The sequence below is a fragment of the Micropterus salmoides genome, unplaced genomic scaffold (genome assembly GCF_014851395.1).
Source record: "Micropterus salmoides isolate LMB-PRFRI ecotype aquatic unplaced genomic scaffold, ASM1485139v1 Ms_hic_scaffold_2, whole genome shotgun sequence".
NCBI classification, from domain to species: domain Eukaryota; kingdom Metazoa; phylum Chordata; class Actinopteri; order Centrarchiformes; family Centrarchidae; genus Micropterus; species Micropterus salmoides.
Genome location: NW_024041150.1, coordinates 36,660,100 through 36,731,511, shown reverse-complemented (window position 1 = coordinate 36,731,511; position 71,412 = coordinate 36,660,100). Strand labels below are relative to the sequence as shown.

Below are 71,412 nucleotides of genomic sequence, written 5' to 3'. Positions count from 1 at the left end.
CGGTGCTGATGGTTCTGGAGTCAGAGACATGTTTTCCCAGCTTCACGTGCTGCTTCCTGTCCATCTGAGAGAGCTTGTTCTGCAGCAGGGCTGGGATGATGGTGTTAAAAGCAGAGCTGAAATCCACAAACAGGATCCTGGCGTAGGTTCCTGGGGAGTCCAGGTACTGGAGCATGTAGTGAAGGGCCATGTTTACAGCTTCATCTACAGACCTGTTGGCTCTGTAGGTGAACTGCAGGGGGTCCAGGAGTGGGTCTGTGATGGATTTAAGGTGGGACAACACAAGGCGTTCAAAGGACTTCATAACCACAGAGGTCAGGACGACAGGTCTGTAGTCGTTTAGTCCAGTGGTCCTTGGTTTCTTGGGGACAGGGATGATGGAGGAGGCTTTGAAGCAGGCTGACACATGGTACGTCTCCAGTTAGGTGTTAAAAATGTCTGTGAACACTGGAGATAGCTGATCAGCACAGTGCTTCAGGGTGGATGGGGAGACAGCCCAGCTACTTTGCGGGGTTTCTGCCTCCTGAAAAGACCGTTGACTTCCCTCTCTGTGATGAAGAGAGGAGAGGAGGGGGTGGAGCTGGCCAGCTCTGAGGAGGGAGTTGAAGAAGTGGTGGACTGAGGCTGAAGCTGAGCGGAGGATTCACGGGGGATGGTGTCTGATTGACTCTCAAAGCGGCAGTAGAACTGGTTCAGCTCATTTGCCAGGCGAGAATCGTTTATAGAGGGAGGACTGCCGTTGTTTGCAGAGAACTGGTTCTTTAGTCTCTCTGAGTACAGTCGTTTAGCTTCTCGCACCTCCCTGCTATACCTGTACTTTAACGCCCTGCACCCGGCCCTGTCACCACTCCTAAATGCCTCCTCTTTTTTGTTTAGCTGTGAACCAGGGTTTGTCATTATTATTATTCACCCTGGTCCATGTTGGAATGCAGCTGTCCTCACAGAAGCTGATGTAGGACGTCACAGCCTCTATAAACTCATCCAGATTGTTGGTAGCATTCTTGAAAACATCCCAGTCAGTGCAGTCCAAACACACCTGGAGGTCCTCAACAGCAGGAAAAAACATTCCTATAATAGACTCCAACATTATTTCAACAAACTCAAGTACAATATTTGTCATCAAATGTAGCATGCTAACATTGGCTAATTAGCATTGGACACAAGTACAGCTGAAGCTGAATGGATGAAACGTCAATGGATCACCAGATTTTATGTCAATTTAATATCAAAATGAAGCTCCTGTGGACAGTTATGATCAACATCTGAAACACTTTCTCACTCCCACATTTGGAAGCATGCTCAAGACCACTCGTTGTTTATGAACCTTAAAGGTAGGTTGAGGATATTTAAAATGGTCATATTATGCAAATTTTCAGGTTCAAAATCCTATTTAGCGGTTGTACCAGAAGTTTACAGGGTTTCATTTTCAAAAAACACCATATTTTTGTCATACTGCACATTGCTGCAGCTCCTTTTTGTGTTTAACGCTTTGTTTTAGCTATGGAGTGATACATCTCACTCTACAACACCTTTGCTGGGAGCACATGACAGAGGTGTACTAGCTGCTGTTGGATTTTGTTGCAGCAGCCTCTGAAGCCTGGGGCACTCTGCCCTGGGCTGTGAGGGGTCAGAGGGTCACGGCGAGAGGGACTGGGGTCTTGGAGAGACTCTCAATATGAAGAGCAAGCCCTGCTTGGGATGAGATTTCCAAGGGCAACCGGTGGTTTATTGTGGGTTTGAGAGAGAGACATGGAAGGTTTTTCCATTTTATGTTCACTTGTTACTGACTGCAGCTTTAAAGCCACTATAATCAATATATTTTTCATTAACAATGGATCAAATGATCATGTGTTAAGGATGTATATGCTCATAGTCACAAACTTACATACAATAGGCCTAATCTGCAAATCTAAAGATCTCCCAGTATTGTTTTTTCAAGTCATGCCCCAACAACGACAGATCTTCACAGAGAAAGTGGTGAGGATGAAGGTCACTGTGTTATATGTCAGCCTTTGTGAGTAACCATGTCTTTCTCTCTGCTCTGTGATTTATGAGTAGATCTCATAGGAAGTTTTATTGGCTCAAACTCAACAAGTATAAAACAACATCCTGAATCTTCTCTTCTGTCTCTGCTGTGTTATTTTCAGGTGTGTTTCACACACGTGCCTCATCTCATATCAGAAAAGGTAATCAGCTCTTAATGCACGGTTGTCTTTAACGGTTTGAAATGCTCTAATAAAATAAAATAAATTATTTAAAATTCAGGACAGTAAAAGGAGTTTAACAAAGCTTTGACATTTGAGGTGTTTAAGAAGAAGAGGCCACAGCAAGAAGATGTGGAAGATGTAAGACGTCTTCCAATGTCTCTGCAGAGAGTGAGATGAGTGACTCTGTGAGATGCAGCTTTATTTTTACAAGTTTTAGTTTCTCTTATTGTGGATTCACAGTGACGGCAGCTTCTTATAAATGTCGTCTTTACTTAAGCGCCCTGCAACTTATTTGGTTTCAACTTAACATTATGCAGTATATAGCACTGCATTGTGGACAGGCAGAGAGCACTCATTTGTTATTAATATAAATTACTCAACAAAAAATCTTCACAGCTTCCAAATGACCCCAACACTTTCAAATGAAGGTTGCGGTGAAGCGGGAAGCTTTGAGCAGCTTGAATGAACTCATTTTTTGTTCAAAATCCGTAGTGAAACAAGGAAACAACAAGTTTGCTGAGCGTCCACACATCAGCCAAGTGTTCACGTTTGTTCACGTCTACAAAGTCTTCTCTTTCTCAAGTTGCATATGAAAGTCTCACTTTTCCACCGTGTCTGTTTCTTGCAGCCACTCTGAGCGTCCTTCCCAACAGATCCCAGTTCTTTCAGTACGAGTCTGTCTCTCTGAGCTGTGGGCAGCAGGGAATCTCTTCTGAGTGGAGCGTTAAGAGGAACACATCCAAAGACAGAAATGAAGAGTGTTTCAAATTCTGGGGAAGAAAAAATGAATCCCACTGCTTCATCGCTGACCTTTACCCTACAGACACTGGAGTGTACTGGTGTGAGTTTGCAGCAGGAGAGCGCAGTGAAGCCGTCAGCATTACAGTGACCCGTAGGTTTACACATTTACCTCCATACGACCTTCTGTGAGCGACACACAAGGGTTGTTGGTCAACATGACTGATGCAAATTCTCAAATGCGGTTTGGGGGCATCCAGTTAAAGAAAGAAAAGCAGTAGTATATTTTGTACATTTAAATGCTTCTAACAAGCCTTTTGGGGTTTTCCTGACTAAAAACTTCTTGTGGTGAAGCAGTCAATGACTGTCGTCTCTAAGTAGCATAGATGGACAGAGCATAACGCTGTTATGAGGCCACAAAAAGTCTCAACCTGCCTCATCTTGAGTTGTTATTGTAAGGATACGACACTTGTCCCTCAACTATTTCTTCTGTTTGTATGTCCCACAGTGTGCACTGTACGGCATCAACTGATTCAAAAAACGCATTACACTGGCCCCAAATAATGTTATAAATGATCATGTGTAGACTTCTTAAAGCTTTGCGAGCTCCAAAAGTCCTTGTTTTTCTGCCTGTCTGTCCCTGAGGTGGCTTTGTGATCCTGGACAGTCCTGTCCTTCCTGTGATGGAGGGAAACAATGTGACTCTGAGCTGCAGAAACAAGAAGTCCTCCTCCTCCAACCTCATAGCTGATTTCTATAAAGATGGGCTTCTCATCAGGAGCAGCTCTACAGGAACCCTGACCATCCACAGTGTCTCTAAATCTGATGAAGGACTCTACAAGTGCAACGTGTCTGGAGCTAAACAATCATCAGACAGCTGGCTGACTGTCAGAGGTGAAAACACAACTACTGATTTATTTTCCAACTAAGGCTCATACGTTTTATTTCAGGGGATGTAATGTGAAGTAAAACATGCGAATGAAAAGTCATTCAGCATTATAATTCCATATTTACACAGTTGAAGCTGTGTTTACAATATGAAACTGATTTCCACTCTGTGATCAGAGGTTTCTCTTGCATTTGAACTATTTATGCTTTTTGGGGGAAGTAAAAATGTCTGAAGTTGTGACATGGCAGCAGCTTGGTGAATACATTTGAGGCTACTTAAAGCAATCGTCCTAACTCCTATGAACACATGTATGTTATGTATGACATTGCATTGGTTTTAAGTTGTAGAATGAAATTCACCTCAGTAATCTCCCTGCAGAGCCAGCAGTTCCTGTAACATCTGCCTGCAGACTGATACATCATGTAGTCGTAGCGAGTCTTTACCTGCTGTTCACCATCGTCCTGGGACACATAATATACAGAATGAAGAAAAAAAGAGGTGAGAACTAACTCTGATGGTTTTGTTTGGGTGTCCATAGTTTCTGTTTCGTTCATTCTTCTTCTCTCTTTTTTCTTCTTCGTGTTTCTTCTGCAAGCAGCACATCAGCTTGTTGCAGAGGACAGAAGTCATCATGTCATCAAGGAGGTGGAATAGATTGGACCACACACAGATATTGAATATTATAATGTTTACATTTGTGTTTTTTCATTTCATGCACATAAAAGAATAAAAGCTTTTGTGAATAAGTTACCTGTGACAAAATAAGTGGCAATTTTATTGATATTGCACTTTTGATTACAGATCAACTGACTGTTCTTTACATTAAAGTGCACACAGCAACAAGTAACATGGCAGTCAGTTTTGGATCAAATGCCACCAATATAATAGACAACACACCCAGCAGAATGATGTGTGATTTTGTATCAGAATTTTCTCACCAACATGTTGCGTTTCTCGCGAATTGCTCGCATCCCGATCATTGCCGCTTGCGGCTACATTAGAATTTTTATTTGTTATTTAAAATTTCTTGTTGTAAGCTAATTTTCAGAAAACTTTTAGCAAATGCTTTCAAAAAAGGGGTGGGGACATGTCTCCCAATGTAAGTGATACCTATGTGTACAGTCAGTCAGAGCAGGGCCGTGCAGAGACCTTTGGAGGGGCAGGTGCTCAAAGTATAAAAAGGGCACTTGGAACAAGGATTTAAATATGACTCTTCTCATCCTATTGACATAGAAATATATCGTTATGTATTCCTTGTTGACACGCATATACAGATGCTTCTGTATTGATACATCAGCACATGCTGTGACGCAAAAAGAAACAGGGAATACCCAACTCTAGCTTTAAAACACTGTGGGATGACATAACTTATAGGGAACAGTTGCTGTTGATCCGGCTGCTGCTGCTGTTGTGTTGTTGCTGATACTACTGGAGGTGATCTGTGATTACAGATATTACAACAACTATAGGATATATATTAGCTGATATATTAGCTAAACCATTATGTGACCATAAAAAGATTGTTGAGTGTTTGGGACTGGCTCACAGTGACTGACCTGCTGTAATACTGCAACCACTACCAAGGCTGACTGCTAGGGAGACGCTCACAGACCTGCACACCAAGAGCTGCAGGTGGAGGCAATAAGATACCAGATTTTAAAAAAGTGTGGGAAATAATCTAAGAAGGAAACATTAATGTGGAAAGGATGAGGGTGGCCATGGTAAGAGTGAGACAAACAAATCTATTGACAGAGGTGTGTGTGTCTGTGTTGCTTGCTCTACAGTATGCAAAATTATGATAATGATTTTATATATTGTATTGTGAATCTGAGATATATTTTGATTTTTATTGACTATATGTCTAATCATATATCTAAATAAATAAACTAGCCATAATCTTTTATAATATTCCTGACATCCAAGTAAAGAGTGAAGAAGAAACGGTCCTATTAGATTTCAGAAAAATGTTTGAAATGTTTTTGAATCTGGAATCTTATTTCCTCTACAGTACCTGCAGCTCTTGGTGTGCAACTCTGTGAGCGTCTCCCTAGCAGTCAGCCTTGGCAGATTCTGCAGTATTACAGCAGGTCAGTCACTGTGAGCAAGTCGCAAACACTCAACAATCTTTTTATGGTCACATAATTATTTAATCAGCTAATATATATCCTATGTTTGTTTTAACAATTCATACATTTCTCTGAAATCTTATAGGGCCATTTCTTCTTCCCTCTTTACTTTGATGTCAGGAATATTATTTATTTTACATTGGTACTGACATTTTTATATGTATTTCCAGTTATTGAGTTTTTATTGTAGTTGAGCTGTTGTAAACACTACTGTAGCTGTGAAAATGTAAATATATTCAATACTGAATTTAATGATAATTCTTTTTTTTTAAAGGGCTGAAGTAGGCTATAAGTCGGAGGAACAGGCGTAGAATTTTACAAATGTTGTTAAAATACTTATTTTAAGGCGCAAGGCTTTACTTTAATAATTACTTTAATAATCCTTAGTCAAATTAAATAGAAAAGACCAGACCTCTCGATGCCCGTAAAACTTTTCAAACAGAACAAAGTGAACACCCAGAAGAAAAATCTTTTTCTCAGAATAGTCTTTTCTTTAACTCTTGAGAAAACAATATCTCAATAGTATATATTTTTGAGATCACTCCAATCTGAATTGTTGCTCCTAAAACACCTTAGGAGAAAAGGATGAGATGTTTTTGAGACTTAGGTAAGACAACTGGATACTGAATTGAGATTAAAATAGGATAAATGGAAGTAATAGATGAGATCTCATCATTGTATCTTTTTGAGTTCATTAATGTCTTGCGTATTGCTCCTAAAAAGCAGTTGGGAGGTCTGGGGAGATGTTCGTAAGCTTGATTGTATCACATTACTGTCTATGCTTGGAGAACCGTGCTGGAGGCCCTGTGCTGGATTTGAACCCCACTCCTGCTGTTCAAAGTGCAACAACACTGCCACTGCGCCATCCAACTAAAATTGAAAATCCAGGACTGATTGCCTTTAAATTAGAACAATTTACCTTTACTTGAAAGAGGAGAAATACCATATCCACAATTAAAGTCCTCAAAATTCTGGTCAAGTAAAAGGTATAAAAGTACTCCATAGTGAATGTACTTAAGTATCAAAAGTAAAAGTGCTTATTCTGTATGACAGATACATGTTGTATCTCAGTTCTTGCGTGCATTAGGTCCTTAATGAATTAATCTCTAAACATCATGTCAAAGTATTGGGTGTTCCAGTTATGCTGGCTTGTGACTACCTTAACAAATTGGAAAACTTTAAAACATTTAAAAGTGCATTATTTTCAATGTCTAAATGTATTTTATTTTTCTCAGTAACTTGTAGAAGATAAATAACAATAAATACAATATGGATTTGAAATTAAGGGGAGTAAAAGTACAAACCCCCATAAAAAGAAAATACTCAACCTCAACATTTGACGTAAGTAAAGTCACATTTCTGAGACCCTGCATAGTGGGTGTGAGGGTGGAAAAACCCACTTCCTTAGGGCTGTCAGGTTCTCCAGTTCAATAGCCAGTCCATCTATCTTATGCGTATCTTATTGTTCACAGTCCCCCTCCAGGGGAGGAAGCCCCCAATGCCTTTCACCGCTTGTGGAACCCTGGTGTTTGAGCGTCTGGCTCTGTGAGGCACATAATAGTGGGCGTAGTGACTGTGGAAACGGCTCAGATTGGGCAGGATGGTGACAAGTTCCAGAATCAGGTTGTGGGGGCCCCAAAGTTGACCATGCTGATGTTACACAGTTTGAGTGCCTTGGTAAATCACCTGCCCCACATTGTTAGTATGCAACTTTTGACAAAGTTGTTGAACTCCTTTGTAAACCTGTTTAGTTCCTGTGTCATACTCCCTTTTGATACATGTTTTTTACCGTGTGTCAACTTAGCATAAAAAGGAAACAGCTACTCAGGCAGGCATGGCTTCTCATCTGGCCCACACCACACTGCTTTTTTCCAAACAGCTGTCTCCAATGGACTCGCTCTCACCCTTTAATTCCTGTAAATCAGAGTCAACGGCAGGTCAGCCAAAACAGTACATTGGGTGGTTAGTGTTTGTTTTGCTGCAGCCTTTGCTGCAAGGTCAGCTCTGGCATTCCCCTGTAAGTTTGTTAATGTGAGCGTCACCTTTACACACAGCAACTATTTTGGGCAACAGCACGGCATCAAGTAGGTCAGCAACCAGTTTGTGATGAGTAATAGGTTTGCCTGTGGATGTCAAAAACTTCCAGTTCACCCACAATCTCCCAAAATCCTGAATAACCCCCCAAGAATAACGGCTGTCTGTATAAATGTTTTGTCCTTTGCATATTTACATGCTTCTGTCAGTGCAACTAGCTCTGCTGCTTGTGCTGCTAGTTTGAAGGGAGCCGTTTGGCCAAAAATGGTCTCATGCAAAGTTGTGACTGCAAAACCTGCTCTATTTTTACCAGTTGGCTTCTGTTATGACTGCAACACAATCATGTGGCTGTCCTTCATCTGGGGTTGGGAGGAGAGTAGCAGGATTTAGTACAGTGCATGTCTTAACAGTAATGTTAGCCATATCAAGCAGTGTTGTATCTCCCCATGTGCGGTTTCTGCCCATGGTGCCTTAATGTGAGTACTGTCATCCCTAAAAAGTTAATTTACCTGTTTCTTTGCCTCTCAGTTTGGGATTGTCTGAATTGCTTCAATTTACTTTGGGGTGACAGGACTTTTTCTTTTTCCCTTTCCCTTTCCCTTTCCCTTTCCCTTTCCCTTTCCCTTTCCCTTTCGTGATCACATGACCCAAAACAATATCATTCAGACACAGACTGCAGTTTAGATATGCTGGCTTTATGGTCATCATCAGGAAGGAGTTAAATCTAGAGACGTATTTCACAAAGATTTGTTTGTCATGACTTTTTTTTTTTTCATCTCTTATCAAATTTGACATCAGAAAATTCTGGAACAGTTCTTACTGCATTCACTACAACAGAAAATATTTTGCAATATACCTGTAGTTCACTATGAAAGTCAACATTTTGATCTGATGTCTTTTCCCACCCACCGGCTTCACAGCATGTTTTCATCCAGGGTCCTAAATCCTCCCACCTGTCATTTTTAGCATTGACCAGAGAGACATGGGCAACTGAGTTAGGTCTCTGAAAGAGTTTGATCATTCACCATAACTGAAACAGCACATCTTTAATTGCTCCAACACAATCAGTTCAGCTTTAGTGTTTTCATCTTCGTGTTTCTGAACCATCTGTCCTCAAGGATCATATCAGCACTAACATGTACATGTGATGTGCAGCCTAGTTCTTGTGGAGACACTCGTTTTTTCGGTGCGCATGTTGTTTTGACTTCTGTGATGAAGGAATGGTTGACAAAGTTTACTGCTGCTCCTGGCGTCCTTCACTGATATCCATATGTCAACTCCCTTTGACTCAGTTTAACATACTGTGATGCCGTATCACAAACTCACAACAATTCTCTCAGGAGTGGAAATCACTAAAAATCTTTTAGAGCAGTTTGAAATTAACTTCTAATGAGTGTTTATGTCGGCCCTGAGTTATGTGCTCAGGCGTGCGTTTATATGCACCTGCTTCAGTGTCAGCATGTGTGTCTGTGCGGCTGCTCTCACATGATTTATGTATAGGTTGTTCTGTCTATCTCAGCTCCTATGTCCAAACCCATCCATTCCTTCTCCGGCCTCGGTCTCCCCCCCTCTAGTCAATCAGCCATTTGATCAACATTTTCAGTCTCAGGATGATCTCTGGCCCGGTGTCCAGTATTGTTTTAGTTTTGTTTTGTTTTTTTCAAACAAGCGTCAGATATGCCACGTCCTCGTCCTCTACCTCTACAACCACGACCCCTGGCTCCTCCTCTTCCTCAGTATTGGTCCTCGTACACCATCAGCTGTGCCGTTGGCAGCCTGTCTGTAGCTGTTTGTATTTTTTCTCTTTGTTTTGTCGTTTGAGGAATTTTAAACAGCTTCAGTTTTTCAACAGTCCCAGGTCAAACAGTTGTGTTTCACCATGTCACTGACTTCTGTCTGGTGCCATTGATGACACAGTTTCTCAGGTGGGCTTCACAGGGTGTTTGTTTCTCCCACTGGCTCCCTGTTCTTGTGAGCCTGTGTGTGCTGAGGATTTCTATGAGTCTATGAGAAAAATCTGCTTTTATTCTCTGTAGCAGTGAGGCAAATCCAAAAATGTTCTTCTTTGTACGGTGGAGGAGTGAGAGTGACAGGTTCCCCCTGCCCCTTCTCCTGTGTCCTCACCCAGGGTGTTGAGTTGAGCGTCAGTTTTCAGAATGGCATTGGCTTCCTGCTTTCTAGCTATAGTTTTTGCACTGACAGCTGTTGTGTTGCTGTCTGTGTTGCTGGTAGTAGCAGTGATACTGATGTCGGCTGGTGCTGTCTTCTGTGGGGGGTGGACCAGGTCCAGATTAGGACCTGGTTTGACACACTGAGATTCAGAAATGTTAAGAGATGCTGTCCCTGCCTTTTTGTCCTCCTGTCCCTGAGAAGTGCCTCCTTTAAACAATCTGCTGTCCAGTCTGTTCTAAGTTATTTCTTTTTCTTGTCTTTTTTTTTTTGTTAACTTACTCTTTAAAGATTGTCTGAGACTGAAGCTGCCTGTTACTGGAAAGCCACACTCTTTTACCCAAATGTCCAGTTGGTGAGTGTTTCGATTACCGTGGTTGTTAATCATGTAATTAGTATTAAGAGAAGTCATTACTGGAGATATCAGAGGATCTTGTTCCTTTTTTCTGTTAGTTGAACCCATTTTCTCTTCTCTTTAGGTATTTAACTTTTGAATTTAACTTTCTCGAAATCTCCTTTGTTTTAAATTTGGGAGGTTTGTTTTGTCTTACACATATAAGGACCTTGAAGCCATCCGCTTGGGAAAAGATTGTTAACAGATCTGTAATTTTGAGTTTTTCTCTAATAACTCTTAAAAAAAAGCTTTTAGACTGAAAAATGTCTTAATCTGTTTTACAAAAGCCTTTGTTCAACATTCACACACATTCTGTTAGTTTGTTTTTTTGCTTTTCCTCATTTGCAATTTGTTCACACAACGCTGTTTCAGATCTCACTCATTTTTTTTTTTCATACGCAATTCAGTCAGACATCTGCAGTAAACACATTCAGCATTCAACAATACTGTATATTTACTGTGTATTCACCTAGAATAGCAACCTTAATTAAAATAATAAAAAAACTTTTAGAATTATTTTTTTAATTTTATTTTGAGTCCTATGACTCACACTCCTCTATTTTACTGTGGGTCCCAGACCCAAAAGAACTGATGCAACAGTAGGTCCCAGACCTATAAGAAATCCACCGTCCCACAGTGATTTCTTGATTATGGTACTTTTAACACAAAGCTTTGCCGATTCACACAGCGGCCCCAGGCCCGACCTGCTGACACGTCTGTCACGCACACCCTGAGAGGTAGCGAGAATCGTTCCAGTCTACTCACCAGAAAGAGAGTGTTGCCAGCCACCAGGTTCTTATGGATCACAGCGGTGAGCGAGCCTCAGACACTCAGGTATCAGAAACCTCAACGTCTCACCCATAGTTTGGAGGGGAGGAGTCCCAGACTCTGACCGTACGGTTTTTACTTTCAGCTCTGAGTGTCTCTGAGTCCTCTCATGCGTGTGATGAGTCGACAACGCCAAATTGTGATGGCAATTCGAGTTTTCAAATAAGCAGCTCAGGCCAAAACTTGTCTTTCTGTGAGTTTTATTCAAGTCTTCTGCAGAAGGACTCACAGCAACACACATACATCGTGTACATGTGTGCTTGAATGAGTGAGGAGAGCTCTGTGAGCCTGTTATTTATCCAGCTTTAGGGTCAATCTTATCATCCCACAGAGACACGTTGTCCCTGAAGTCTGGATAACACAGAGAACAGAGATATTTTTACGTTTACACAGATTCAGTGCCACCTCAGGTAAGTCTCCCTCCAGGGTTACATGCAATATGTTTGGAATTACCATTACAGTAGTTATAATAGTGAGTACATCTGAACCTTAAATTCCCAGTTCCCAGGTCCAGCTTTACATTCTGTTTTACATTTTGCACATCTATGTGACCTTTACATTAATTTAGATAACCTCCGGGATTACAATCTCCACAACTCTCTTTAGTTGTCTCTCTCTCTCATGTGCAGAGTGTTCCCGAAAGTTCTTTGGCAAAGCGAAAGGAATTTGTTCTTTTCTTGAGAGTCTCTTTGCTGAGTCTAAATGTCAAATCACCCCACATTCCCATCTCAAAAGTTTACTCAAAAGTGCTCCAATGAATACTTTCACAGCTGCTTCCCCTTACAGCTTGTGATTTTGTTGGCAACAAACCCCAAATGAAAATATCTAAATATATAGTAATATAGTTCTGATGCCCACGCTCTCTCTCTCTCTCTCTCTCTCTCTCTCGCTGGCTCTGAGTCTCCCTGCAGCAGCACAACACACAGCCAGCCAGCAGTACCTCCAAGCTTCTGGCTTGTGAGGAGGTGAGTGGTGATGAACAAAAGACTAAACTACCAGTGCCTTCAGTAAACCGCTAATTAAACAAAAGACAAAAGGCAAATATAGGCCTATACATTTATGACATATGAGCTGAGCTCATGTAATAATAGGTGAAGTTCAGCTAAGGCCATATCTCATGGCCATAACGAGCTAATGTACTGTACTAAATGGAGACACTACAGGTGAACACAGTAACATTTGTGTCCAATAACGTCATCACAATCGCCACATTTATATTCAAATTATGAGTTAACTAATTAAAATGCGCTAATTTGCACACATTTGACAAGTTACTGCAGGTGAATAGGTTAAACAAAATAACTAAAGCATATCACCACAGAACTTCCCCAGTTAATGACTTACATCAAGAGTATTTTCCTCTGAAATGTTCTATGTAAATATGCAGATTAGCTTGTTTTGGTTAATTTAGAATAAATCTACAGATGCGAACAGACAGAGGGTAGCAGGCTTAAAACAAACACAATCTAAACGGTGTTTTCTTGAAATTTCATTTCCAGAGTAAAAGTCAACATGGAAGTAAAATAGACCAAAGTCTCAAAATTGACCACTATGAAAAAGTGTCCTGCCTTAAACAGTAAATTCGTAGTTTTGATGGCAGGCTCCTCATCTTAACTATCCATCTGTAGTTTGTGTAGACCGTGCTCTTTGTGTGAACTGATTATTTTGTATGTATGTATAAGAAAAAATGTAGTAAGTAAGTATTAAATTATTATGTGAGTGTGAGCAAATTAAAATATATTGGAAGGAAGTCAGAGTTTTGTTAATATATTTAATGTTTCTTTTCATTTTTTTTTATGCTGTCTGACTTTTCCTTATTCATACTGTCGATATCAAAGCACATATCTGAACGCTTTTAGTAGCTCACGTCTTCAGAAATATCAAAATCCTGGACTACTATGTTTTTTACCCAAACATGATCTTGAACATGACTGCTTTTATGATCAATCTGTCAATCGATGTATGGACAGAGAGTTATCTCCAGACATAGAGGAAATACCTTCTTTATAACACTATGACACAAGGCAGCTGTCAAGTTGGCAACAGTTGCCCTGAAACACATCCCGTGGGCTACATTACTGCAGTAATCACTGTTTAAACTAGTAAAACTGATCAATGAACAGTAATCTTTCATATTGTAGTCGCATGATAACTTTCTATCATATATAGTGATCATGTTGGAGATAATGTGACTATTTGAGAGTGATTATGACTGTGGTGCAGCTGAAACAAATAAATGTAGTTTAACCTTTTGAAAACAGACCCCTTTTTCCAGAATGAATCAGGAATAACTCCTCAACCATTTGCTATAAAAAGCTATATTTTGATGCAATAAACCATCAAAACCATCCTGAGTTAGCTTTTAATGCAACTGAATATCTTCTAATCCACCTAGAATGCAATTGTAAATGTAAATCTGACGAAAATAAACTAAAATACAACAGTTATCATACAACATTTTCAAATATACCAGGCGATTGTCCATATTTTGGCAATATTTATTGTTAAAATGCTGACTTTTATTGATAGATATCTTTAAAACACTTTTTCAGTCTATACAACCTATTTCCAAATGACAGTGGGTCAGTAATGGTGTGGGGTGGCATTTCTTTGGGGGGCCGCACAGCCCTCCATGTGCTCACCAGAGGTAGCCTGACTGCCATTAGGTACCGAGATGAGATCCTCAGACCCCTTGTGAGACCAGATGCTGGCCCTGGGTTCCTCCTAATGCAAGACAATGCTAGACCTCATGTGGCTGGAGTGTGTCAGCAGTTCCTGCAAGAGGAAGGCATTGATGCTATGGACTGGCCCGCCCGTTCCCCAGACCTGAATCCAATTGAGCACATCTGGCACATCATGTCTCGCTCCATCCACCAACGCCACGTTGCACCAAGTTGACTGTCCAGGAGATGGCCAGGTCTGGGAGGAGATCCCTCAGGAGACCATCCGCCACCTCATCATGAGCATGCCCAGGCGTTGTAGGGAGGTCATACAGGCACGTGGAGGCCACACACACTACTGAGCCTCATTTTGACTTGTTTTAAGGACATTACATCAAAGTTGGATCGGCCTGTAGTGTGGTTTCCCACTTTGATTTTGAGTGTGACTCCAAATCCAGACCTCGAGGGGTTGATAAATTCGATTTCCATTGATCATTTTTGTGTGATTTTGTTGTCAGCACATTCAACTATGTAAAGAAAGGAGTATTTAATGAGATTATTTCATTCATTCAGATCTAGGATGTGTTTATTTTAGTGTTCCATTTATTTTTTTGAGCAGTGTACTTAGCATTGTTTACTTCATAACACAATCTGATGATTCAGATGCACATTTCAGGACATTTATATAGTGTGAGGAAAAATAGTAATTCAGTATGAAACCAGTTTAAACGGTCATGCTGTTATATGGTTAATGTTTATCAGACAGACATCATTAACCTGCCACCTATAGTCTGAAGTTTAAATAATTTAAATCTCCTCTCTCTCATTTTTAGGTGCTGTCTCATCACCTGCTACTGAACAGAACCAGCAGCAGTGTGGTGTTTCAGTGTGAGTCTGCAGGCTGGTATCCAGAGCCTGAGGTGTTTTGGCTGGACGGTGAGGGAAACCTCCTCTCTGCTGGACCTACAGAGACAGTCAGAGGTCCTGATGACCTCTATACTGTCAGCAGCAGAGTGACTGTGGAGAAGAGACACAGCAACAGCTTCACCTGTAGAGTCCAACAGAAGGACGTCAACCAGACCAGAGAAACTCACATCCAGGTTACAGGTTAGAAATTAAATTAGAAACCACTCTGGTTAATGTTTTCAGAGTCCTGTCGAGATAAAATGTGTCTTGGCTGAAGGATTTATTGGTGCCTTGCTGTGTACTGTATTCACAGTATGAGGACGTTATAACTTGCCTTTTTTAAATTTCAAGATACTTTCACTATTTCTTAATTTCTTCTAGTGTAAAGGATAAAAGTTCTGTAACCAAGTTTCACTCTGCAGGTACAGGCAGGCCTAAGGGGCCCACTGAGTGTCATGTAAAAACTGTGTGGGTTTATAGATAACATTCAAAAGTGGTTTCCCCTTAAATGAACTTGATGTAATAATTACCTGTTATGTTGTTCACTAGATGTGAGAAATACTGGTTGATATACATTTAAAAGGTAGAAGACAGAAGGCCGACATGTCACAGCAAGAAACAGAAAATGGTGATGGTGGATAAGACACATGCCTTTGGTGTGAGAAACCTGGGTTCAATTCCCTACTGTGACACATCTACTGATGTGAATAAATAATGTAAGAAACAGCTCCAACATGACAAGAACTTCAGGCAGAATGAGAAAAAGGAAGTAGTATGATCAGTTGATGCCACCACATTCACACTAACATCTTCATATTGAGCATGTTAGCATGCTGACAGTTGACAGTTGATAGCTCAAAGCACCTCTGTGCCTTAGTGCAGTGAACACAAACTGTTTCACTTACTCTGGTTGGGACTACAAACAAAGCCAAGGACAACTTCCACTCGCCATCACACTCCTGGACAGTTCAGTTAGGATATGTCATCATCATCATCATCGTGAATGAGTGAAGGTGGTAGCAGGCTGATGAGGGCAGGGGGCAGGCGGGGGAAGAGCGATGAGAATGAAAGCTGGAGATTGTGCTGAAGTGGCGTGAGAGGAGAGCAATTTTGAAGCACAGGAGGAAAACCAGTTAGTCAAAAGCACAATCACAAAAATATTAGAGAACTATTTTGGTAAAGAGCCACACCACCATTAAGTAATAATTTGAGCAGAGAGTCGATGTGCTGATTGAAGACAGGCGTGTAGATGAGCCACCAGCCAGGCACCAGGAGAGGTAAGCCATGGCCACAACACACACACTGTAGCTGTTTCTCAATCAGCGTTCTTGCTACTAACTACTAACTAACTATATTTATTTTAGTTTTTGCTTAATGATGCTGTTTTGACCAACAATAGTGTATTAATTATTGACAAATATATATTGACATTTACCTCTCCTTCACTCTGAAGGGTGAGAGCCTGCAGGACTTAAAAATCAGGCAAACATAAAATAAAAAGTGTGCAACATGTTTCAGTGTCGTTAAGGTAACGTGATATTGTGGCAAGGGTATAGCATTTTGAGCCCTTGCAGCCTCTTGCACTCAATCACTTTCCAAGTGATGTCAGTAAAGTCTGTGAGGGTTCAGGGCTTTGGGCTTAGGGGGGACATTGGGTTTGGGCCCTAGTGTTTTTGTGGACTTGTGAAACGTCATCAGTTGCAGCCCAAGTAGGCTACTACTAGGCATCTAGCCAAGTACAGTCATATACCCGGATGTGTTCTCGCTCTGCCAGTTTTACTGCCTGCATTGGGTGGTGACTTGTGTGGACTTCGGATTCGCATTTTGCGCTAACAAGCGGAAATGGCGAAGGAGAAGACCCACGACGAATTTATAATACGTCTTTTATTGTGTCATGGAATACAGTTTTAAGAGTTTTTATATGGGAATATAGTTATTTAAACTCCAAATGTGTGGTCTATTTCTCAACTAATTGCTGATTTAAAAAATTTGCTACAATGTTTTCGGAGATGTGCCTGCCCGCTAACGGGCAAGTCTGCTGCTGTTTGAATTGCTGAATGACAGACTGCGTGGTCCAAATAAATAATTATAATGTGTAGCAATCTTCACATGTTATCAGACGCAAAGCGCCCCTTAACCAAATCCTGTTTGGTCCTCATTAACAGCATGCTGGAATGCACTACAGTTGGCAGAGTCATCCACAGACTCAGCGGTGACATAGATTGACGTATGTGTTTGTTTCTCAGCAGAGGAGTGTCATACTGATACTTAATGTCACGTCAGTCAGCCACATCACATTGAAGGTGCAGTTGTCAGACTGCAGGTAAGAGCTGCTTTTTAAAGTTAAACTTGTATGTTAAGTGGTGGATATCCCATAATTTCATAGTCTTTGACCTGTTCAGATTATTTTATGGATGTTTTATTAAACTTTTCCAAGTGTAGAGTTGTGTGCAATGAAACTTATGTTTGTGGAGAGAGTCAGTGTTAAATCACATGATATAAAATCACAAATATATTTGTGAATCCTTCTGTGTGGATTCATTAATATTGAGACCCAAGAAAAAAAAAATATGTTAGATTTTATTCATAAGTGTACAGAGATTAATTGATTTGCAAGTCACAACACATGCATTTAAGATTGCCAGACCTGTTGTCTCAAAACCGGAGCTAGAGATGACATGTCATGCATGAAGTTCATACCGGTTAGACTACTCTGTCTCCTTTTCGTATCTCTCCTATTCTTGGACCAGAATGATGCTGCAAGACTGTTGACAAGGTCAAAAAGAAGTGCCCTTAAAGGCACTGAAAATATTGTATGCTTATAGTACATTCATACTCCTAACATGCTTACTACATGTATATTAAAGATATATTCTCCTGGCCTTTAACATACTTCTCAAAAGTATACTTTGAAGAAATTGGTAATAAATATATACTTAATTAAACTTTTAATAAATATGCTTAAATAAAAGTATATTTTTCACAACATTTTAGTCTATTTTTAAAAAATATATTTCACTCTTAGTAAATACTATTTAGGTGTACTTTGTGGAAGTACATTGTTAAACAATTACACTTTTAGAGGGTTAAAAATATATTTATGCCAAACATGCTTCATTGTGTAGGCTACTACTATTAAAGTGATAGTGTGGGTTTCATGAAGTGTTGCTGTATGAGGTATTTCGTCTATAGTCAGATGTGTAGCAGAAATTTCTGGACCCTGTACATAGGTATTCTCTATAGCTGTGGATGCAGGGAGGGTCTCCCTGCATCCACGGCCATTTACATATCTCTGTGGGCCCTCCTCACAGTCCCCTTTCCCCCCCTAGTCCTACTTCCCTGTCTTTAGTTAGTGTATTACCTGCAGTATGGCGGTAAGCTCTTCCCCAGTGTGGTGAAGCAGCAGTAGTCAGTCAACCAGAACCTGTATAAACAAAAACAGGATTGGTTGTTGTTCAGTTGATACAACACATTTCATGTGACAGCAGGCTTCCAGTTCTCTGTCAATAGTCAAAACTGGTTTACTTTAAACATGATGGTGACAAAGAGGTGAAATTAGAGGTGAGATCCACATTTAAATCAGGTAAGACACAGAAGACTGACATGTCAAAGCAAGAAACAGAGGAAACAGCTCCAACATGACAAGAACTTCAGGCAGAGTGAGAACAGGAAGTAGTACGACAATTGCAGTCGATGCCACCAGATTTACACAAACATTGTCATTGTGAGCATGTTAGCATGCTGACAGCTGACAAATGTTAGTATTTGTGTCAAAGCACCTCAGTGCCTTAGTGCACTGAACTCACTTCCTCTGGTTGGGGCTGCAAACAAAGCCAAGAACAACTTCCAAACACCATCACATCATGGACAGTTCAGTCAGAATATATATAATCATCACATTCATCATCATCCAGTGTAACAGATGCACATACAGTATCTCACAAAAGTGAGTACACCCCTCATGTTTTTGTAAATATTTGATTATATCTTTTCATGTGACAACACTGAAGAAATGACACTTTGCTACAATGTAAAGTAGTGAGTGTTCAGCTTGTATCATAGTGTAGATTTGCTGTCCCCTCAAAAAAAAAACACACAGCCACTGATGTCACTAAATTTATGAATTTTTTAAGTAACGTGAATAGAGGTGTCACAGTAATCAAAAAACAAAGTAATATTATCAGCATACAACATATGATTATTATCGCCAGTTTTCATGGGGGAGGCTCTAGATGGCCTAACGGCTTGCGCCAGAGGTTCCAGGGACAGAATAAAGTGTTGAAAGTGGACATCCCCGTCTTGCTACACGCTGCAGTGGGAATGGGTGAGAGATTACCAGTTAGAACACTTGCAATAGTGGTATAATGTCTTGAATAAAATTATGTCTAAATCAAAAATGTTGCAATACTACCCACCTATAGTTCCACTCTAGTCTATCAAATGCTTTTTGATGTGCAGTATTCTCACTTGAGGTGTTCAAGTGAGAATACTGCACATTGATTCAGGTGAGTGTTTGCAGCATTTATAATGTGTAGCAATCTTCACATGTTATCAGACGCAAAGCGCCCTTAACCAAATCCTGTTTGGTCCTCATTAACAGCATGCTGGAATGCACTACTGTTGGCAGAGTCATCCACAGACTCAGCGGTGACATAGATTGACGTATGTGTTTGTTTCTCAGCAGAGGAGTGTCATACTGATACTTAATGTCACGTCAGTCAGCCACATCACATTGAAGGTGCAGTTGTCAGACTGCAGGTAAGAGCTGCTTTTTAAAGTTAAACTTGTATGTTAAGTGGTGGATATCCCATAATTTCATAGTCTTTGACCTGTTCAGATTATTTTATGGACGTTTTATTAAACTTTTCCAAGTGTAGAGTTGTGTGCAATGAAACTTATGTTTGTAGAGAGAGTCAGTGTTAAATCACATGATATAAAATCACAAAATATATTTGTGAATCCTTCTGTGTGCATTCATTAATATTGAGACCCAAGAAAAAATAAAATATATGTTAGATTTTATTCATAAGTGTACAGAGATTAATTGATTTGCAAGTCACAACACATGCATTTAAGATTGCCAGACCTGTTGTCTCAAAACCGGAGCTAGAGATGACAAGTCATGCATGAAGTTCATACCGGTTAGACTACTCTGTCTCCTTTTCGTATCTCTCCTATTCTTGGACCAGAATGATGCTGCAAGACTGTTGACAAGGTCAAAAAGAAGTGCCCTTAAAGGCACTGAAAATATTGTATGCTTATAGTACATTCATACTCCTAACATGCTTACTACATGTATATTAAAGATATATTCTCCTGGCCTTTAACATACTTCTCAAAAGTATACTTTGAAGAAATTGGTAATAAATATATACTTAATTAAACTTTTAATAAATATGCTTAAATAAAAGTATATTTTTCACAACATTTTAGTCTATTTTTAAAAAATATATTTCACTCTTAGTAAATACTATTTAGGTGTACTTTGTGGAAGTACATTGTTAAACAATTACACTTTTAGAGGGTTAAAAATATATTTATGCCAAACATGCTTCATTGTGTAGGCTACTACTATTAAAGTGATAGTGTGGGTTTCATGAAGTGTTGCTGTATGAGGTATTTCGTCTATAGTCAGATGTGTAGCAGAAATTTCTGGACCCTGTACATAGGTATTCTCTATAGCTGTGGATGCAGGGAGGGTCTCCCTGCATCCACGGCCATTTACATATCTCTGTGGGCCCTCCTCACAGTCCCCTTTCCCCCCCTAGTCCTACTTCCCTGTCTTTAGTTAGTGTATTACCTGCAGTATGGCGGTAAGCTCTTCCCCAGTGTGGTGAAGCAGCAGTAGTCAGTCAACCAGAACCTGTATAAACAAAAACAGGATTGGTTGTTGTTCAGTTGATACAACACATTTCATGTGACAGCAGGCTTCCAGTTCTCTGTCAATAGTCAAAACTGGTTTACTTTAAACATGATGGTGACAAAGAGGTGAAATTAGAGGTGAGATCCACATTTAAATCAGGTAAGACACAGAAGACTGACATGTCAAAGCAAGAAACAGAGGAAACAGCTCCAACATGACAAGAACTTCAGGCAGAGTGAGAACAGGAAGTAGTACGACAATTGCAGTCGATGCCACCAGATTTACACAAACATTGTCATTGTGAGCATGTTAGCATGCTGACAGCTGACAAATGTTAGTATTTGTGTCAAAGCACCTCAGTGCCTTAGTGCACTGAACTCACTTCCTCTGGTTGGGGCTGCAAACAAAGCCAAGAACAACTTCCAAACACCATCACATCATGGACAGTTCAGTCAGAATATATATAATCATCACATTCATCATCATCCAGTGTAACAGATGCACATACAGTATCTCACAAAAGTGAGTACACCCCTCATGTTTTTGTAAATATTTGATTATATCTTTTCATGTGACAACACTGAAGAAATGACACTTTGCTACAATGTAAAGTAGTGAGTGTTCAGCTTGTATCATAGTGTAGATTTGCTGTCCCCTCAAAAAAAAAACACACAGCCACTGATGTCACTAAATTTATGAATTTTTTAAGTAACGTGAATAGAGGTGTCACAGTAATCAAAAAACAAAGTAATATTATCAGCATACAACATATGATTATTATCGCCAGTTTTCATGGGGGAGGCTCTAGATGGCCTAACGGCTTGCGCCAGAGGTTCCAGGGACAGAATAAAGTGTTGAAAGTGGACATCCCCGTCTTGCTACACGCTGCAGTGGGAATGGGTGAGAGATTACCAGTTAGAACACTTGCAATAGTGGTATAATGTCTTGAATAAAATTATGTCTAAATCAAAAATGTTGCAATACTACCCACCTATAGTTCCACTCTAGTCTATCAAATGCTTTTTGATGTGCAGTATTCTCACTTGAGGTGTTCAAGTGAGAATACTGCACATTGATTCAGGTGAGTGTTTGCAGCATTTATAATGTGTAGCAATCTTCACATGTTATCAGACGCAAAGCGCCCCTTAACCAAATCCTGTTTGGTCCTCATTAACAGCATGCTGGAATGCACTACTGTTGGCAGAGTCATCCACAGACTCAGCGGTGACATAGATTGACGTATGTGTTTGTTTCTCAGCAGAGGAGTGTCATACTGATACTTAATGTCACGTCAGTCAGCCACATCACATTGAAGGTGCAGTTGTCAGACTGCAGGTAAGAGCTGCTTTTTAAAGTTAAACTTGTATGTTAAGTGGTGGATATCCCATAATTTCATAGTCTTTGACCTGTTCAGATTATTTTATGGACGTTTTATTAAACTTTTCCAAGTGTAGAGTTGTGTGCAATGAAACTTATGTTTGTAGAGAGAGTCAGTGTTAAATCACATGATATAAAATCACAAAATATATTTGTGAATCCTTCTGTGTGCATTCATTAATATTGAGACCCAAGAAAAAATAAATATATGTTAGATTTTATTCATAAGTGTACAGAGATTAATTGATTTGCAAGTCACAACACATGCATTTAAGATTGCCAGACCTGTTGTCTCAAAACCGGAGCTAGAGATGACATGTCATGCATGAAGTTCATACCGGTTAGACTACTCTGTCTCCTTTTCGTATCTCTCCTATTCTTGGACCAGAATGATGCTGCAAGACTGTTGACAAGGTCAAAAAGAAGTGCCCTTAAAGGCACTGAAAATATTGTATGCTTATAGTACATTCATACTCCTAACATGCTTACTACATGTATATTAAAGATATATTCTCCTGGCCTTTAACATACTTCTCAAAAGTATACTTTGAAGAAATTGGTAATAAAATATACTTAATTAAACTTTTAATAAATATGCTTAAATAAAAGTATATTTTTCACAACATTTTAGTCTATTTTTAAAAAATATATTTCACTCTTAGTAAATACTATTTAGGTGTACTTTGTGGAAGTACATTGTTAAACAATTACACTTTTAGAGGGTTAAAAATATATTTATGCCAAACATGCTTCATTGTGTAGGCTACTACTATTAAAGTGATAGTGTGGGTTTCATGAAGTGTTGCTGTATGAGGTATTTCGTCTATAGTGATGATGTGTAGCAGAAATTTCTGGACCCTGTACATAGGTATTCTCTATAGCTGTGGATGCAGGGAGGGTCTCCCTGCATCCACGGCCATTTACATATCTCTGTGGGCCCTCCTCACAGTCCCCTTTCCCCCCCTAGTCCTACTTCCCTGTCTTTAGTTAGTGTATTACCTGCAGTATGGCGGTAAGCTCTTCCCCAGTGTGGTGAAGCAGCAGTAGTCAGTCAACCAGAACCTGTATAAACAAAAACAGGATTGGTTGTTGTTCAGTTGATACAACACATTTCATGTGACAGCAGGCTTCCAGTTCTCTGTCAATAGTCAAAACTGGTTTACTTTAAACATGATGGTGACAAAGAGGTGAAATTAGAGGTGAGATCCACATTTAAATCAGGTAAGACACAGAAGACTGACATGTCAAAGCAAGAAACAGAGGAAACAGCTCCAACATGACAAGAACTTCAGGCAGAGTGAGAACAGGAAGTAGTACGACAATTGCAGTCGATGCCACCAGATTTACACAAACATTGTCATTGTGAGCATGTTAGCATGCTGACAGCTGACAAATGTTAGTATTTGTGTCAAAGCACCTCAGTGCCTTAGTGCACTGAACTCACTTCCTCTGGTTGGGGCTGCAAACAAAGCCAAGAACAACTTCCAAACACCATCACATCATGGACAGTTCAGTCAGAATATATAATCATCACATTCATCATCATCCAGTGTAACAGATGCACATACAGTATCTCACAAAAGTGAGTACACCCCTCATGTTTTTGTAAATATTTGATTATATCTTTTCATGTGACAACACTGAAGAAATGACACTTTGCTACAATGTAAAGTAGTGAGTGTTCAGCTTGTATCATAGTGTAGATTTGCTGTCCCCTCAAAAAAAAAACACACAGCCACTGATGTCACTAAATTTATGAATTTTTTAAGTAACGTGAATAGAGGTGTCACAGTAATCAAAAAACAAAGTAATATTATCAGCATACAACATATGATTATTATCGCCAGTTTTCATGGGGAGGCTCTAGATGGCCTAACGGCTTGCGCCAGAGGTTCCAGGGACAGAATAAAGTGTTGAAAGTGGACATCCCCGTCTTGCTACACGCTGCAGTGGGAATGGGTGAGAGATTACCAGTTAGAACACTTGCAATAGTGGTATAATGTCTTGAATAAAATTATGTCTCAATCAAAAATGTTGCAATACTACCCACCTATAGTTCCACTCTAGTCTATCAAATGCTTTTTGATGTGCAGTATTCTCACTTGAGGTGTTCAAGTGAGAATACTGCACATTGATTCAGGTGAGTGTTTGCAGCATTTATAATGTGTAGCAATCTTCACATGTTATCAGACGCAAAGCGCCCCTTAACCAAATCCTGTTTGGTCCTCATTAACAGCATGCTGGAATGCACTACTGTTGGCAGAGTCATCCACAGACTCAGCGGTGACATAGATTGACATATGTGTTTGTTTCTCAGCAGAGGAGTGTCATACTGATACTTAATGTCACGTCAGTCAGCCACATCACATTGAAGGTGCAGTTGTCAGACTGCAGGTAAGAGCTGCTTTTTAAAGTTAAACTTGTATGTTAAGTGGTGGATATCCCATAATTTCATAGTCTTTGACCTGTTCAGATTATTTTATGGACGTTTTATTAAACTTTTCCAAGTGTAGAGTTGTGTGCAATGAAACTTATGTTTGTAGAGAGAGTCAGTGTTAAATCACATGATATAAAATCACAAAATATATTTGTGAATCCTTCTGTGTGCATTCATTAATATTGAGACCCAAGAAAAAATAAAATATATGTTAGATTTTATTCATAAGTGTACAGAGATTAATTGATTTGCAAGTCACAACACATGCATTTAAGATTGCCAGACCTGTTGTCTCAAAACCGGAGCTAGAGATGACAAGTCATGCATGAAGTTCATACCGGTTAGACTACTCTGTCTCCTTCTTCGACCAGAATGATGCTGCAAGACTGTTGACAAGGTCCAGCAGGACAAGTCACATCACACACATCCAGCCATCGTTGGCTCTCGATCAGGTTCTGGACTCAGTTTAAAGTGCTCGTTTTTACATTAATAGCCCTGCATGGTCAGGCACCTGGATACATTTCTGACCTGCTTCACCCAGATGCTACATCACCACAAGGCCACTTAGGTGTTCAAAGCAGGGCTGAGGCTACTAGTTGTTCCTCTTGCTGAAAATAAAAGGTTATCGTGTATGTGAAGTGGTCGCTCCAACACTGGAATGCACTTCCCCTATAATCATGTACTGAAGTCTCTGTCGCTGCCTTTAACAAACAATTGAAGACTCTTTTATTTATACTAGCCTTCGTCTCTAAATTATGCAAACCTGTGTATTAAGTTTTGTTTCCGATTATGTTTTATTAACTGACTTTATGATTTTTATGAAGTTGCTTACATTTTTTGCTTAATGATTTATCTGTTTTAAGTTGCTGCTGCATGTTGTATATTATGAAATACACCGATCAGCCATAACTTTATGACCACTGACAGGGGAGGTCATTGTTATGGCACCGGTCAGTGAGTGGGATATATTAGGCAGCAAGTGAACGTTTTGTCCTTTGTTGATGTGTTAGAAGCAGGACAAATGGGCAAGTGTAAGTTGCACCATCTGCTCAACCGAACAGGTGTTCTGACAATTTATGTTGCCAGTCGATAGAATCTATCAGCTCAACAAGCTACTGTGGAGAGGAGACTGCCGTGTCCTGCCCCAGGTCAAAAAGAAGTGCCCTTAAAGGCACTGAAAATATTGTATGCTTATAGTACATTCATACTCCTAACATGCTTACTACAAGTATATTAAAGATATATTCTCCTGAGCTTTAACATACTTCTCAAATACTTTGAAGAAATTGGTAATAAATATATACTTAGTTAAACTTTTAATAAATATGCTTAAATAAAAGTATATTTTTCACAACATTTTAGTCTACTTTTAAAAAATATATTTATTTAACTCTTAGTAAATACTATTTAGGTGTACTTTGTGGAAGTACATTGTTAAACAATTACACTTTTAGTGGGTTAAAATATATTTATGCCAAACATGCTTCATTGTGTAGGCTACTGCAAAATATTGTAATTATTTATGTAATTGCCACATGTTTCAGCCTGATTTCCAGAAGTATGATTTTTAAAACCTTTTTAAAAAATTTCAAAAGCATGTTGTTTCTTTTTTTTTTATTTCTTTTCTTTCTTTTAATTATTTTTAATTGCAGGTAAATAGCTCGTTGAGATCAGAGACCTCTTTCATAAGGGTAACCTGGCCTAGAAGGAAGCAGCACATGTTGTTAACTTAACAAACAACAACATATAGATATAAGGATACTTTAAATCATAATGTAGTTATACTTGTTTGTGTTTGTAAACAGTAAACACATGTGTACAGAGGGGCAAAGTGCGCCCTCCCGCCCAGCCCACTAGCACAGTGCATTCAGTTTGACCAATCAGAATCAAGGTTTTCAAATCAATGACCCAATCACACAGCGTGAAAGTTAACGCGTGTACTGTCGTTGAGAGGGAAGCCAGAAATAATTTTGTTTCTCAGGTTTCCTTTGTTTTACTTTACCAACTTGGCGAAAGTGGACACCACAGAAAAGGACACAGAAGAGAAGAATATCCGGTCAGATCCCTGCAGAAGTTTAATGTGAACAGAGTTACAAGCAGGAGAGGACAGACGCACAGACTTTCTTGGTAAGTTTCTTATTGTTAGCAAGACACCACAATTGTGTATGTTAACTAAAGTTGAGCTCACTCTGGGTTTGGAAATACACTCTTGAACAAAATCTTAAGACCGGGGGAAACATTGCAAGTACTCGCATTTCGCGCTGGTGGATCATAATCATAGTTGTAAGTACTGCTTCAAAATGCCAAAAGAAGAAACAGGAGCAAGAGACAAAAAATAGAGAGTAGGCAATTTATTGAAAACTGCATTTAAACTCAAACAGGCTGTTCATCAGCTGATCCGGTTATGATCCACCAGCGCGAAATGCGAGTACGTGCAATGTTTCCCCTGGTCTTAAGATTTTGTTCAAGAGTGTGTTTTCCTTTCTTGGATAGCTCTGGTGTGCAATAGCTAATGCTAGCACGTGGATTAATATATTTATTAGCTAAGGTTAGGTAGCATTTTCGTCTGCCTTAAACAGTGTTGGGAGTAACGCGTTACAAAAGTAACGCAATCGACGTTACGGTAATGTATTGCTTTTTGCTGTAAGGCAGTTTTTAATGTTACTAAAATTTCGGTAATGTACAATCTCAGTAACCTGTTGCTGGAATTTGATGCATGAGATTTTAACTACGCAGGCCTGCAGCATGTGTGTGTGTGAGCCCTCAATTCTGCTTTTGCACTGTTAAAATGATACATTTACATTTAGCTGACGCTTTAATCCAAAGCGACTTGCAATTGCTATGCATGTCAGAGGTCGCACGCCTCTGGAGCAACTAGGGGTTAAGTGTCTTGCTCAGGGACACATTTGTAGATGTCTCACAGTGGGAATCGAACCCGGGTCTCCCACACCAAAAGGCAGGCATCTTATCTGTGCGCGATCACCACCCACCTGTGACCAGTGAGGTCTTTATCAGAGTTATAAAGACATCACCACAGCTGTCATTTTTGTATAAATTCATTCTAAAGTTTAGCTGAAGCTGCTATGAAACACCAGCTAAGCATCTGTGTTAGACTAGTCAAAAGTGGACATCTCTAAAGGTGCACTGTTTTTTTTTAGAGATTTCACTTCATGGAGGGGGAATTATTCCAGTGACCAATAACTCAGTTAAACAGCAATGTTAAAGTGTACACGGGTCAAATAATGTTTTTATGTACTGCAATGCATAACCACACGATATAATAGCTTGTGATGTTAAGTAAAATACTGCTCAGCTTTATGTCCATAGATCCTGTATTCATCTTTTTAAACTTGAACCTACTCTTTGCCAACTTTAACCAACTTAATGCTAAACCCAGAGTTGGAATTTCCTGCCTTAGCTCAAGAAAAGTAATTCTATTCTTATAGCAAATCTTTATTATTATTCTTTATTTAGTTTTTATAATGATACGCAAATGAAGAACTAAACTAGGTGGAAGTACTGGCCTAACTGAATATTTATTATATCTCATTTGCAACTGCATTTCTTTTCTTTTAGAGCTTCCTGGGATCATTGCCTCACTCAGAGGCCACAAAAATCAGGACCAGCTGGTGCTCATAGGTGTGTCTGGCTCCTGCACACCATCACTGTTCTTGTTTTCGGTACATGTCAATGGGGTCAGACTAAATAAACAAATATTCTTGTGAAAAAATAATTTTATTTAAAATATTGTTATACATTCAGTAATTGGCTACTTTTGTACTGTGTTAATGTGAAATGACATGTAGACAGCACAGTTGTTAAGCAGGTCTGAATGTTTGTGTTATTTGTTGTACCTGTTTAACAACATTTTATCATATACAGCTCCTTGGCTGAATGTACAGTAGTGTTTATGTAATGTTTTTGATTATGTTGTAATGGAAGAACTGAGCATTAACTGGGAGGGGTACCTTGTGTAAAACCATTTCACCTGAACCTAAACGGTGAGCATCATCAGAACAGACATGATGTCATATTGTGTTTCAGCAACTTTAAACAAAATAACAAATCTGACAACGGTTGTTAATTAATTAGAGGTAATATTGCTTTGATATAGACAAAATATTTCCTTTTCCCTTCCACAGATGCTATGTGATAAAGCAGTTTCCAAATCCCATAGTGTCACTGCAACAAGTCCTACTCAAAGATACCGACCCTCCAATCCAAGGATACGGATTGTGACATTTTTCAGTTTGGTTCCACCATTTGTACTGCATGCTTGTGACGGAGTACCTTCACTACAGTTGAGTTAGAGAACCCCTCAGAGAACCGAAATGCAATTAACTGTCAAAGTTGCATGTTTGGTACCCTGTAGACCTGTGATTGAATCTGGGTAGACTGACTGCTCTCGCCTTTGGCCGCATATGGTGTCAGGAGTGGGACGGCTTGCCGTGAGGTCATCTGAGCCCAGAGTCTGAACCGTATGAGGGACCCCATGGGTTACATTAATGATGGGATGTGTATAGTGTACTTTTCAGTAATACTGATCATATGTCGTCATTTTACGGATTTTATTTTTATTTGAAGGTATTTTGGTCGAGATGTGATACATGCTGCTGCACCTTTTAATGTACAGGAATTTATTTTTGTAATATACACAAAATTAAAGTTTTTTTTAGTTGTCTGTATGTGTTGTAAAATATTTTTTTTACTGATTATTATTATGCTAAAAGGGCATTTTGCAAGATATTTTTCATGCATTAATAATGAATTATTCTCATACTGAATGGTTTCATAAAACAGCTTCCCAAGATATTAATAGTGGCTCTTGGAGTATACTAGTAATATATTACTAATATGCTGAAATGCTAATAAAAATGTTCAGGGAACACATTTAAAATATATTTCAACTGTTCTTCAAGTATAGCACAAAAGGTTATTTTAAGTTAAATTTTATTATATTTAAATTACAGTAAAGGTACATAGAATGGGTCCATTTTAACACAAATAAGTATATTAAAATATATTGCAATTATCTTAAAGTTGACTAAGTATTTCTAAAATGACACTTAACATACTTTAAGTTTTTCCAAAATAACACATTTAATATACACTTAGTATAGTACAATTAAAATATGATAAGTGCATCCAAAAAAAGGCTTGCTGCACTTGAGGTGACAACAACTTTGGTTCACCAACCTGCACCTGGTCCTCTCCATCTCAAAGTCCCGGGCTGATTTTCAGTACCAGGATGGATGATGCAGGGCTCTACAGAGTACACTGGTGAACGAGCATCATGTGCACATTCTTCCTTTTACTTTAGCTTGTTGGCTAACAGCTGACTTGAATAACATCAGGTCCAGTGCAGTTGACCTGCCGCCCACTCATGCATTCACGTCAAGGATGGTGCATTCAGTAACTCAGTACCGCAGCGTTACTTGGATTAGTAAATGTAAAAATATTACTGTTTTGGAAATAGTAATCCGTTGTACTACTAGTTACTGGAAAATGAGGAAATGTAAAATGAGAAAAGTAATATTAGCACAGTCCCTGCCCAACACTGCTAACAGTATGCCTAGCTATGAAATTAGTTTTAATTTAATGTTAGAGTATTATACTAAGTTAATTTATACTTCAGATTCTGTTCAACAAAAATGAAAATTTTTATTAATAAATAGTGACAAATTAAACTCTATTAGCAACAAAAAACTACTTCCTTAAAAGAGAAAGTATGTAAAAAGATTTAACTGAAAACACAAGACTGAATGCTGAAATTAGGTAAACACTTTTAACACCCTCCCTCCTCTGAGGAAGTAAACAAGAGCACACAGCTCCACAATTCCCAGAAAATGTCTCCAGAATGCAGAAAATTACTAGTTTAATGCTCAAAATCTTGTGTGGCAGGACCCAGTCCAGATGTCTTTAGCAGGTCCCACAGACCCAGGCCAAACACAGGCAGCCGCAGTCAGTACGTGCACAAGAAACAATAAACTAAAATAGTATAGCAGTGAGTTATAAGTAAAGGAGGAACAAAGGAAAACAATGGTTTTATCACAGGTGGGTTTTGAAACAGGAACCTGTTTTTATCAACCGGAGACACGAGTTTGGAACCCGGTAAGAAACCCCTCCCCAATGATCTCCCTCACGCAGACAATCGAGGATGTGGGCAGAGTTAGCCGTGAGCCAAGGAGAAGGGGCAAGGAGGGATTTACCATAAGCCAGTGATTCGAGTCTGTGAAAATAAGAGAACATTTTCTTCAAGAAATTGCCAAGAGGGCAGGATCCTTGAACGATATCTACCTACCAAAGAGAGGACCTCCATGCGGTGGAACTGTGTGTCCCCGAATCTTTTTCAGCTAATGAGTATGTTTCTCTTACAAACGTTGTTTCTTTCAAAAATGGAATATTTTAACATCATTGTTATTCATATTTAAACATTTCTCTGTGATACAATTACAAAAATATTCAGGGCCACTTTGAGAATTTACAGTTTTACCTGTTATTCAGAAATAACTTGGATGCATGCGCTAATATCAAGGACTGCAAAGGGCCTTCATCTTTATCTTATTTTGTATTTGCTCTTCATAATTATAAAATTAGGACTAAAATTCCAAAACACTAAAATCCACTTAAGTCGTTTAGATGTTATCACAGACCTTTTTTTTTCTCTGGTAAAATAAGAGCATTCTCCCTTGCTCTTGTCAGTAGTAATTAAATTGCCTCTCCACCTGACATCCTATTTTATGCAGATGTCAGAAAATTCTTACCCCAGACTCCCTGGCAGCGGGGGAGGGGAAGTTCACCTGCACTCGACTTTAGTGCGTCTGCCTGGCTACAGCCACCTCTGGCACACCTTTTATTTAATATAGTAAAAAGTTTAAATGAATATAGGCTACTAACATGAATATATGAATATGCTGACTTAAATATATAATGCAATGCATTACTTAAAATATGCAAAAAATATTTGAGCAGAGAGATGATGAGTTGATAGGTGTGGAGATGAGCCAGGTGCCAGGAGAGGTAAGCCACGGCCACAACAAACACGCACGCGCACACACACGCGCGCACACACTCTGTTACCTTTTGAAGTGAAGTGATAGTTCTGGGCTTTTAGTGTTGTGTATGTGGTATGTGGATGGTTGTCAGCTCGCCCCCAGTGAACAGTGGAAGTAAAGCACTGCTGTGGGCAGAGTCAGCCACAGACTCAGAGAAGGAAACGGATTTACGTTTGTGTTTCTTCTCAATAGAGGAGTGTACTGTAGGCTACTGGTTTACATGTTGTCAAGGACAACATCACATTGGAGAGTTAGCATTAGTTATTCTGCAGGTAAGAGTTGCTTTTTAAAGTAAAACTTGTATAATGTTGGGTATTGTTATTGTATTTGGGAGGTTTGACGCAAGATAGTTATATCATAATATTAAAGTATGTATAATGTGTGTTATGCCAGATGTATTTGTGACTGATTGCCTGTGGAGTTTCTGATGTAAGGCGTTGATAAGGGAGGATATTTTCTGTGTATAAAAAATGTGATCCAGATTGAATGGTTCTTTTGCTCTACAGACCAGGGGGCCTGTAAGAAGCAGGATTTGAGCTTATCGGGGTAACTTCGGGGTTAACCCTGGGTTTTCAGGTCCACGACGGTGGTCCACTTCTTACCCGGGTAGATCTCCATGGTAACTTATGCTAAACGGCTCCAGATAAGAGATGTTGATCTCTTATAAATAAATAACCTTTTTTTTCGATAGGCTGCTTTATGTTTGCTGCGGTGATGCGGAGAAACTCTTGCCCATAGATATAATCCTAGACTCTGATTAAAAGCCTTAGGTAACCTAATTGTAGGCCTACAGGTTTTACAGTAAGCCTACTAACTTCTTAGAAATGTTTTTAATAGGCCTATTTTTTATTTGCTCCCAGTCCGTTTCACACAGTCGCAGCCATTAAACTTTCGTTTTTCTTGTGTGAGGCTGAATATTATGAGCAGTTTGGTGGGGATATTAAAATTCACTTTAATAACAACGTGGGGGATTTATTTTAGGTTAGTAGCTTTCTTAAAGTCTATCACAGAGACTGAGTATGTAGCGCCCCACCTTTTGCGATGTGGGAACAGGTGAGGTGAGTTTTCAGTAGCCTAAATGTTGAGATTCGGTCTTACTAGCCTATTTGAGCACATTTTATGACATGAGTGGATTTTTCGTTTCATTGCTTTGTGAAGTTAATTTAGAACAATGTTTGGATCACTTTTGAGTGTGTTAAATAAATTAATCTAATTTTTTGAAGTGAGGAGAAGTTCTTTAAAGTGAGGAGGAACGACCACTTATTCGGTGTCCAGCCTTTTAATGTGGAAACGCCGAGCTGAAAGAAAAAGGCTGATGTATTTTCACACAGCTCATAAGAACACATAAAATCAACTCACTATTATAGACTTTGCCTGTTCATAGACTTTCACACTATCGGCGAATTTCTGTCTCCCTGCATGTGTCAGCTGCAGATGTGTTACTCAGACTAGGCCTATGTCCTATTTCTGTAGTGTTACAGTTTGCTCTTTGTCTGTAAAATATGACGCTCTGATGCCAGTGGACTTGTTCATGTCTGCGATTGGTCATCTGCCGCTAACACCTCTTTTAAGTGAACGCGCTCACGGCTGAATTGGGAAACCCTGGGTTCAGTTACCGAGTTGATAACCAGCGTCGTGGTACCACTTATCCCGACCGCGATTCTTAAGCCAGATAAGGAAAACATATCCTGGGTAGGCTATGCTGAACTGTCTTCGTGGTACAGTCCCCAGGAGATCTCCACTGTGTATCATTTTTAATAAACTGTAGGCTATATTATACTATATTACAAAATTGGACCTCAGTTATTTCTGCTTTTTGATTTCAGTTATTTCTGCTGGGGCAGTGGTAATTTAAGACAGCATAGGCCTATCTCATAATCTTTGATGTTAAAACAATGTTCAGATAATTTTATGGATTTAAAATTCTGTATGTTGTTTATTAGGCTCATTATGTCACCAATGTCATTAATCCAGGGTTACATTTTGTATTTATTCACATGGAAAAGTGTTTTTTTGTTTGTTTGTTTATTATACAAACCTTTTAAAAGACACTTTGAAACGTTTTCACAAGTCAAAACTTTTAATTTTAAGTAGATACAGCTTGGAGAAGATGAAGAAAAAGGTTGCACATGTTTTTATACTTTAGTGGTGTAAGTACTCTCACTTAGTCCTTATCTCAGTATTTTACTGATTTAATTACTAATGTACTTGTATGCACATGTAATGTACTCTCCCGACAAGTCCAAGCATCAGTGACAGTAGCTTTTTGTGAGTTTCATATTGCTGTGCTGCTTCAGCTGATGCTTCAGGCCTAAATCAGATGTAGAAATGTTCACGGTTAAAAGCTTGTTGCTGGTCGCACAGAGTTTACAATAGAGGACAATGTTCTTTGCATCTTAGATTGTGACAAAATAATGGAAGTAGCTATTTATGGCTGTGGAAATAAGGCCTCTCTCCCTTGTTCTCCATTCTTCCCTTAGTTTTTGGCTAACAGGTGCCACTGAGCTGCTGCACAGTGGCGCACGTCAATGATGGTCCGTTCAGTAGTACCAGTGGCTCGGTTCTGTTCCTCTGAAGGAGTTGAGGGCTTTGCTCTCCACTTCTTCCATGTAGATGAAGGCACGAAACGTCTTCTATTATCTTCAATCATCCCTTGACTTTGACGTTCACAGACATGTTACATTAGTAACTGTAATAATATTACTGTTTTAGAAAAGTAATCCGTTTCAGTACTAGTTACTGTAAAAAGTAATAATATTACAGTAACTGCACAACACTGATGACAGCAAAGGCAGACAACTTCAGACTAAAACAGGAAACACTGGCTGAATAGACATAGCAATCAGACAAAAATGTAATTTGACACAAATACTGAACCGACCACACAAAATACAGAAGCAAATGACAAGACAAGACAGACTGACAAGCAGACAAAAACAAGAACAAACTACAATGGACCAGTGTCGAAAAATGCTACCGTAGCACAAATGGATTGAGTCTATCGAGTCGCTCTGCCCTATCAAAAAATATTACCTCATGTGTTCCCTTTTCCAATCCCATAAAGTTATAACTCTCATAGTATTATGACATCTTCTGTTTTTTTTATTACATTGTAGCATCATTTCAGGGGTAGCTTATTCTGACTAATATCCCCTATCAAATAATGCTCCCACTACAGAATCATTTCATACTCACTCCATGTGTAGCCTACTGTAAGGAGATGAGGAGCATGTTGAAATACTATATTATAACATCAACTTTAATTAAGATTCTGATAGACTAATAACGATTTTTTTATTCATGTTGCTGACGATCAGCCACTCTCTCGACGGCATGCCCAACAGCAAGGTTGCACAGAATTATGGGCGTGGAAACAGACCACGCTTGTGGGTCATATGCATGCGCAGAACTGCTAAGTAGCACAGAATAAAACAGAACACAGAATACATGTAAAATCTATATTGGAAAGTGACTAGTAAAGAGGTCTAAGAACTAAAGCACAGAACTAAAACGTAGAAGTAGGACTACCCACCAAGACACTGAACTAAGACACCGAGACAGGGAATGAGACAGTACTGGTAAAAGCAAATTAAGCTGAACATGCCATGAAAACAAAAAACAAGCCTAAACAGTGGAATCACAAAACATGGACCAAAAAACCCCCACATAAAACTGCAAACCATGACACTTGGGTTCAACAGTTTGTATCTAAATGTATCAATGTCTACATTTATATATACAGTGGGTACGGAAAGTATTCAGACCCCTTTAAAATTTTCACTCTTGGTTTCATTGCAGCCATTTTCCAAAAATCAAAAAAGTTCATTTTATTTCTCAGTAATGTACACTCAGCACCCCATCTTGACAGAAAAAAACAGAAATTTAGAAATTTTTGCAAATTTATTAAAAAAGAAAAACTGAAATATCACATGGTCATAAGTATTCAGACCCTTTGCTCTGACACTCATATTTAACTCACATGCTGTACATTTCTTCTGATCCTCCTTGAGATGGTTCTACTCCTTCATTGGAGTCCTGCTGTGTGTAATTAAACTGACTGTCTATATAAGACCTTACAGCTCACAGTGCATGTCAGAGCAAATGAGAATCATGAGGTTGAAGGAACTGCCTGAAGAGCTCAGAGACAGAATTGTGGCAAGGCACAGATCTGGCCAAGGTTACAAAACAATTTCTGCAGCACTCAAGGTTCCTAAGAGCACAGTGGCCTCCATAATCCTTAAATGGAAGAAGTTTGGGACGACCACAACTCTTTCTAGACCTGGCCGTCCAGCCAAACTGAGCAATCGTGGGAGAAGAGCCTTGGTGAGAGAGGTAAAGAAGAACCCAAAGATCACTGTGGCTGAGCTCCAGAGATGCAGTCGGGAGATGGAAGAAAGTTCCACAAAGTCAACCATCACTGCAGCAATCCACCAGTCGGGGCTTTATGGCAGAGTGGCCTGACGGAAGCCTCTCTCAGTGCAAGACACATGAAAGCCTGCATAGAGTTTGCCAAAAAACACCTGAAGGACTCCCAGACTATGAGAATTAAGATTCTCTGGTCTGATGAGACCAAGATTGAACTTTTTGGTGTTAATTCTAAGCGTTATGTGTGGAGAAAACCGGGCACTGCTCATCACCTGTCCAATACAATCCCAACAGTGAAACATGGTGGTGGCAGCATCATGCTATGGGGGTGATTTTCAGCTGCAGGGACAGGACGACTGGTTGCAATTGAAGAAAACCTCATCCAGAGCCGAAGGTTCACCTTCCAACAAGACAATGACCCTAAGCACACAGCTAAAATAACAAAGGAGTGGCTTCGGAACAACTCTGTGACCATTTTTGACTGGCCCAGCCAGAGCCCTGACTTAAACCCAATTGAGCATCTCTGGAGAGACCTGAAAATGGCTGTTCACCAACGTTTACCATCCAACCTGACAGAACTGGAGAGGATCTGCAAAGAAGAATGGCAGAGGATCCCCAAATCCAGGTGTGAAAAACTTGTTGCATCATTCCCAAGAAGACTCATGCCTGTACTAGCTCAAAAGGGTGCTTCTACTAAATACTGAGCAAAGGGTCTGAATACTTATGACCATGTGATATTTCAGTTTTTCTTTTTTAATAAATTTGCAAAAATTTCTACATTTCTGTTTTTTTTTCTGTCAAGATGGGGTGCTGAGTGTACATTACTGAGAAATAAAATGAACTTTTTGGATTTTTGGAAAATGGCTGCAATGAAACAAAGAGTGAAAAATTTAAAGGGGTCTGAATACTTTCCGTACCCACTGTATAGTATATATTTATATAGGTCGACAATGATAAATGTTTTTGTACACTGGCGCTTATTTTTGTGGATAGAGGCAGTGTTATATAAATCACAAAATACATTTGTGAATCCTGTAATTCATTAACATTGAGAGCCAAGAAAAAGCATAGAACACATAAGATTCCTTTCATGTTTCTACAGTTTCAACAAAGTTGTATTGTTTTGCAACTTAGTCAAAACAAGGAGTCACGTCAGATCTGGAGCAGCAAAAATCAGACAACAGCGTCGGAGCACTGAGACAGAAAGAAGAGAGAGTGAACTGGAATTCAGAATTTTATACTGTAGAGAATTTTTATCTTAAATTTTAATTGAGAGTTTTTCACTAAGTAAAGACATGTTTTTAATTTTCATGAAAACAACCAGATACTTTGTTTATTTTTAAAGTTTTGTTTTACTTTACTTTTAATTTTTAGGAGTTCAGGATGCTGCATCCAAAGAAGTCCAATGATGGAGTGTCTTTCAGGACCTGCAGTGTTTTTCTTTTCATCATTCTTCCTTCTGTTGGAGGTAACTTCAATGCAAAACACTGCAGTAACACACTGATGTGTTGGAAACCAGAAGACTCAACTTCTGACAAAAAAAAGGAATCCATGTCTGTAACAATGACTTGGTCAGAGGAGGCGATAAATATCAATGACACTGTAACTAGTCACATCAAAACTAATGCATTAATTATTAGCAATAAAACAAATGTACTGTATTGTGAAATTCAACGATCATTACATCAGTCTGCAGCCACACTGTTAGCTCTGTGAGGCTACAAATCCTGAAGGTTGAGCTTAATGCCAATGCCAATATGCTAACGATGCAAGCGGGAGTGAAGAGCAGACCGGTGTCTGTTGGCAAGAAAGTGCGCGGGAGCCAGTGGAGTCAAGACTCTGGGTAGGGGAGCGTTCCCTTAGTCGGCGGACATGTGGAAACCCCCATAGACCTTCAGATGGAAAGGTGTGCGTGGGCGTTTCTGATATCATTTTGATCGTTGTGAATGTAAGTGAGGTATGTGGCCAAGGATTTTGATTATGTTGTCTGGGATTCCCTGCCTGGACGTGGTGGAGGCGGCTCCGATGCGGAACAAATGCCCAGAGTACAGTTTGTGGGATATGCCGGATTTGGATAGAATTTGGCGGTGGTGTTGGTGAAACCAGAAGCGTGTGGTTACTTTCCCTGTCTCTTTGACGAACAGAAGATCTTGGGGGAAAGCATGGCTGGCTAGTCTTGAGTCCACGTAGAGACGTTTTGGTTAGTACGGACTGAGGTAAGAATTGAGTTGGAAGACGTACAGTCCCCTCCAAAAGTATAGGAACGGTATGGGAAATTCCTTTGTTTTTGTTGTTCAATGTAGACATTTGGGTTAAGATCAAAAGATGAGTATGAGACAAGAGTTCAGAATTTCAGAATCCGCAGCTCAGGACATACCACCCTTTGTTTGAACCCACTCGTTTTTTTTGTTAAAACTTATAAAGACAGCATTTCCTGTTAAAGAGGATAAACCAACATGAATACCAGAGAGTCTCTGGGAGAAAAGCAAGCCATTGTCAAGCTGAGAAAAGAAGGAAAATTAACCAGAGCCATTGGACAAACATTGGGCATAGCAAGCACAACAATGTGGAATACCATGGCTTGGGCGTGCATGGCTGCTTCTGGAACAGGCTCATTAATATTTATTGATGATGTAACTGATGATGGGAGCAGCAGAATGAATTCAGAAGTGGACAGAAACATTTTGTCTGCCAATTTACGGAGAAATGCATTGAAACTAATCGGGAGAAAGTTTATCATGCAGCAGGACAATGACCCAAAGCAAGCTGCCAACTAAACAAAGGACTTCATCAGGGGAAAAAAGTGGAAGGTCTTAGACTGGCCAAGTCAATCACCTGACCTTAACCCAATAGAGCATGCATTTCACCTCCTGAGAGGAGACTGAAGGGAGAAACACCCCGAAACAAACAAGAACTGAAAGAAACTGCAGAAAAACCCTGGAATAGCATCACAAATGAAGAATGCAATAGTTTGGTGATGTCGATGGGACGCAGGCTTGAGGCAGTTATTGCAAGCAAGGGTTATGCCACCAAATATTACATGTTATTTACTTTAAGATCAGTTGTTCCATTACTTTTGCTCACCTAAGAATGCTGTGGTCTAATACAAACGCTGATATGTCCTAAGTTGTTTAACACATCTAGATGTGAAAACCAGGAAATGAGAGCTGAAATTCTGAACTCTTGTCTCATACTCATCTTTTTATCTTAAACCCAAATGTCTTCAGTGAACAACAAAAACAAAGGAATTTCTCTTACCGTTCCAATACTTTTGGAGGGGACTGTACATGGGTTGCGGTAGGCCGGACTGGTTGGTTTTGCTGCGTTTGAGGTGATAAGTGAGTGTGTCTGCGAATTGTATGGAAATGTCAGCCATGGTGCCGTGTAGGCTCAGATGGTAGTGGAGGCTAGAGGCAGTGAAGGAGGCAGCCTCTGAGGCTCCAGAGTCGTTACATAATCTATATACAACTTTTGGGATTTTGATGAACTGTTTCTGTTTTTGGTGCAGCTCTGACAGACTTAATTTCTTATTTTTAGTATTTAACATTTCACTCCTGTTTCTATTTATTCCTATGTTTTCTTTGCAGCTCAGTCAAAGTTGGTTTGTTCACATCAGCCAATCGTAGCCTGGGTTGGTGGTGATGTAATTTTGCCATGTCACCTTGAACCTGCACTTAGTGCAAGTTCTGAGATCGTGGTGTGGACCAAACCTGGTTTGGACCGAAAGTACATCTATGTTCACCAAGATGGACGACTGATGTACCAGAGTAAAAATCCATCTTATCATTCCCGAACAGCTATGTTTGAGGATGAACTGAGTAAAGGAAACGTCTCTCTGCAAATCTTCAATGTGGAAATCTCTGATGCAGGAAAATACTCCTGTTTCCTTCGATCACTGCAGAAAGAAGCTTCCATCCAACTCATTGTTGGTGAGTGAGACTTAAGCTTAATATAAATATTAATAATAGTCCTTTTGTTTTTATCATATCTTTAAAGTCAGAAATCGAAAAGCATGTAGCCCTAACTCTCTTCCATATCACATGTTCTATTAGCAGTGTAGTGAATGAAAGGCACAAATGTACAGAGCCCTGTAAGAACCATTGAATTAAAAATAAATATTCTTCACTAAAAGATGAGCTAAGAACAGTTTCCAACTTCGACTTTTTGGATGGTTCATTGAGAAAACCAGAGGGTTTGATGTGGTTTGGCATGGGCGGGAATGGAGCCTGAAGGCATGTTGTATGTTCCCAGGTACGTTTGCACCAATCATTGACCTACAAAGAAGCACTGGCAGTTACAACAGAAGCTCCAGGCATGCCCGAACGCTAGGCGTGCAGTGAGAAGAGACTGTTCACTTGAAATTACTTTTCGTTCGTAACAATTGCTACAAACAATGATGCTGAAAAGGTTAGCATATATACTGCTAGTTTTCTTCATTAAAAGAAAAACAAAGAACAGCACAAGGAGCCTGCCCTTTCGAAATTGTTCCAATGATGGAACCATTGATGGTTGTGTGTAACTGATGGTTCTGCGTAACTGGCATCTCTGTGTCGGGAGCCCCTATTGGAACCGGCTGCCATAGTTTTTGAAAGTGTGCAAAAGGTGGCGCTGGCATCTTGGTGCCAAAGCCCCTACTGAACCCAGTTGCTGTGGTTGTAGTGTACAGCTGGGGGCGCAGGGTGCTGATGACTATGTAGTTTGTCCTGTATGATAATGCTGGTGCTGTTGCTGTAAACCCTGAGGCTCAAAATTCTGGTGCTGGCTGACTCCCGTTTTGCTTTTGGTGCTGACCTTTCTGCTGTCTTGAGCTGGAGTTTATATGTGAACTGTTCCTTTAACAGTGGTGCTGCAGTCGTGGTGTGTGTGATTGCGTCCCCATGGGGTTGACAGAGCCGTGGGTATGACATGCGTTGAAAAGTTTGCTGGATTGTTTTTTTCTGTGAGACAGAATTATTTTATCTTTAAGCATTTTGTGAAGAGTGGCATATAGTCCGTTTTTAAATTGTATATGAAGACTGGTTGACACGGGACCTCGCTGGAGTGTGGTAATGCTGCGCTCTGCTGCTTGTTTTGAGGCGGAGGATTCATCATGTGAAATGTTCTTCAATGTTGAGGAGAGATGAACCATGTAAGATATTAAGTTAAAGCTGGACTCACCACCTTCCTGGCTGGTATTAAGACTGTGGAGTCATGGAGGCGAACAGTCCAGCTTCTAATGCTGGGTCTGCTGCGTTAATGGAAAAGTTGAAAATGATTGTTGTGAGTCCGTCCAAATGATTGAGGATATATATGGTGTCCGATTGGGGATAGCAAGATTGAGTCCATTCTCAATAAAAAGTAAGTGGATGAATGAAGTCGCTTTTAATAATTTTCAATATGGCATGGTAGCGTTAACTTAGCATTAATTTATACATGTTTTATCTAAAGCCAATGTTCTAAATTCCTCCTCAGGTGCTGTCTCCTCGCCCATCATACAGGTTGTCTCAGATAACAGTGACAGTGTGGTGTTTCAGTGTGAGTCTGAAGGCTGGTATCCAGAGCCTGAGGTGTTTTGGCTGGACGGTGAGGGAAACCTCCTCTCTGCTGGACCTACAGAGACAGTCAGAGGTCCTGATGACCTCTATACTGTCAGCAGCAGAGTGACTGTGGAGAAGAGACACAGCAACAGCTTCACCTGTAGAGTCCAACAGAAGGACATCAACCAGACCAGAGACACTCACATCCATGTTACAGGTTAGAAAGAGTTTTGTATAAATTATACAAAATACCACTGTTTTGTTTAAACTGTTAGTGTAAACTGTAGCTTGATTAAAAAGCGTCATGCTGTTCTGGTTTGTGTCATTTCAGCTGGTTTCTTCAATGATCAGAATTGTTGGTATTGCATTTGGAGCATCATCATAAGTCTTGGAATTGCCGTCTTAGTGTTTATTATCGCATGGATAAATAGACCGTAACGTAAGTCACATGTTAATTTTCATTTTTCTGTTACTGTCAGAGCTCATGGTTGTCTATATAATGAAATGTAGAGGTGAATTTGAATAGATTATATAACATATCCATGATTTAACATTAAAATATACTTTGATATAATGTAGGCAAAATGAAAAACAGAATAGTAAATATAAAATGTGGTGCAGAGGTAGCACTCGTCCAACACCACAGAGTACTGGATACCTTATATCCTGCTTTAGGTTTGTTCAGTACAATTGTCAGTGTTCCCACCTGTATGTCTTTGTCAGTGCACAAACCTAGAGAATTGGAAAATAGAGAACCAGGGGTGGTTTAAGTGATTTGGAGGCCCTGAGCAAAGAAGAAGTTGGTGAAATCTGAACTGCAGAACCCTACTGATTTCACTGGCAAAAATATGCAATTAGTGGCTAGTAACAAAAAAATGATTACTAGTAAAACAGGAATTGTTACTTGTAACTACTAAATAAGTATGGGTAGCTTTTAAATAGCTACTAGTAAGTTTTAAAGACTAAAGTGGCATCAACAAAGAGATCTATTTCTCAATCTATGCCTTCCTCTGGTGGTCAAACTGATCTTAGGCTTTATTCTCTCCTGCGCTTTAACACAGTTTAACGTCTCATATTGAATGATAATGTCATTATTTAGTGTCTCTGAATAATCCTAAATCCTAATAATTTAAAATAATAATACTATTACAATTAACATTCAAAGCTCTCCACAATATGTCTCCTATATGTCATTGACCTCATTCAGACCTGCACTCCATCTCGTTCCCTGCGGTCTTCCACGATAGATCTCTTGGCTCTACCGCACATCAACCTCAGTACAGTGGGTGCTAGGGTCTTCTCCTGCACTGTACCCAAACTCTGGAGCTCTCTTCCCACCCACATCTGTATAGTGGAGTCTATTACACAATTCAAAACTGCTCTCAAAACTCATCTTTTCAAACTAGCATACTCACTGTAATAATGTGACACAGATTTTCATTCACATCACAACATGTAAATGTATACTGTTTGGAGTGTTGATGTCCCATTGTCTGTATCTTTAAATGTGTTTATATTTAATATTGGCAGCTTCCCTTTAAATATTAGTACTTTTCTTTTAAAGTCACATTTAACAAAACCACAATAACATGAGGTTCGAGATCAAAACTGTAATCAATCAATCCCCATCCTGTCAGAATCGGCCAAATCTGATGTTTATATGAGCAGCAGCTCCAGATTTCAGTCTGTGCCATTTTCCCTCTTTTCTGGACATCTTACGTGATTCATAAAATGTCCAGGGGTACACTGAAGGTCAAGCGGTCACCTGATTGTGCGGTAAGTCATGAAATCCACCGTGGTGCATCGTGTGAACTTTCCGACGGATCTCTCTTCCACAGGCGTGTCGACTTTGATCTGCCGCATGTGCATGTTTCTGCCATTCTGGTGGTTGGCCAGGATCATGAAGGTGCTGATCGGTTCCTTTGTTCGCTAAAACACACACAAACACAAACATACACACACATTGGTGCTAATCGAATCTGCAACTTCCTGCCATAAAACACAAACACTTCACACAATGTCCCATGTAAAACAAGGAAGGGCATGATTTTAATTAGTTTTCTTCTAGTAGATACTGATAGGATTCAGATTCAGTACTGATAAGAAAACTTTTTTTCAGTAACTTACTTTAAGAAATATAAAAGTGTTTTTAATTTAAGAAATGTTCTAAAATGTTAAATGCTGTTTGAACACAAAAAGCCCTAGAAGAACTATAAAAGTGGCAAAGTTTTGATTGTAATCAGGAACGCTCAGATCAAGGAATACACAAACATTTAAACTGACTGTACTTGCTTGATACCACAGACACATTTTAGTCAGTACCAAAAAAGTGTTAAGTTCAAATGAAAAATCATAAAAATTTATGTCACAGGTTTTCCACTGTAAAGATCGTAATGTTTTAATATCAAAGTGATGGCAGCTAAACTCAAGTCTTCAAGTGCGGGTGTTTAAAGGGTCAGACAAGGAGGACAAGGGTCACAAGCGCCACATTCAAGGTAATTGTGATTTATAAAGCGAAATCAGCGTAGGACTTCCTGTGTTTTGTACGTACGCAACTTTCCTACGCACAGTTTTATAAATGAAACCCCAGGACTGGTATATGTGGTGAGCGGCTGATGAAGAAGGTGAGAACTGGTGAGCAGGTGCTGGAAACATGTACAAAGGAGACGAAAACTAAGGGAAGTTACCAAAAGCAAAGTCACAGAACAGGCAGAGAGGAAATGTTGTTCCCTAGTGGTTAGGACTATAAAGGTTGAAGTTCTAACAATCATAAATCACTCCCTGATTTCCCAGAGCCACTGAAACCTGCACTTCAGAAACCTCTCATAAAGAAAGATAACTTGGATCACTTAGTACTTTATTTTTTGAGTAAAATCCTGGAGGAGCCACTACTGTATACAGACAGCTAACTGATTGCTAAATTTCAACTGTATATTTGAGAGGTTTCAGCATGGCTTTTGTTCTCTCCATAGTTCTGAGACAGCACTAGTTAATGTAGTAAATTACCTGAGAGGGAACATAGACAATAATAAACTCTATATTAGTTTTATTAGGTTTAAGCACCACATTTGACAAAGCAGATGGCATACTCAGATTGCAGAACTGTATTGGACTCACTGGCTCAGTCTTGTTTAGGCTTAAATGTCTGAGAGAGAATTTCTGGTATCCCTTGGTGACTATTCCTCAGCCAACACTAAGGTAACATTTGGCGTTCCTCAAGGCTTTGGGGGGCCTGTGTTGTTCAGTCTCTATATGCTGCTACTGGGAAACATCATTAGAGAACATGGGATGAACTTTCACAGCTATGCTGATGATACACACAATTACACCTGTCTCTCAGTGCATTGATCATATCAATTTATGTGTGTCGCATAACTTCCTGCAACTGAACAAACAAAAGACAGAGGTTTTAATCATTGGTGAAAAGGCCCAGAGAGATTTATTTTGCACCACCTTGAAATCTCCTAAAATAAAGTTTTGCCGTGGTCTTAGACACTTAAATTTAACATCATTAAAAATGTGTTTTACCATCTCAGGAACATCTCTAAGGGCCCGTGTCCACCAAAGCATTTTTTTTCTAGTCTAGTTAGATTTTTTTTTAAATAGTTCCGTCCTCTTCTGATTTGGGATTATAAGCAGTAAGCCACTTGCATTCTCCTTTTCTGTGTTACTGTCAGGGCCTTTTTTGGCTGTAGCGATACTTAGGGGTTGATACCAAAGCATCAGTGGATTACAGTATATAGCGCAATGTTCATGATATACAGTATATACTTTCGATATGATGTAGGCAAAATAATAAAAACGGAATAGTAAATATAAAATGTGATGCAGAGGTAGCACTCGTCCAACACCACAGAGTGCTGGATACCTTGTATCCTGCTTTAGGTTTGTTCAGTAAAATTGTCAGTGTTCCCACCTGCATGTCTTTGTCAGTGCACCAGTGACTCTTACTGGTTGGTCTGGGAGCCTGTTACAGAGGAGGGGCCGATCATTGGAACAAGAACATCCACCATAATATGAAGAAGAAAATAAAGAAGTGGCACTCGTCTCAGATGTTTTGTTCCTCATATTAGAATGAAAACTTTAATGTTGTACCTGTAATGCAAAATGTCTTTTCTCCTGTCATTTTGATGTAAAATATTTTCAGCTCAACCATCATATTTCTGTTCTGCTACATTAGTTTCTCATTTTCACTATTTGAACACAGAATGTTTTAACCAACCGATTTCTTCTTCTTTTTGCACACAGGGATCAAAAAGATTCTGAATGGGTAATGCAGACTTCAAAAGTCTATAGTGAAAAAGGAAATAAACAAGATTAAGGCTGACGGTCTCAAGTTGTCCAAATTGAGAAAAGGAACAGAGAGCAGCTGGGGAACGAAGAGAGGGTGCAGATCAACAGAGAGGAAAGAAGAGAGAAAGAACAAGCAAATCAACTATGAAAGACAGAGAAACCACTAAAAAACAAACATGTTATTAGCATTACAGAAAAAAAGACAAACAAAGAACAGTGAGGGAAAATGTAGAAGATCGAGGAACTGGGGAGGACACTTCAGTCAGTGAAGACGATGGACAGAAATAAGATGCCCTCATGATACAGCAGGAAGAACTGTGGAGATGAACCTGAACTTCAGGAAGAGCAACACAGAGACAGCTGACAGTTTATAACACAATGCATGCTGCAAATTTATGTTTGGTCTCATGACCTTTTATTTCAATTTGGTCCTCGTTGATTGTTATTTTGTTTTTTACGTGCTGACAAAGTGATGTGACATAAGTTTTTGTTTGAAAGGTGTGTGCACGGCATCGTGTTGAATATAATTTTTTGCCATGAAAGGAAGTTGTTGTAATTTGACTTTCCATGGTCAGATCTGCACCAAACTTTACTTGATTAGATTCCCGGCCTGCAGACAAATAGGCCTACATGAAAAGTAGAAGTCATTGTCATTGTGCCACCAGGAAGTAAGCGTCACGTGACAATAACCATTTGATTTAGATTTTTACAGTGTGGTCCACACTTGATGTACTGGAACCTAAATTTTAAATAGGTGTCCTCTAACACCAAGTAGGCAATGGTGCCGCCAGGGAGTGACCACCCCAGTTGCCCCCCCCCTCGCAAGGAGCATATGCATAAAATGCTATATACTGTTTATATTATGTAACCCCTTGGTTTGAGTTAACAGGTGAATAGCAGCATGAAAGTGTTCTCATATTAGGCTCTGTCACTTTACACCTCTGACCCTGAGGTGTGATGTTTATTTTAGGAGAGGCCTCCGATTCATCCATGTAGATGGCAATCACGTTTCTAAAATTGTGACTGGTTAAGGGGCGGGACTAACACGCATTGCAGAGCAGAGTACACTGGTGTTGTGCCAATGTATGTGTTTTCTGCGGAGGCAGCAACAAGCTGCAGAAGAAAGAAAAGTCTAATTTAATTTATGTAGAGAGACAGTTAGTAGCCTGGCTAGTTTATAATAAGTTTGTCACACTGCTACACAGTTTTGTGTATTGTACTGTGTGTGAGAGCTAATAGTCTGCAGATAGCAACAGGTTAGCACCATCGGTAACAGCAAGCTAACGTCATACGAACACTGGAGCTCCTGACAGCGTGGTGTGTGACCGGCTGTTAACATTATGCTTCGAGGGAGACCGTCCTGTGCCTGTTTTCATCTTCATCTTTCTGAGAGGATTCCAAAACATGAGAACAGCGGGAGTCATCTGGACGATGCTGTGAAACTGTGCTCAATGTTACTTACGCCCAACAGGCGCTCCAGTGAGTAGCACAACAAACACTGTGGGGCCACAGCGAGTTGGCGGACTGTCTGAAAAACTTCAGTCACCCAGAAGTTTGCCCAGAGGAAAAAACGCCGGGCTTCATGCTGAAATGATCAAATAACTGCAACTGACCTTTTGTATCTGCCATCTGCTGTGTTTATTGTGTATTGAAAGCTGTCCTGGCTGCAGTTTTGGTGAAGGTGAACTGATCACTAATGATCTGTGTATGTCTGATAAGTTACATGAAATAAAGACTATTGTAATTGAGGCACCTTTGCCAATGTGACGTCCATCAGTCTACCAACAGTAGCCCGCCTTTTGAAGAGGCTCCAGGTATCAGTGAAACAAATACTTAGTGCCTTTTGAGAGAAACAATGACCAGTTGAAACAACTGAGGGACGTTACAGGTACAGCACTATATCCATCCATCCATCCATCGTCCACCCCCTATATCCTGCGTACAGGGTCGCTGGAGCCAATCCCAGCTGACATCGACCTGGACAGGTCGCCAGTCCATCGCAGGGCTACACATACACAAACAACCACTCACGCTCACCAATCAACGTAGCCCATGTGTCTTCGGATGGTGGTAGGAAGCCGGAGCACCCGGAGAGAACCCACACAGACACGGGGAGAACATGCAAAGGCCGGGGAAACCGAGGTTTGAACCCACAACCTACTTGCTGTGAGGCGACAGTGCTAACCACTGCATTGCAGTGGTTGAGTGGACTTTATCAGTTTTACATTTGTTTTTCAGTGCTGCTCCACTGAGGCGCTGCGTGCTAATAACAATGTAACGAGGTCTCCCGCAGAATGTAACAGACTAAAAGGTTTGTATTTGGACTAGAAATGTGCTAAAGTAAAAGGTAAAAGTTAAAAGTAAAATACAAATCTAGAAATAAAACTATGTAAGCACAGTAACAAAATACTTTCCACCATAATAAATAAATGTTACCAGGTATCACTGTTGAGTGTCTCTGAATTATATAGTGAATGCAGAGCGAACACAAACTGTTTCACTTCCTCTGCCCTCCTTCCTCTCTATACAGCTAAACAACCACAACAACTTCCACACACCATCAGAGGCATGCACAGATCAGTCAGCATTCATCATCATCATCATCATCATCTAGCATAACAGTGTACCTTCAACTTATACAAGTGATTTAATGCTGCCACTTTTGAATGAACATCTGACACAAGCTTGAAGCTGTGGAACTAGAAATAATTTCAACATATTAAAAGTTCAGGCTATAAATAAATATAGAAATTATTGTGGGTCTTGTTCAATTTGTAGCACTTTCAACATGATTAGTAGTGATTAGAAGTATATTGTGAGTATTCTTGTTTTTTTGTCTTCTGATGCTGAGGCGCACATGAGTTTAGCTGCTGTCATTTTGATTCACCATCGGTCATCATAGCCTACTGAGCAAAACCCAACACATTGGTAGATATTAGCCCAAGATCAGGGCTGCCACACAGAAGGAATGAACCCACTGAGCACACAGGCACGGGTGACGAAAGTTTATTTAGCTTACACTAGGTAATTCACAGGCAAAAGTACAGAGTCTAAAGGCTGGTAGCTTGGTCAGAAAAACACAGGTTTGATACAAAGGGAAACAAAACTCTAGGAATACGCTGGAACACTGTTGCTGGGAACTAGTAGATCTAGCAACTATTGCAGTGGAGGTGTGGGTATATCATGTTGCTTTCAGCCTTTTAATCTCTTGCCAAAAAGCTGCTTTTCTTCTGCCACAATCTTTCAGCCATGGATCATTGTTTTCTTGGCAGAACAATTACAGACAGCTAACTAATCACTTTTAAAGATTAAATCAGTAGTAGTAGTATGAGAGCAGCAGGCAGGAGGAGCGAGGAGATGCAGCTGGGGATTGTGCAGAAGTATCGTGAGAGGGGAGGAACCTGAAGCTCAGCCAAAAAACAAGTTAAGAGCACAAAACAACGATCACAAAGAAACACCAGAGAACTGAAGAGTCATTCCACAACAAAGGCGGAACAATCTGTGACAAAAGAGCAGAGAGATGATGCGCTGATAGAAGACAGATGTAAAGATGAGACAGGTGCCAGGAGAGGTCATGCCCACAACACACAGACACACAGACAGACAGTGAGGTTTTCTCAGCTGAGGAATGTCATGTTTACATGTTTATCAAGCGGTAACAGCACAACATCATATTCGTCATTCTGCAGGTGAGAGTTGCTTTTTAAAGTAAAACTTATATTATAGTATATTGTTGGATACTGTGGTGTATTTGGGATGTTTGATGCATGATAGTTTTGTCGTAATTCTAAAAGCATGATTAGCGTAAAGTGTGTTAAGAAAGATTGCTGACTCTCGTATAAACTCAAGAAATTAATGTGCAGCTTTAAACAATTGTTTACTCTTTGTCTCAGTTTCTGTGTATGAAAATGTGTTGATCCAGATTGAATGGGGTTCTGTTGCTCTGCAGACAAATTCTTTATGTTGGATCATTGAAGTCTACATCTTACTCATTGATCTAGTTGTGCGCCTCTCACTCCTCTTTCTGGACTGGTTAGAGCCAGTTTACTCTGTTCTGTGAAGGGAGTAGTAGACAGCATTGTACAAGATGTTCAGTTTCAGTTTCTTGCGTGGAATAGCTTCATTTCTCAGAACAAGAATAGACTGATGAGCAAGCAGAAAAAAATTTTGTTGCTTCTTTAATCAGCACAACATCTGTGTGAAAGAGAGAGAGAGAGGCAGTGTTATATAAATCACAAAATACATTTGTGAATCCTGTGTGTATGTCAACACCTAACAAAAAGCATAAAAAGCATAAGGTTCCCTTCAGTCTAAAGGTTTAGGCCAGTCTAAATAGATGCATTGCTTTGTAAGTCATAACACATGCATGCGGTCTTCAATCAGATTACACCGTCTACCCTGTTGAAAAAAAGTAAGTAAAGACATGTATTTGTGTCTCGTTCATGAAAACAACCAGAAAAGGCTTTTCTGTATTAAAATTTTTGTTTTTGTTTTTCAGGGCTCCAGGATGCTGCATCCAAAGACAGAGTCCAGTGAGAAAGTCTCCTCCAGGACCTGCAGTGTTTTGCTGTTCATCATTCTTCTAATACAGTCCGTTGGAGGTAATTTCAAAGAAAAACACTTCAGTAATCATGCTGATGATGTATTCTGACCAAAACAAAAAACCTCCAATCCCTCATATCCATTTCTGTAACAATGACTTCATCAGAGGAGGCGATAAAAATCAATGACACTGTAATCATTCACATCAAAACCACTGCATCAGTTTATTGGCACTACAATACATTTATTATAAAATCAGTCTACAGTCACACTGGTAGCACTGTGAGGTTAATGCTATCTTAATGCTAATGTCAGTATGCTAACATGCTCATAATGACAATGATTTGAAGCAGATATAAATTTGACCTTGTTCACCTTTTTAGTTTAGTGTGTTAGCATGATTTTAATCGTTAATTTGAAGTAAACAGAAAGCACAGCTGGGGCTGATAGGAGTCTCATTAGTTCTGCAGGTATTTGGTCATAAAGTATTGGACAAATTAAAGTTGGGACGTGATGGTGATGCTAGAGGAAAAGTTAGAAGGATCAATACTCTTGAACCATGAATATCTGTGCAATATTTAATGGGAATCCAAACCTTCTCAAAGTGGTGGACCAACGTTGCCATCCCTAAAAACTCCACTGAATCCAAATTTCTTTGCATTGCTGTACTTCACCCTGTTACAGGACTGTTTATAAAATGGTGGTAGGAACATTTTCTCTCAGTCTGATACTTTCTGAGACTTTTTATGGTTAGATAATGTCACAGGGTCACAGGCTGACTCAGAAAAAACTGCGGTCAACAAGAAAAGTAGAAAGCGAAAACAACAATGTGAAGGAAATTCTTGTAAGTCCACTCTTCTGCAAGATGAAGGTTTTCAGGAAATTTAGTATTGTTTGCTCTATATGTGTTGCCATCCTACTGGATGCTTAACTGCTTTACCTAAGTCACATTGATAACTAGAGGTCACATGTGTTGCACACTAAGTGGAGAAACATCTAAGACTGAAAACATAGATCAAATCTGGCCTCTGCCCCTACATAAAAGCCATTCCTATCAGGGCAGCTGTCTTGTTTACTGTAATTATGCCAAGACGGCAGACTGCATTTGACTTCTAGATCTGACAGTGACCCTCGAGCATGACATGTAAATGACCCATGGCTCATCTATTGCCACAGAACCATAGACTGTACAGAACTCCACAAAAGACAATTCCCTCTCAAACAAGACTTTTCCAGCTTCATGTTAAACACCATAATGCTGCCCTACACTATAAATGTGCTTGAAGCTCAAAATATTTATGACTTTTAGGATTTTGATCTTTTCCATGTTTTAATGCAGCTCTGAGACATTTAATCGATTATTATATATAAAAAAAAGTCACATTGATGACATATTATAACTTTGCTCATGTTTTACTTTTATTTACTTTGCAGCTCAGTCAGAGTTGACTTGTTCACATAAACCAATCGTAGCCCTGGCTGGTGATGATGTCATTTTACCATGTCACCTTGAACCTGCAGTCAGCGCCAGTTCTGAGACAGTGGTGTGGACCAAACCTGGTTTGGAGCCAGAGTACATCCATGTTCACCAAGATGGACGACTGATATTTCAGAGGCAAAACCCGTCTTATCATTTCCGAACAGCTCTGTTTGTGGATGAACTGATTAAAGGAAACGTCTTCCTAAAACTCTCCAGTGTGAAAATCTCTGATGCAGGAAAATACTTTTGTTTCCTTCAATCAATGCAGAAGGAAATTTCCATCCAGCTCACTGTTGGTGAGTCAGACTGCAGCTTTATTCACTTAGTAATAAAATATTCTGTGATGCACTGCTTTTATCATACAGAATAGAGTTTCAGGGCCACATGTGATAAAAATGTATTTGAGTTCTGAATTTAAACTAAAGACTCAAATAACCCGTGGCCCTAATACTCTTCCACAGCATGTTCGACTAACATGTGTACAAAAGGCAGTTGAGCAATTTATTATAAGTACCCAGCTTTGATAAAACACAAATCAACAAAGTAAAAGAGGAACACTTCAAAATGCAAAATCCGAGTAAAATTAACATTTACTGGCAATAAACATTAAAGGTGCCCTTGTCTCTTGGCACATTACTGCCACCTGTAGATCAGTGGAACAAAAAGTGCATTTGACTTCATGCAACAGTTTGCAGTGCTGACTTTACGTGATGTTTGTCTGGTTAGAAATTGTGTCCGACTTTCGCCCACACTGCAAAACTTCACCATGTCACATGACATTGAAATCTCAGCTCATCATACTGCAAAACTCATGCAAGATGTCTCTCTCTTTCACAAAGGATGTAGAAAGGCTTGCACAGTAAGCTATTTCCATTATATTGTATTATTGTATTCTACAGTGGATTTGGATTTTTTTGTTGATTAATTAAGCCAAATGTAACTCAGCTGTCCCCTTCATTTAATTGTGATTTTATCTGAACAGTGTTCAAAGGAAAAAAGAAACTACAGGCAGAAGAAGATGAAGTGAAGGAAACTTTTAAAGGTTTAACACTGTTTGATCATTTGGTACTACATTTAGCTAAATTATTGTTTTTGTGTGTGAGCAGGAAGTGTGGGAAGTTTTGATTAGCTCGTTTTATATTGGAGCTATTTTTTCAACTATTCTGCCAATACTATTTGTTCTTCTGTACTTTTATCTGTCTTTTGTCAATTAACCAACCCTCTAGCTTATTTTGTTGTCTTGAAATCATTGCTGAATCACATAAGCAATTTGATGTGCTGTGGATTTAATGAGGTCAGAGAGGTTTGGTCATTTGAGAAACTGAGCTCAAAGGCCCAATGGTTCTTAGCTGAAAAAAGATTGCATTGGGTTTGAATATGCATCAGTGCTTTTCAATATAGTGTGGAATGGGTGAAATGTTACTAAGGAACATTTAGCATGTGGATAATTACCTGCTTCATAAATAATTCAACTTTCAAGGCAGACTAATCTTTGGTAGTTTGCCTCTGAGTGATTGTCTCCATATGCTGCGATTACTGTTAATGAAATATAGCTTGTAATTATTATTCAGCTGTTTAGCACACCACTACCCCTTCTCATGGGGCGGCTGTGCAGCTGTGGCTCAGGAGGTAGAGCAGGTTGGCCGTTAATTGGAAGGTTGGCGGTTCAATCCCTGGCTCCCTCTGGTTGCATGTTGAAGTTTACTGAACCCCGAATTGCCCCTGGCGGCTATTCCGGCAGTTTATGAGTGAGTGTGAATGTTAGTTTCCTTTTTTGAGCACTTAAGCTCAGTGTATGAATGTGTTTCACTGGGGAATGCAGATGTAGTGTAAAAGCGCTTTGAGTGGTCGAAAAGACTAGAAAGGCGCTATACAAGTACGGAGCATTTACATTCGTGGGTAACGTAACAGATAAAATCATTGATTCCTAGTGAGAAAGTCTCCTATTAACTTTCCACCACGCAGTGCAGTGACTCGACTAACAGCAAACACACACACACACACAAATTAATGGATTGATTAATAAATCAATTGTAAAGAGAGTTTGCTGAGAAAGAAACTGAAAAAAAAAAATTGCTTCCTGAGTAAAGGCACATGTACTTGTGCGAAAGAGATCAGACTCAGAGTAAGACTCAATAGTAAACAGGTCAACATAAAGAAACATACAGAAATAAACAACAATGCTAACCAGACCACAGGGCCATTATGTGTCTGTGAAAGTCTGACTTGAAACATGAGGCTCTGTAGTGTTGTATTCTACAGTAATAAAAACCCTAAAGAATATCTGAACCTGCCTTTATTTTCATCATCTTGGTTACTCACATTTACACTTGTACTCGATTCACACATAGCAATGTGTATTACTGTTTGAATGGCACTGACTAACCAATAACAGTCTCTCTCCAAGCAACTTCTACTATTTGGCAGCTGAAACTCTGCTTTACTTACAAAGTTGTTCAATGCAAATTAATCTGAACAAAACCCAGGTAGTTCTTGAATGCCATGGCTAGCTAGCTTGCTAACAAAATGCTACATGTAAATAAGACAATCTGGAGCCTTTGGAAGATTTATCGTGAACACGATATTTCAGGAACGCCTTGTGGGAATGTGTTCAAATGTGGCACAAATGTCCACTTGGACTGAAGGATGAACTGATTAGAGTTTGGTGGTCAAAGGTCAACTTCACTGTGACACCCTAAAGTCCTTTTTTGGCCACACCATAACTCAGGAACTCAGGAAGGGGAGATTGTGTCCACATTTTGTAGTTTCACAGGACAATGAGTAGGTGATACTGTACAACATTGTACAACATTGCAGATTTCATAGACGTTGACTGGGACGACACCATGAGTAAACAATAATTGGTACAATATGGGCTTTCCTTCATCTAAGCCATTCTGCATTTGAGGATCATCGGAATCATGTGACTGCAACAATGTATTGGAGCGAATCCAGCGTTTTGCGTGGCTTGATTACATACAAAGTCAATGCAAAGATGCGAATTCGCTCCGGGCAGTGCGGAAGATGCGTTTGTTGCAACATTCGTTGGTTCGCTAGAGTTCAAATTTCATATGTTTAACAAATCTGCACCATGTTGTAGTTATTTTGGCATCAGTTTGATACGTTTATTGCAATTAAACAGCAAAATGTTTACTTTGGGTTCAAACAGCTGCAATAATGGTGAGTTGTATTTATTCATTTATCACGTTGTGTGTGAACACTTGGCAGTTGTCCAGCGATAAAACCTACATGAGGAAAGCGTTGCGAGGATTAAATTTGCGTTTTATGTGAACACACCATTAGTGAGTATAAGACTAAGATTCCATCTTTACTCAATAAATGTGTATCTGTTTAGCCAATACATCTATGATAATCCTTCATTAATCAGTTTAACAACAATAATCATTGTCAACAGACATGGATGTAAACTGCATCTTGACCTGTCAATGTAAAGATGCAACCACATGGTGGTACTTCTACTTTATACCAACTGGCAGTTTCTCCCTGCCCTCAGTGTTTGAGCTAATAGGCTTAACACAACCTGGAGCAATCAAACAACTGAATACACCCTAAAAGAAAACAAAAGAACAAGTAAAAAATTTTTAAAAAACTTGCAGGGGCAAGGTGGCTGCAGGCATTAATTCTGGCGACCGCAGTTGCTTTTCTCTGGCTGTACAAAGTTAGAACCGCTTTTTGTCTGATCTCGCAGCATTTGCAAAGACAAATAACAGTGTGAAATGTGGCCAACTTGATGCCGGTGTTTTTATTCCCTGCCCCTGTAGTCACCTGCAGCTCAAGTTTGACTATCAAGTCGGCGAAAATCAACAGGAGTCATCTCGAACGCACCTAATGATAAACCAAACAGGGACCCACTGATAAAATAAACTCAAAGCGGTCAAACACACCACAGGGTGACTTTAAATTCCACATAATAACAGCTGATGGTGATGATTTACTATAAAGGGCAGCAGTGCAGAGAAGAAGACTGTAAATCTTTTATGAGGTAGTAAATACACTTAACATGGTGGTAAAGGTCGACCTTTTCTTTAAAAAGTGTTTTAATATAGTTTAACAATGATACAAATTAGTGACATTTTATATATTATAAGTGTTTTTGATGTAAACCCCACTGTACCTCTCTCCTCCTCAGGTGCTGTCTCCTCGCCCATCATACAGGTTGTCTCAGATAACAGTGACAGTGTGGTGTTTCAGTGTGAGTCTGCAGGCTGGTATCCAGAGCCTGAGGTGTTTTGGCTGGACGGTGAGGGAAACCTCCTCTCTGCTGGACCTACAGAGACAGTCAGAGGTCCTGATGACCTCTATACTGTCAGCAGCAGAGTGACTGTGGAGAAGAGACACAGCAACAACTTCACCTGTAGAGTCCAACAGAAGGACATCAACCAGACCAGAGAGACTCACATCCAGGTTACAGGTTAGAAAGAGTTCTGTAGAAATTAAACATGATGTTTTAAACAGTTGAAGTCTAGTTTGATTTAAAAGCATCATGCTGTTCTTTGTTGTATCATTTCAGCTGGTTTCTTCATTGATCATTGTTGTTGCCATTGCATCTGGGGAATCATCATTACTCTTGGAATTGCTGTCTGTGTTTTCATTATTATCAAACGAACAACTTAAACGTAACGTAAGATACATATTTGTTTTCCTTTTTTGTGTCACGTTACTTTCAGAGCTCCTGTCACTTATGACTGTATAGTGACATGTAGGGGTTAAATCCGAAGCATCAATAGGTTATACAACACCTTATCACTAATTTAAATTAAAATATATTTTGATATATAGGCAAAATGAAAAGCAGAACAGGAAATATAAAATGTTGTACAGATGGTGCAGAGGTAGCACTCGTCCAACACTGCTTTAAGGACACTGCTTTAGGTGTTCCCACCTGTATGTCTTTGTCAGGAAACAAACAAGTGGCACTTGTCTCAGATGCTTTGTTCCTCATATAGAATGAAAATTTATATGTTGTACCTGTAAAGAAAATGTCTTTTCTCCTGTCATTTAGATGTAAAAATATTTTCAGCTCAACCATCATATTTCTGTTCTGCTGCTTTAGTTTCTCATTTTTACAAATTTTCTTTTCTAAGGAAAAACTACATGAACACAGAAGGTTTTAACAGATTTCTTCTTCTGCTGGCACACAGGGACCAGGAGGAACAAGAAAACTGACGGAAACGAAATTAAGGCCGGCGTTCTCGAGTTGTCCAGATTGAATGGGCTAAAGGAACTGGAGAACCAGGGAGCAACTGGGGAACAAAGAGAGTGCAGACCAACAGAGAGACGAGGAACAAACAAATAAGAAAAGAACAAAGTGAAAATGGAGAAGAGGAACTGGAGAGGACGCTTCAGTCAGTGAAGACGATGGACAGAAATAAGATGCCCTCGTGATACAGCAGGAAGAACTGTGGAGATGAACCTGAACTTCAGGAAGAGCAACACAGAGACAGCTGACAGTTTATAACACAATGCACGCTGCAAAGCAGTTTTTCATACAATGTGACTTTAAAACAAACTAACAGAGATTATTAAATCTGTAAAAGATAAGCAAATGAACATGTCACCAGTGCAGCAATGTGACTCGACTACAATGAAGCTCTATGGCACAGAGGAAGATAAAAAAAATCAACAGCTTTAGTAACTTTAAAGATGACAATTTATCATCCCCCTCCTATATTTTATTATTGAAATATTGTTCCTGTATGAGCGGAGAAGATTTGCCTCCTAAAAGCTAAATAAACTATTTAATGCTTTTAGGCTTTTTCCCTCTCCTTTATTGAGTTATACTCCTTTTTTGTGCATGTAATAGGTTTGCAAAGTGAAAAAGCCCAAAGTCCACCCCAAAGGGAGTTCCCATCTCCAACAGAAAAGTCATGCTTGAAAACAACTTATTTGTAGCCTAAACAGGGCATATGTGGTTCTCATAGGACAGCGACACTACAAAAATATAATGATCTTATAAACCATGATGGATTGTTGTATGTTAAACCACCCAATAGAGTAAAAAGGAGGAAAATCTGTTAAATCTTAAACATCTACAGCAGTAAAATGCAACATACACATTAATGCAGCAGGAACATTAATCCAGAAACATCAGATATAATAGTGAAAAACTGACAGGGAACATTTTATTATACTATGAGTGCTTTTAATTTGATACTTTAAGTACAGCAGGAATATTACTACTATTACTAATATAAACCACTTGCATACTTTTAATGCAGGACTTTTACTTGTAGTGGAGTATTTTCACAGTGTAGCCTACTTTTACTACTTTTAGTTCAGTAAATGGTCTGAATATTTGTTCCACCTCTGGTGCTTTTTACCGTGATGATTATCTGAGCAAATACTATGTATAACAAGCTAATAAGATAATTTAAAGCTGAATGGATCAGATGGGTCAGAGTGATTTTCTGGTTGAGTTCAGCACCATGGACAGAGACAGTGGACGACCACCTGTCTGTCCAGCACCTGCTGTTTCTTTCACTGTGAGTTACTGGATCGACTCTATATGGGGTATTTATACATGAGTCTGAATTTTAAAAGCAATGTCACTGTAATTATTCACGTCAAAACTAATTTTTATAAAGTTCTACAATCATTATAAATGAATACGGTCACACTGGTGAGGCTTCACTAACTGTAGTTTGAGCTTAATGGTAAAATGCTAACATGCTCATGTAGACAGTTGAAAACAGGTAACTTTGTGTGACCTGAAAGTCAGTTAAGAGAAGAATATGTATAGAGAGAAAAAACAGACACCCCTTTTTTGGTTGTTCTTTTAATTGATTTCATCAATCACATACTTTTATTTAATTTTGAGTCAACATATGGTTATTTGACAGCCATGCCACTAGAGGGCGCATCACACTTGGGTGATATAGGATAGTATCTCAGGCACGCATGCACTGAAAAAAGTCAACATTGCTGTTGTTCATTTAATGTGTATTGTGAGAGCCATTTGGTTTAATATTTATTATTTCTTGTTGTTAAACCTCACGCCACCAGGGGTAGCCATGGCGCTGTCAATTTGGCTGCGCCAGACTTAATTTAATCAAGGTCCAACAAGGCACAGGTGTTTCCGAGACAGAGAGGGGAGCAAACAGGTTTTTGACCGTGCAACTTGCGATGTGGTAGGAGGAATGAAAGTGGGGTTATTGTATTTCCTTTTATATTTATACCTATGATGTACTTGTGTAATGGACACGACATTAGTTTAAAATAAATCCGTACTGGCAACATTGGACATTGAATCTATATTTCACGCGTCATAAATAATAATCATCCAGTCCATATCCCTCAAAGACCTGCTGCGTCTCTCTACATGCTTGCCCTTTCCCTCGGACCACATTCGCTGCAGTGCCTTTCTTCTTTTTTCACTCCATTGCCAGCGGCCTGCGGTGCAATCACTTACACAGAGGCGCATTTTCTAGACTAAGTCAATGGCGCTTCTAGGGACTTTACTATGCGCCTTGTCTGTGTGAGATTTACGAGCAAGCGATCGTTCCGGAGTGAGTACATCTAACAATGTGGATTGCCCGCTGAATTTACCCCTACATGTCACTGTGCAAACACGGCTGGATGAGGACATGAATTTAGCATGCATGCTACCCAGAGACCTACCTAGTCTTCAAAGCCTCTTGGCTTTGAATAATTACTTTGCATTCAATGAGAGATCTCGTTGGGACTTTATGTATGAACTGTCTAAGGAATCGTCATTTAATGTTGCTACACGAAGATTGTTGATTGTTTTACTTATCTGGCAACGTGCAACCTAATCCTGGCCCTGAGTTGCAATGTATTCAGATGCCATCTGATTGTAAATCCTTGTCGATATATCACAATGATTGTGAAAGACATTTGTGGTGATGGTATGATATTTAAGACCAAGCATTGCAGTTCATGATCATTCAGCCATTGAATTTCCTGACACTGAATATTGTTTTATTTTTAAGTCCAGTTGTCAGAGATGATTGTGTCGGTGTTGTTTATTTAGTCTTCTTGGTAAACTTATTGTAAAGTGGTGGGTAGACCACAGCATGCACGTGCAGAGGGGGGTGCAATGGGTGTTTGAGCACCTGACCTAGTACAAGCACAGTTGATCCACATCCAGCTACAGCCAGTACTAGCACAAACCCAGTCCAGACATCTTTAGCAGGTCTCACAGACCCAGGTGAAGTGCAGCCTCAGCCAGTACGAACACAGCCACCATCAGATACATTATGGCTATGGCAGAAATTTGCTTATGGCCACAGGGAAATCAGCACCGGCTGTGCCTACATGTTATACTGTGTTAGTGTGTCTGCATTTCCCTGTTATTTCTCCCCTCCCTCTCTGTCATTGGTATGCCCCTACCCTCCTCTCATCCCCCATCTACCTGTAGTTTCCAGCAAGGCTTTCATCTGTTCACACCATTTTCCAATCATTCCTCTGAGGAGTTGGTCAAACTTCCTAGCAGAGTTAACAGTTGCCATTCTGCAGGTAAGCTGCATTTTAAAGTTAACTTTTATATTAAATGTTGTTTATCAAAAGTTCACAATCTTTGACTGTTCAAACAATAAGATTATTTTGTAAATTTAAAAGCAAATTCGCAATGTTGTTTGTGATCATATATAAAGCCTGTGTGTGTGTGTGTATATGTATGTGTGTATATATAAAAGAAATTAATTATTGTATACAAACATTTTTAAAGGTAACTTTGAACACCATTTATAAAGTCCAAACTATTAAAAGGTAAAACTCTGAAAAATTGAGGGAAAGATTGTATTTATACTTCAGGAAGACCCAAATAAAGCAAAAGGATAAAGATACTGCCACCCGAAAGCAAATGTTCTTTACCCGTTTGCATGCAATTTGCATGTGTACTTCATGTCGGGCAACAACAGGTCACGTTGGAGAGTCGTATGAGTTGCTTTTTAAACTAAAACTGTATAGTAAATGTGGGATATTTTGTAATCTTTGTTGTTAAAACAACACTTTAGAGATGCTGAATTGTAAATGCTCCGTATTTGTATAGCGCCTTTCTAGTCTTTTCAACCACTCAAAGCGCTTTTCTGCATTCACCAGTCACACACATTCATACACTGAGCCTAAGCTCAAACGGAAACTAACATTCACACTCATTCATACACTCATTCATTCGGGGTTCAGCATCTTGCCCAAGGATGACACGCAACCAGGGGGAGCCAGGGATTGAACCGCCGACCTTCCGATTAACGGCCAACCCGCTCTACCTCCTGAGCCACAGCCACCCCATAATTAATTAATAATTAAAAACTTTGTCACACCACACTGAGGCACAATTTAGAATGGCTTGAAATTTTATTAAATTAGAAAATGTTTTAAAGGATACGTCTATTAATACAAAACTCACATCCCCATATAAAGTTTAAGTGTGTTTTAAGTTTTAGTGACATCAAGTGGTGAGGGTTGCGAATTGCATCTCCCCTCTCCTATCCAAGCGAGTTGTATAGCTGCAGTGCCTGAGACAGGACAAAAGACGTTATCTATGAGATAACAGTTTGTCAAGAAATTAGTTTTCTTTAGATATATTAACAAATTACATTTACTTAATTCTTCAGTAAAACCATATGTTGTGAATATTTGTTACTTGTTCATTAATAAACAACAGCCACATCAAGAAATGAAGTGCTACATGATGTCTCATACTCCCGTAATACATTATTTTACAACTTGGGAGGGTTGGCTCATCTGGACTAACATACCAAAGAAAAAGAACACATCCAGTGCATCAAGTATGACCACTGACAGATAACAGGACAGTGTAAGCCTCACTATTTCTGCACCACAATAAACCACATGATACATTAAGCTTACGAAGGCTGGGGAGGATCTAGGCTCCTCTTACTTTGCTTAATATTAGATAAGCAATCTGCAAATCTTACCAAAATGTCTTTTTAATTTTTTAAAATACAACAGAAACAAAGTAGTACTGAAAGCCATAATTTAAGCTTGTGGTAAAATGATGCAACATTTTTAATGGGCATTTAGCATGTGAAAGTATAAATTACACATTTGGTGTACAGTAGTGAAGTAATATCCAATAATGTTCTTTTTAATGTAAATTCTGAAAGTATTCATTATTACTTGATAGGCACACAGTCTTGTTTTATATCACCATTGGCAGTGAAAAAGTAATACGTTTTCCACCAGGGCAGTAAAATGTGAAGTTTAGCTGCTGATCTGAGCTTCCCTGCCGTTACCATTTTAATACGGCACATTTCTGTCCACGTAACAAAGCCATAACAGAGCATCGGAAAATAACTACATGTAACATGTTTTTTCTAACAGGGCAAAGTTTTAGCTGGCTGATAGCTTCCATGCTCTAAGCCAGTGGTTCTTAACCTGGGGGTCGTGACTCCCCTGGGCGAGAATGCTACTATATACACAAAAATAAAAACAAAACGTATAAATAACTAGAAAGACTATAGGAGGAGATAGGTCGGCGGTTCAATCCCTGGCTCCCCCAGGCTGCATGTCGAAGTGTCCTTGGGCAAGATACTGAACCCTGAATTGCCCCTGGCGGCTGTTCCGCCAGTGTATGAATGTGTGTGAATGGTGAATGCAGATGTAGTGTAAAAGTGTTCTGAGTGGTCTAAAAGACTAGAAAGGCGCTATACAAATACAGAGCATAAGTATTTGATCACCTACCAACCAGTAAGAATTCCGACTCTCACAGACCTGTTAGTTTTTCTTTAAGAAGCCCTCGTTACCTGTATAAAAGACACCTGTCCACACACTCAAACAGACCCCACCTCTCCACAATGGCCAAGACCAGAGAGCTGTGTAAGGACATCAGGGATAACATTGTAGACCTGCATAAGGCTGGGATGAGCTACAGGGCAATAGGCAAGCAGCTTGCTGAGAAGGCAACAACTGTTGGCGCAATTATTAGAAAATGGAAGAAGTTCATCTCCTTCGGTCTGGGGCTCCATGCAAGATCTCACCTCGTGGGGCATCAATGATCATGAGGAAGGTGAGGGATCAGCCCAGAACTACACGGCAGGACCTGGTCAATGACCTGAAGAGAGCTGGGACCACAGTCTCAAAGAAAACCTTTAGTAACACACTACACCGTCATGGATTAAAATCCTGCAGCGCATGCAAGGTTCCCCTGCTCAAGCCAGCGTATGTCCAGGCCCGTCTGAAGTTTGCCAGTGACCATCTAGATGATCCAGAGAAGGAATGGGAGGTCATGTATGGTCTGATGAGACAAAAATAGAGCTTTATGGTTTAAACTCCACTCACTGTGTTTGGAGGAAGAAGAAGGCTGAGTACAACCCCAAGAACACCATCCCAACCGTGAAGCATGGAGGTGGAAACATAATTCTTTGGGGATGCTTTTCTGCAAAGGGGACAGGACGACTGCACCGTATTGAGGGGAGGATGGATGGGGCCATGTATCGCAAGATCTTGCCCAACAACCTCCTTCCCTCAGTAAGAGCATTGAAGATGGGTCTTCCAGCATGACGACGACCCGAAACACACAGCCAGGGCAACTAAGAATTGGGTCCGTAAGAAGCATCTCAAGGTCCTGGAGTCTCCAGACCTTTGGCAAGGATTATACTTTCCGCATCCGTGAGTATGCTAGGGTCCGCGTGACGAAAAAATCGTCATCAGAGCGGGTGCGCGTAGGGTGCGCGCCAGGTCTGTGTGGCGACTAGTGCTACCAGGGCAACAACCGAGCTACTGCGCATGTGTGGAACGTGTCTGCCAAGCTGACTACAGAAGGTAGTATAAACAGAAGTAGCTGGGTCCGCAGTTGTCAGTGTCCGTTCCCGAGTATATTTGAGGCTTTAGTCCTTTGTTTATCAACACACACCTCCAAAATCTTCAGGGGGAGGACACCCAGAACCCCCCATCAACTATTTCATTAATACATTTTTTTTTGCATTGGAACAAAGTCTCATCTCCCGACCTGACATTTAGATTATTATTTTTTTCAATAAATGTATTTGTTTGACAGGGAAACTGTGCAAACAGGAATGCATATTAATTTATTTAAAAGGACACTTCCGCTCCAGGAACAGAAAGGGCGTACTTAAGCCCTTTTATGTCTGTGTGTGTGTGTGTGTGCCTGGTGGAAATGTTGTTCAATTATTTGACATACAGTCAGCGAGGAAAAACAAAACACACCCCTACTAATTTCTACCTGGAGCTCTGTCAGGTTCATGTCGGTGTTGGTCTGGATCGCATAAATGTCCTGTAAGACAGCAACAAGTTTAAAAACAGAAGGACTGAACTCTCAGATAATATCACGACTTATTTGCATTTGCCCCACAGTGGGACAGTGAAGTACATGGCACACATTTGCAAACATGCAAAACATCGACAAAGACGTTGCCCATGTAAATGGTGAAGGTACTTTACCATTATCACATAGCCTACACATACATGTTGCGAGATTCATCCTCTGCATTTAACCCATCCCTGAAGGGAGCAATGGGCAGCCACTGCACAGTGCCCGGGGACCAACTCCAGATTGAATGCAATGTCTGGTCAAACAGCACTGACTGGAGAACCTACCTAACATGTTTTTAAAAGCAGATAGTGTTTACAGAAAGGATTTGTTAATGTTGTGAAAAATAGTTTGCACCAAAAGATTTTAACTAACAAATTAAAATGCTTTGAGAAAGGTTTATTTTGCACATTTAGAAAAAATGTAATACAATTTTAAATATAGAGGAAACAAATGTACATTGTCCAAAAACAATTATGTGAACTAAAAAACAAACAAGTAGCCTTTGTCACCTGCCAGCTGAGTTTTTTTATTTTCCCTTTTTTATAAATACAGACATTTCCAACAGGAAATCAACCCTTAAATTCTCTGGGGGAGAATTGTTACACTGTTATACATTTTTCACAACGTTTAGGCTAAAGGAAACTTTGATCTCCATTTTGCACACAGAGTCAAAACTATTCTAAAACATTTTAAACTCTGAAAGATTATGAAATAAAAGATGCATGTGTTGATACTTCTCCCTCTACTGAAGTAGTAGGTTGATGAAACAAATTCAAAATACATAGTCCTTAATTCAGTGTTACTATTTTAATTAGTTATCTACGTTAGCTGTTAAATATAAATGTAAAAAGTTCTTCTTTTGAATAATTTCTTCAGCAGAAGGTTTGCATGTACTGAGGAGTTGTGTGTATATAGTGATATTTTATTTCATGCCAGGCAACTACAGCACAACATCACATCAAGAGTGAATTTACAGACTAATAAGCCTTTTGTCTTTTTAAACTTTTGTTTATGACTTTAAGGAGTCCAGGATGCTGCACCCAAAGATAGAGTCCAGTGATGGAGTCTCCTGCAGGACCTGCAGTGTTTTGCTTTTCATCTTTCTTCTAATACAATCTGTTGGAGGTAATTTACACTCCAGTAACACTAGTGTGTGTGTGTCTTGGAAAAGAGAAGACATAACTGTAACAGTAACTTATTCAGACAAGGTGATAAAAATCAAATAGGTCCGATATGCTCACAATGACTGATGATTTGTAGCAAATACACTTTTACCTTGTTCACCATCTTAGTTTAGCTAAACACAACTACAATTGAGGCTGATAGGAGTGTCATTAGTTTTGCAGGTATTTGGTCACAAATGAAAGTTTTGACCTGATGGTGGCGCTCTATAGAGGCGCTCAATTCTCTGGGAACCATTAATGTCTGTTCAACATTTAATGGGAACCAATCTAATCTTTTCAAAGTGGTGGAGTGATCGACCATCGTTACCATCTCTAAAACCTCCACTGAATAACATTGACAGCTGGAGTTGACCTCCAGTTGTCAATGTGACTTAAAGCTGCATACTAAGCAGAGACAGTGAGTCTGTAAACAATGAAAAATAAATGAGCCCATATCTCTGGGCAGCTGTCGTGTTTACTGTACACAATAATACTGCCAGGCAAAGTTTGACTTTTAGATCTGACCTTGAGATGTAAATGACCCGTAACTCATCTGTTACCACACATATTCTACTAAAGAACTTTCCCTCACAAACAAGACTTCTCCAACCAAACATGTTAAACACCATACGTGATGGTCTTTACGCTGATTTTAATGCAGCACTGAGGGATGTAACTGATTTTGTTTTGGTATTTAACATTTCATTTCGATGACATAACTTTGCTCATGTTTCTTGTTTGTACTTTTTTCTTTGCAGCTCAGTCAGAGTTGACTTGTTCACATCAACCAGTGGTAGCCCTGGCTGGTGGTGATGTCATTTTACCATGTCACCTTGAACCTGCAGTCAGTGCCAGTTCTGACACAGTGGTGTGGACCAGACCTGGTTTGGAGCCAGAGTACGTCCATGTTCACAAAGATGGACGACTGATATTTCAGAGGCAAAATCCATCTTATCATTATCGTACACGACTGTTTGCGGATGAACTGATGAAAGGAAACGTCTCCCTGAAAATCTTCAGTGTGAAAATCTCTGATGCAGGAAGATACTATTGTTTCCTTGAATCAATGCAGAAGGAAGCTTCCATCCAGCTCACTGTTGGTGAGTCAGACTGGAAAACTAATCGGATGATAATTGTTTATTCAGCCATGTTTAGTCTCCAGAAGTCTTGTTCTTCTTCCTGCCTTTGTTGGTCCAGGTCTGCGTTTCTTGCTACATTACTGCCACCTGTAGATCAGTGGAACAATAGAAGTTTCGCCGACTTGATAGTCTAACGTGAGCTGCAGGGGCGGGGAATAAAAACTGCACCGTCAAGTCAGACACATTCTACCTGCGTGAGCTTACTGTGAGCTGAGATCAATGATTGATCTCGTGGCATTTGCAAGGAAAAATACCGCGAGACCAGGCAAAAGTGTGGTTCCAACTTGGTGCAGCCGGGGAAAAGCAACTGTGGCCGCCGGACTCGCCTCCTGCGAGGTTTTAATGTCATGTGACATGGTGACGTTTTGCAGCGACACAATTTCTAACTAGCATGCCTTATTTCAAGTCCAGCATGCAGCGCTGACTTAACATGATGCATGCTGGAATCATAGACAGTATATTACTGGACGAAGCCACCCCGCTGATTTAAATGGAGAGCAGTGAAGCCAGTTTGGTCATAGGAAATAGGGCTACTTCCTGTTGGCTGCATAAACCAAAGGGTTTTTGTCTGACTCTGATCGTCACTGTTTAATCAGCCCGTCTACAAGGCTCATCTGCCAAACACCAACGCATCAACGTCATTGATGGCAAAAGAGCTATTTTAGATTCACAGAGTTTATAATCTAAGCAATACGGTTATTTCTCTCATGTGCGACGTGATGTCACAGGGTTTTGATGTCATTTTTGGGCCTGAGCCCTCCATGCAGGCTTTGGTCGGCGTCACTGTTCGATCTCTGGCTTACCCCTTGGTTAGAAATTGTGGCCGACTTTCACCGGCCATTGCAAAATGTCACCGTGTCACATGACATTAAAACTTTGCGGGAGCAAGGCAGCTTCAGGCGACGAGTCCGGCGGCCGCAGTTGGTTTTCTCTGGCTGCACAAAGTTGGAACCACCGTTTCTCTGATCTCGCAGCATTTGTCTTTGCAAATTCCGCAAGATCAGTGATTGTTCTAAAACGTGCTACATCGTGTGTAGTTACTGTCATGCTTCTTGGTGTTGATTAAAGAAGATTATTGAAGAAGAACTTGTAGCCGCTTATTACCCTCAGGCCCGAAGGACGATCCCAATCCAGAAACCACTGTTACACTATGTTAACTTGGTCACAGTAAATTACAACGATGGTCGGAATAAAGTTACAGACACATGTTTTCTGAACTCACCAGGTAGTTCAACCTCCTCGCTTTCTCTTCTCCAAGTAATATCCAGTTTTGTACGGTTTTATATAAATATAAAGTCATAGTCTGACAGAGTTAACGACGCTAACAACAACACTGGAACCGGATGTGCACGGAAGCTAGCTGCTGAGAAGCTCCAGTGAAGATAAATCAATGTTGAAATCCCAAAAACTAAAGTAAAAAGCTGATTTAATGAAAGCAGCTAACTCCGAGCTCCTCCTGCGAGTAAACAGTGTAGTTGTCAGAGCCGAATCCGACCGACTACGGGTGTTTATTTGTTCAAAGGTTGCAGCGCTGCTCCCTGCTCCTCTCCCCCAAATTTAGCAACTCTCAGCCGGCCAGCAGATTTTCAATCCCCCGCTCTGCCTGGTCCTCTCCACACAACGCTCTGAAGCCTCGGTGACGTACGGACAATCTCAACACTGATAGGCTATCGCGACTCAGCGTCATGCGAATTCTTCGCCTGAGTTGAAAATATTCAACTCAATCGAATTCCTTCGCGTCGCCGGCCCCACCCCCTTCGCGTCACTTTGCGCCGCTCAACAGAAAATTGCGGCTCTACACGTCTTTGCATTGACTTTGTCTGTAAACTCACTGCCCCGAACGCTCACTTCGTTTTTGTGGTCTGAAAGCACCATTAGTGGTTGTTCCACCTCACTTTAAAAAAAACTTCTCCTCACTTCAAAATTTAGATTAATTCATTTAACACACTCAAAAGTTCCAAACATTGCTCTAAATTAACTTGAAATGAAATTTTCTATTCATGCCATAAAATGTGTTCAAAAAGTGGTGGAAAGACTGAATCTCAACATTTAGGCTACTGAAAACTCGCCTCATACCTGCACCCACATCACAAAAGGTGTGGCAGTAGGATGAAAAGTCTCTGTGGCTTTAACCGAACTACTAACCTAAAATAAATAGCCTACATTCATATTAAAATGATTTAAATTTCCCTACCAAACTGCTCATAAAATAATATTCATCTCTAGCCCGAAGTGAACTGTTGTTGTGGTACTGAAAACCCAGGGTTAACCTCAAAGTTACCTCGATAAGCTCAAATCCTGCTTCGTGGTACAGGCCCCTGGTGACAGCAAGGGAATAAAAACATCAGCATTGTGCATCGTGTCAGCTGCAAAAGATAAACCAAACAGGGACCCACTGTCCTAATTCCTCCTCTCTTCTCCTCAGGTGCTGTCTCCTCGCCCATCATACAGGTTGTCTCAGATAACAGCAGCAGTGTGGTGTTACAGTGTGACTCTGAAGGCTGGTATCCAGAGCCTGAGGTGTTTTGGCTGGACGGTGAGGGAAACCTCCTCTCTGCTGGACCTACAGAGACAGTCAGAGGTCCTGATGACCTCTATACTGTCAGCAGCAGAGTGACTGTGGAGAAGAGACACAGCAACAACTTCACCTGTAGAGTCCAACAGAAGGACGTCAACCAGACCAGAGAGACTCACATCCAGGTTACAGGTTAGAAAGAGTTCTGTAGAAATTGTACATAATGTCACTGATTTAAACATTTGAAGTCTAGTGTGATTGAAAATGCGTCATGCTGTTCTATGTTGTATCATTTCAGCTGGTTTCTTCAGGGATCAGTCCTCTTCTGATTGGATTTTGATCATCAACATTCTTCTTTGCATTGCTGCCTCGGTGTTCATTTTATTAACATTTTACATTTACAGTAAGTCACATTTCCCTTTTGTATTTCTGTCAGAGATCGTGATTTCATATTTAAACATACTTTCGATATGATGTAGGCAAAATGGAAAAACAGAATAGTAAATATAAAATGTGGTGCAGAGGTAGCACTCGTCCAACACCACAGAGTGCTGGATACCTTATATCCTGCTTTAGGTTTGTTCAGTAAAATTCCCACCTGTATGTCTTTGTCAGCCTGTTACAGAGGAGGGGGGGGAGAACAAGAACATCCACCATAATATGGGGCCTAAGAAGAAGAAAATAAAGAAGTGGCACTTGTCTCAGATGCTTTGTTCCTCATGTTGGAATGAAAACAAAATGCCTTTTCTCCTGTCATTTTGATGTAAAAATATTTTCAGCTCAACCATCATATTTCTGTTCTGCTGCTTTAGTTCCTCCTTTTCACAAGTTTTCTGTTTTAAGGTAAAACTACATGAACACAGAACGTTTTAACAGATTTATTCTTCTGTCGGCACACAGGGACCAGGAGGAACAAGAAAACTGACAAAAACAATATGGCAGACTGTCCAGAGTTATCCAGATTGACTGGGGAAAAGAAACTCGAGAACCAAAGAGCGACAGGTGACTAGAAGAGAGAGTGCAGACCAACAGAGAGACCTTCCTCCACCCTGTTCACCTCCAGTTCATCAGATCCAGGAAGAGGTCGAGCCCATTAAAAGTCCACTCCTCTCACATCCAGATCATCAAAATGTTAAAATGTAGAAGAGGAGCTGCAGAGGACGCTTCAGTCAGTGAAGACAATGGACAGAAATAAGATGCCCTCATGATACAGCAGGAAGAACTGTGGAGATGAAACCTGAACTTCAGGAAGAACAACACAGAGACAGCTGACAGTTTATAACACAATGCACGCTATAAAAGAAGTTTTTCATACAATGTGACTTTAAAACAGAGGGTTAGGGTTAGGGTGGGTGTCTCTGGGGTCTCTGGGTGTGGGGATGTGAGTGTAAGAGCATCGCGAGACGGGTGAGATCCAGGATGGCGGCGCCCTGCTGCTAGATGAATCAACTCAATCTAAACTCTTTTTTTAACGGTAAAAAAAATTAAACTGTGGATTATACCATCGAAACTCTGGAGCACACTGAAAACTTCATCGACGACTACTTTTTCAGACTGTGCGGGTCAGTGTACTTGAGAAAGAGAAACAGTTTTTGAAGAGTCGAGGTAAGGAGCAAACTACAGCATGAACGGGAGATTAAGGATAGAAGAAAGAAATTACTACCAATCTCGAGACAATGCCGTGAAAAGGGAAGGAGAGCCGCACTGACTGTAGACATAACTACAACTATATATCAACGGTAAACTCTACCGCGACAGCAACATCACCACCTGGCTATAAACAAAATGTAATGGATTCATGTCATGTGTCTAATTGTCTCATGTCAATTCTAAATGGACAAACAAATAAAAGTGAAGTCTATTACATGTTTGTCGGTGTATCTGTGTTTCTCCTATCTACCTCATCTACACATTTACCTCCCTTCATCTATCTCTCTTTGCCTGTCCACTTACCTACATATTTGTCTGTTTCATCTGTGTGTCAACATCATGTCATGTATGTACATATACTGTTGAATATTTCTGAGATTGGTTGATTGGTTCTTTTTCCATATTTATACACTTTGTTGGTTTACAATATGTTATAATTACTTGGAAGTGTTTGTAGTGTAGCCACTGGAAGAATGACTGTGGTCTCACAGGGTAAAGGTGTTGACCGCTGCTGTTATTCTTTTAGTGTAAAGTTTAACTACTGAGTGTTTAATGAGTTTGTACCAACTCATATTTTATTCTTATACTCTGTGTGTTTATGAACATGTGCCTTTTCAATGTGCCAACATGAGCAGAACAGCTGCTCAGGCCGCGCAGGCAAAACCTAGCCAACCGTAACCTACACAATGGAAGCAAGGCACCTGCTGTAAGTCACGCACGCCAGGCCTGAGATCATGGCGAACTGAGGCCAAGAAGGAGATCATGACACATTGTGATTTATGGCGCCTG

The 71,412-nt window shown here is 39.9% G+C and overlaps 3 protein-coding genes across 12 annotated transcripts; all 3 read left to right on the top strand.

Annotated features, from left to right (window-relative positions):
- The first annotated feature begins 17,152 nt into the window (after window positions 1–17,152).
- LOC119913240 (butyrophilin subfamily 3 member A3-like) lies at window positions 17,153–47,606 on the top strand. Of its 4 annotated transcripts, none has more exons than XM_038732637.1 (9): window positions 17,153–17,274; window positions 19,633–19,709; window positions 22,073–22,149; window positions 24,512–24,585; window positions 37,423–37,516; window positions 39,636–39,977; window positions 41,500–41,781; window positions 41,896–42,003; window positions 45,813–47,606. In XM_038732637.1, the coding sequence occupies exons 5-8, from the start codon at window positions 37,432–37,434 to the stop codon at window positions 42,000–42,002; spliced, it is 816 nt and encodes a 271-aa protein (XP_038588565.1). In that variant the 5' UTR covers window positions 17,153–17,274; window positions 19,633–19,709; window positions 22,073–22,149; window positions 24,512–24,585; window positions 37,423–37,431; the 3' UTR covers window position 42,003; window positions 45,813–47,606. The 4 variants fall into 4 exon arrangements, with proteins under 4 accessions (XP_038588565.1, XP_038588564.1, XP_038588562.1 ...); XM_038732636.1 differs by having other exon boundaries at window positions 17,154–17,274; window positions 22,076–22,149; window positions 24,509–24,585; XM_038732634.1 differs by having other exon boundaries at window positions 17,154–17,274; window positions 24,509–24,585.
- A 1,703-nt stretch (window positions 47,607–49,309) lies between these two features.
- Window positions 49,310–57,563, top strand: LOC119913238 (butyrophilin subfamily 1 member A1-like). Of its 5 annotated transcripts, none has more exons than XM_038732628.1 (6): window positions 49,310–49,546; window positions 50,241–50,268; window positions 50,356–50,458; window positions 51,834–52,175; window positions 56,030–56,311; window positions 57,042–57,563. In XM_038732628.1, exons 3-6 carry the CDS (start codon window positions 50,365–50,367, stop codon window positions 57,194–57,196), a joined length of 873 nt encoding a protein of 290 aa, XP_038588556.1. In that variant the 5' UTR covers window positions 49,310–49,546; window positions 50,241–50,268; window positions 50,356–50,364; the 3' UTR covers window positions 57,197–57,563. The 5 variants fall into 5 exon arrangements, with proteins under 5 accessions (XP_038588556.1, XP_038588555.1, XP_038588557.1 ...); XM_038732629.1 differs by lacking the exon at window positions 50,241–50,268 and adding an exon at window positions 56,411–56,521 and having other exon boundaries at window positions 49,315–49,546; window positions 57,042–57,180; XM_038732627.1 differs by lacking the exon at window positions 50,241–50,268.
- Window positions 57,564–58,964: 1,401 nt separating this feature from the next.
- LOC119913235 (butyrophilin subfamily 1 member A1-like) lies at window positions 58,965–70,837 on the top strand. Of its 3 annotated transcripts, none has more exons than XM_038732620.1 (7): window positions 58,965–59,027; window positions 60,278–60,375; window positions 65,179–65,281; window positions 66,078–66,419; window positions 68,884–69,165; window positions 69,272–69,376; window positions 69,874–70,837. In XM_038732620.1, the coding sequence occupies exons 3-7, from the start codon at window positions 65,188–65,190 to the stop codon at window positions 69,981–69,983; spliced, it is 933 nt and encodes a 310-aa protein (XP_038588548.1). In that variant the 5' UTR covers window positions 58,965–59,027; window positions 60,278–60,375; window positions 65,179–65,187; the 3' UTR covers window positions 69,984–70,837. The 3 variants fall into 3 exon arrangements, with proteins under 3 accessions (XP_038588548.1, XP_038588547.1, XP_038588546.1); XM_038732619.1 differs by lacking the exon at window positions 58,965–59,027 and adding an exon at window positions 59,035–59,405; XM_038732618.1 differs by lacking the exon at window positions 58,965–59,027 and having other exon boundaries at window positions 59,035–60,375.
- The last annotated feature ends 575 nt before the right edge of the window (window positions 70,838–71,412 follow it).

Excerpts from the sequence above, each read along its gene's own strand:
- LOC119913240 (XM_038732637.1), top strand. The coding sequence starts at position 37,432 with ATGCTGCATCCAAAGAAGTCCAATGATGGAGTGTCTTTCAGGACCTGC. Across the intron at positions 37,517-39,635 it reads CATTCTTCCTTCTGTTGGAG|CTCAGTCAAAGTTGGTTTGT; the intron begins GTAACTTCAATG and ends TTTTCTTTGCAG. Across the intron at positions 39,978-41,499 it reads TTCCATCCAACTCATTGTTG|GTGCTGTCTCCTCGCCCATC; the intron begins GTGAGTGAGACT and ends ATTCCTCCTCAG.
- LOC119913238 (XM_038732627.1), top strand. The coding sequence starts at position 50,365 with ATGCTGCATCCAAAGACAGAGTCCAGTGAGAAAGTCTCCTCCAGGACC. Across the intron at positions 50,459-51,833 it reads TCTAATACAGTCCGTTGGAG|CTCAGTCAGAGTTGACTTGT; the intron begins GTAATTTCAAAG and ends TTTACTTTGCAG. Across the intron at positions 52,176-56,029 it reads TTCCATCCAGCTCACTGTTG|GTGCTGTCTCCTCGCCCATC; the intron begins GTGAGTCAGACT and ends TCTCCTCCTCAG.
- LOC119913235 (XM_038732618.1), top strand. The coding sequence starts at position 60,175 with ATGTTATACTGTGTTAGTGTGTCTGCATTTCCCTGTTATTTCTCCCCT. Across the intron at positions 66,420-68,883 it reads TTCCATCCAGCTCACTGTTG|GTGCTGTCTCCTCGCCCATC; the intron begins GTGAGTCAGACT and ends TCTTCTCCTCAG. Across the intron at positions 69,377-69,873 it reads ATTAACATTTTACATTTACA|GGACCAGGAGGAACAAGAAA; the intron begins GTAAGTCACATT and ends GTCGGCACACAG.